Source organism: Triticum dicoccoides, chromosome 7A (genome assembly GCF_002162155.2).
Source record: "Triticum dicoccoides isolate Atlit2015 ecotype Zavitan chromosome 7A, WEW_v2.0, whole genome shotgun sequence".
Lineage (NCBI taxonomy): Eukaryota > Viridiplantae > Streptophyta > Magnoliopsida > Poales > Poaceae > Triticum > Triticum dicoccoides.
In genome coordinates, this window is record NC_041392.1 from 284,234,119 (window position 1) to 284,297,460 (window position 63,342).

The following is a 63,342-nucleotide window of genomic DNA, read 5'->3' on the forward strand; positions in this document are numbered from 1 at the left end:
GGGGATGCTTGATACATCTCCAACGTATCTATAAATTTTTATTGTTTCATGCTGTTATATTATCAATCTTGGATGTTTTTATACACTTACAAGCAATTATATATCATTTTTTGGGACTAACCTATTACCTTAGTTCCGATGCCAGTTGCTGTTTTTTTGCTTGTTTTTGGTTCCACTAAATATCAGTACCAAACGAAGTCCAAATGCCGCGAAACTTTTTGGGTATTTTTTTGGACAAAAGAGATAGTAGAAGCTTTGGGAGAAGACTAGATGATGCACCATGGGCCCACAAGGCACCAGGGCGCGCCCTGGTGGGTGGTGGGGCCCACTTAGTTCCGTTTGACCTAACTCTGCCTCTATAAATTCTCTAAAATCATGAAACCAACAGAAGAGTCCATGAAATAATTTTTTCGCCGCCGCAAGTTCCAGAACCATGAGATCCCATCCGGAGGTCTTTTCCAACACTCTGCTGGACACTGATGCGTGAGTAGTTTACCATGGACCTATGGGTCCATAGTTAGTAGCTAGATGCCTTCTTCTCTCTATTTGATCTTCAATACGATGTTCTCCTCGGTGTTCTTGGAGATCTATTTGATGTAATGACTTTTTGTGGTGTGTTTGTTGGGATCCGATTAATTGTGAGTTTATGATCAGATCTAGCCATGAATATCGTTTGAGATTTCTCTAAACTCTTTTATGCATGACTGTTATATCCTCGTATTTATTCTCCAATTTGTTGGTTTGGTTTGGCCAACTTGATTGATTTATCTTTCATTGGAAGATGTGCTTTGTAATGTGTTCGATCTTGTGGTGCTCAATCCCAGTGAAAGAAAGGGACATGACACATATGTATCATTGCTATTAAGGGTAAAAAGATGGGGTTTATTCATATGTGAGTTTATCTTGTTGTCATCATGTCATCTTGCTTAAGGCGTTACTCCGTTTTCCACGAACTTAATACACTATATGCATGCTGGATAGGGTCGATGTGTGGAGTAATAGTAGTAGATGTAGAATCATTTCGGTCTACTTGACTCGGACGTGATGCCTATATACATGACCATTGCCTTGGATATCGTCAAAATTATTTGCTTTTCTATCAATTGCCCAATGATACGTCCATTTTGCATCATGCTTTTACATTGATATTTATTACATTATGGGATATTATTACACATTATGGTACAATACTTATGCCTTTTCTCTCTTATTCTACAAGGTTTACATAAAGAGGGAGAATGCCCGCAGCAGGAATTCTTGGCCGGAAAGGAGCAAATCTGAGAGACCTATTATGCACAACTCCAAAAGTCCTGAAAATTTATGGAGAATTATTTTGGAATAAAAAATAGTGGGCGAAGAAAATACCAGAGGGGAACCACCAGGTGGCCATAAGCCTGGGGGCGCGCCCCTAGGGCTTCTGCCCCCCTGGCAGGTCCCCGGTGTCCATCTTCTACTATATGAAGGGTTTTTACCTAGAAAAAATCATAAACAAGTTTTCGGGATGAAGCGCCGCGTCTCGAGGCAGAACCTGGGCAGAAGCAATCTAGGGCTCTGGCAAAGCTATTCTACCGGAGAAACTTCCCTCCTGGAGGGGGAAATCGAAGACATCGTCATCACCAATGATCCTCTCATCAAGAGGGGGTCAATATCCATCAACATATTCATGAGTACCGTCTCCTTTCAAACCCTGGTTCATCTCTTGTATCCGATCTTTGTCTCAAAATCTCAAATTGGTACATGTGGCTTGCTAGTAGTGTTGATTACTCCTTGTAGTTGATGCTAGTTGGTTTATTCGGTGGAGGATCATATGTTCAGATCCTTAATGATATTCAATACCCCTCTGATCTTGAACATGAATATGCTTTGTGAGTACTTATGTTTGTTTTCCAGAGGACATGGGAGAAGGCTTGTTATAAGTAATCATGTGAATTTGGTATTCGTTCTATATTTTGATGAGATGTATGTTGTCTTTCCTCTAGTGGTGTTATGTGAATGTCAACTACATGACACTTCACCATGATTTGGGCCTAGGGTAAGGCATTGGGAAGTAATAAGTAGATGATGGGTTGCTAGAGTGAAAGAAGCTTAAACCCTAGTTTATGCGTTGCTTCATAAGGGGCTGATTTGGATCCACATGTCTCATGCTATGGTTAGATTTATGTTAATTCTTCTTTCGTAGTTGCGGATGCTTGCGAGAGGGGTTAATCACAAGTGGGAGGCTTTTCCATGTAAGGGCAGCACCCAAGCACCAGTCCACCCACATATCAAATTATCAAAGTAAAGAACGTGAATCATATGAGCATGATGAAAACTAACTTGACAATAATTTACATGTGTCCTCGTGAGCGCTTTGCTTTATATAAGAGTTCGTCTAGGCTAATCCTTTGCTACAACAAGGATTGGGCCACCTTGTTGCACCTTTGTCACACTTGATACTTGTTACCGTTACGAATTATCTTATAAAAAACAATCTGTTACTGATAATTTCAGTGCTTGCAGAGAATACCTTACTGAAAACTGCTTATCATTTCCTTTTTCTCCTCATTGGGTTCGACACTCTTACTTATTGGAAGGACTACGATAGATCTCCTATACTTTTGGGTCATCAAGACTCTTTTCTGGCACCGTTGCCGGGGAGTGAAGCGCCTTTGGTGAGAGGAATTTGGTAAGGGAAAATTTATATTACGTGCTGAAATTTACTGTCACTTGTTACTATGGAGAATCATCCTTTGAGGGGCTTGTTCGGGGTATCTTCACCTCGACCGGAAGAGCAAAGAGTTGCTCATCAACCTACTACCCCTACTGAAAATATTTATTATGAAATTCCTTCGGGTATGATAGAGAAACTGCTAGCTAATCCTTATGCAGGAGATGGAATACTATATCCTAATATGCATCTAATCTATGTGGATGAAGTTTGTGAATTATTTAAGCTTGCAGGTTTGCCCGAGGATAATGTCAAGAAGAAGGTATTCCCTTTATCTTCGAAGGGAAAGGCATTGACATGGTATAGGCTATGCGATGATATTGGGACTTGGAACTACAACCGATCGAAATTGGAATTTCATTAGAAGTTTTATCCTATGCATCTAGTTCACCGTGATCGGAATTATATATATAATTTTTGGCCTCGTAAAGGAGAAAGTATCTCTCAAGATTGGAGGAGGCTTCATTCAATGATATATTCATGCCCCAATCATGAGCTCTCGTGAGAAATTATTATTCAGAATATTTATGCTTGGCTTACTCATAATGATCAATCCATGCTTGATACTATTGAATTCAAATGGGATGTATTGGAAATAATTGAACGCAACTCTGAAGATTGGGAGCTCGACGAAGGTAAGGAGTCAGGTATAAACCTTAAGTTTGATTGTGTTAAATCTTTTATGGATACCAATGCTTTCCGTGAATTTAGCACTAAATATGGACTTGACTCTAAGATAGTAGCTTCTTTCTATGAATCATTTGCTACTCATGTTGATCTCCCTAAGGAGAAGTGGTTTAAATAGCATCCTCCCATTGAAATAAAAGTAGTAGAACCTATTAAAGTTGAAGAAGAAACTATTACTTATAATGATCCATTGTTCCTAATGCTTATATTGAGAAATCACCTTTCCCTGTTAGAATAAAAGAACAAGCTAAAGCTTCATATGTGGTTCGTAAGAGTTATACTAGAACACTTACACCCCCTTAAAAAATTTAAGTTGAACCTAGTTTTGCTATGGTTAAAGATCTCTTGATCAATAATATTGATGGGCATGTTATTTATTTTTGTGATGAAGCTGCTAGAATTGCCAAACCCGGTGATAAACATAAACATAGCCTTGTTGTTTCTGTTAAAATAGGAGATCATTGTTATCATGGCTTATGTGATTTGGGTGCTAGTGTGAGTGCAATTCCCTTTACCTTATGTCAAGAAATTATGAATGATATTGCACCTGCTGAAATAGAAGATATTGATGTTACTATTAAGCTTGGTAATAGAGATACTATCTACCCAATTGGGAGTTAGTGATGTTGAAGTCTTGTGTGGGAAAATAAAATACCCTACTGACTTTTTAGTTCTTGGTTCCCCACAAGATGATTTTTGTCCCATTATATTTGGAAGACCTTTCTTAAACACTGTTAACGATAAAATAGATTGTGAGAAAGAAACTGTTAGTGTGAATTTTGGGGATGTGTCTCATGAGTTTAATTTCTCCAAATGTCATAGACAAACCCATGATAAAGAATTTCCTAGTAAAGATGAAATTATTGGTCTTTCTTCTATTGTCGTGCCTCCTACTAAACCTTTAGAACAATATTTGCTAGACCATGAAAATGATATGTTTATGAATGAAAGAAATGAAATAGATGAAATACTCTAAACAAATGCCTGTCTTGAAACACAATTTGCATGTTGAGACTCTTGGAGACCCTCTACCACCCAAGAGTGATCATGTGTTTGATTTTAAACAATTACCTGATACTCTGAAATACGCTTATCTTGATGAAAAGAAGATATATCTTGTTATTATCAGTGCTAACCTTTCAGAGCATGAAGAAAAGAAATTATTGAAAACTCTGAAGAAGCATTGTTCCGCTATTGGGTATACTCTGGATGATCTTAAGGGCATTAGTCCCACTCTAAGTTAGCATAAAATTAATATGGAGCCTGATGCTAAACCAGTTGTTGATCACCAGCGACGATTAAATCCTAAGATGAAAGAAGTGATAAGAAATGAAATATTAAAGATTTTGGAAGTAGGTATGATTTATCCTATCGCGATAGTAGATGGGTATGTCCTGTTCATTGTGTCCCTAAGAAGGGAGGTATTACTGTTGTTCCCAATGATAAGAATGAATTGATCCCACAAAGAATTGTTACAGGTTATAGAATGTTAATTGATTTTAGAAAATCAAATAGAGCTACTAGGAAAGATCATTATCCTCTACCTTTTATTGATCAAATGCTAGAAATACTATCCAAACATACACATTTTTGCTTTCTAGATGGTTATTCTAGTTTTTCTCAAATACCTGTGTCACAAGAGGATCAAGAAAAAACTACTTTTACTTGCCCTTTCGATACTTTTTCTTATACACGTATGCCTTTTGGTTTATGCAATACACATGCTACCTTTCAAAGATGTATGACTGTTATATTCTCTAACTTTTGTGAAAAGATTTTTGAGGTTTTCATGGATGATTTCTTTTGATGATTGCTTAAGCAACCTTGATCCAGTTTTGCAGAGATGTGAAGAGACTAATCTTGTCTTAAATTGGGAGAAGTGCCACTTTATGGTTAAGGAAGGTATTGTCTTGGGGCATAAAATCTCCGAAAGAGGTATTGAAGTGGATAAAACTAAAGTTGATGCTATTGAAAAAATACAGTGTCCTAAAGATATCAAAGGTATAAGAAGTTTCATTGGTCATGCTGGTTTCCATAGGAGATTTATTAAAGACTTCTCCAAGATTTCTAGGCCTATTACTAATCTCCTTCAAAAAGATGTTCCATTTGTTTTTGATGATGATTGTGTAGAAGCCTTTGAAATACTTAAGAAAGCCTTGATTTCTGCACCTATTGTTCAACCACCTGATTGGAACCTACCCTTTGAAATTATGTGTGATGCTAGTGATTATGCTATTGCTGGTGTTCTAGGACAAAGAGTTGATAATAAATTAAATGTTATCCATTATGCTAGTGAAACTCTAGAAAGTGCTCAAAGAAATTATGCTACTACTGAAAATATTTTTTAGTGGTTGTGTTTGCTTGTGGTAAGTTCATATCTTATATTCTTGATTCCAAAGTAACTGTTCACACTAAGCATGTTGTTATTAAAAATCTTATGGAAAAGAAAGATGCTAAACCTAGACTTATTAGATGGGCTCTCCTGCTACAAGAATTTGATTTGTATATTATTGATAGAAAGGGAGCTGAGAACCCCGTAGCAAACAACTTGTCTAGGTTAGAAACTTTTCTTGATGACCCACTATCTATTGATGATAGCTTTCCTTATGAACAACTTGCTGTCATATATACTTCTCGTAGTACTCCATGGAATGCTGATTATGCTAATTACATTGTTGCTAAATTTATACCACCTAGTTTCACATACCAGCAAAAGAAAAGGTTTCTCTATTATTTAAGACATTACTTCTGGGATGACCCACACCTTTATAAAGAAGGATTAGATAGTGTTATTAGACATTGTGTACCTAAGCATGAATAGGAATAAATCCTATGCAAGTGTCACTCTGAATCTTATGGAGGACACCATGCTAGAGACAGAATTGCACACAAGGTATTACAATCTGGTTTTATTAGCCGACTCTCTTGAAAGATGCTCGTAAGTATGTCTAGTCTTGTGATGAATGTCAAAGAATTTGTAATATTAGTAGACATCAAGAAATGCCTATAAATTATTCACTTGTTATTGCACCATTTGATGTTTGGGTTTTTTGATTATATGGGACCTTTTCCATCCTCTAATGGGTATACACATATTTTAGTTGTTGTTGATTACATTACTAATTGGGTAGAAGCTATTCCAACTAGTAGCGCTGATCATAACACTTCTATTAAAATACTTAAAGAAGTTATTTTTTCCGAGGTTTGGAGTCCCTAGATATTTAATGACTGATGGTGGTTCACACTTTATTCATGGTGCTTTCCGTAAATTTCTTGCTAAGTATGATGTTAACCATAGAATTGCATCTCCGTACCATCCTCAGTCTATTGGTCAAGTAGAATTGAGTAACAGAGAAATAAAATTAATCCGTTAAAAGACTGTTAGTAGATCCATAAAGAATTGGTCTAAGAAACTTGATGATGCATTATGGGCTTATAGAATTGCATATAAAAATACAATGGGTATGTCTCCATATAAGATGGTTTATGGAAAAGCATGTCACTTACCTCTTGAACTAGAATATGAAGCTTATTGGGCAATTAAAGAGCTCAACTATGATTTCAAACTTGCCGGTGAGAAGAGGTTGTTTGACATTAGCTCACTTGATGAATGGAGAACCCAATCCTATGAAAATGCCAAGTTGTTTAAAGAAAAAAGTTAAAAGATGGCATGAAAAAAGGATACAAAAGCGTGAATTTAATGTAGGTGACTATGTCTTGCTATACAACTCTCATTTAAGATTTTTTGCAGGAAAGCTTCTCTCTAAGTGGGAAGGTCCTTACATCACCGAGGAGGTTTATCGTAATGGTGCCATCAAGATCAACAACACCGAAGGTACCAATTCGAAGGTGGTAAGTGGGCAAAGAATCAAACATTATATCTCATGTACTCCCATAAATTTTGAAACCAATATTATTAATACCATCATGCTACGGTAAATTTTTTGGCTGAATTAGGACAAGCTTTGGTGGAAGCTTCTTGCAAACCAGAGCTTCCCTCAAGAAAGCTTGTGGTTCCGAGAGGGAACGTGTCACCTCCGTGTGCGAAAGGACATATGTACACTGCCTGCTCCCGCCTTAATTTTTTTACACAGGCAGATTAGACCAAATAGAGTATCGTGGTAAATTTTGGAATTATTTCGGGTTCATTTGGCCTTTTTATACATTAATTGCGTTTCTGGGCATTTAGTGTGCATAATTCAAATTTGAACTAGAAGCACATGCTCTAGTGCACCAAAGTTGGTTGAAAAATCACATGTGTGTCCTTGGGCGAATTTGTAGGTCCCATGCAAGAAATGAGAATGAAATTCAAACATTTGGGCGTCGTGGCTCGGCCGGACTGATTGAGAAACTTGGTGTTTTAATTCCTGTAAATCCAAAACATGCCTGAAAATCATGAAACTTGGCATGCTGTCATGACATGGCACCAACATGCTGCGGTAATTTTTTTGGCCGAATTGGGACAAGCTTTGGTGTAAGTTTCTTGCAAACCGGAGCTTCCCTCAAGAAGGCTCGTGGTTCCAAGAGGGAATGTGTCACCTCCATGTGTGAAACGACATACATACACTGCCTTCTCCTGCCTTAATTTTTTTACACAGGAAGATTAGACCAAATAGAAGTATCGTGGTAAATTTTGGAATTATTCCGGGCTTGTTTGGCCTTTTTATACATTAATTGAGTTCCTGTGCATTTAATGTGCATAATTCAAATTTGAACTCCAAGCACATGCTCCAGTGCACCAAAGTTGGTTGAAAAAATTACATGTGTGTCATTGGGTGAATTTCTAGGTCCCATGCAAGAAATGGGAATGAAATTCAAACATCTGGGCGTCGTGGCTCGGCGGGAAAGATTGAGAAACTTGGTTTGTTTTAATTCCTGTAAATCCAAAACACTCCTGAAAATCATGAAACTTGGCATGGTGTCATGACATGGCACCAACATGTTGCGGTAATTCTTATGGCCGAATTGGGACAAGCTTTGGTGCAAGCTTCTTGCAAACCGGAGCTTCCCTCAAGAAGGCTCGTGGTTCCGAGAGGGAACGTGTCACCTCCGTGTGCGAAATGACATACATACACTGTCTTCTCCCGCCTTAATTTTTTTACACAGGCAGATTAGACCAAATAGAAGTATCGTGCTAAATTTTGGAATTATTCCAGGTTCATTTGGCCTTTTTCGTACATTAATTGAGTTTCTGGGCATTTAATGTGCATAATTCAAACTTGAACTACAAGCACATGCTCTAGTGCACCAAAGTTGGTTGAAAAATTACATGTGTGTCCTTGGGTGAATTTCTAGGTCCCATGCAAGAAATGGGAATAAAATTCAAACATCTGGGCGTCGTGGCTTGGCCGGGAAGATTGAGAAACTTGGTTTTTTAATTCCTGTAAATCCAAAACACGCCTGAAAATCATGAAACTTGGCATGGTGTCATGACATGGCACCAACATGTTGTGGTAATTTTTCTGTCCGATTTGCGAAGGCACACACATTAACAATCAACAAAGTCATTTTGGAACAAGTGCTGTCACGTTACAAATCGGAAACACAACTATTATTGAAATTGTGGGCGTTCTACTTACCAATTACGTGCAGCCACACGTCCCTTTTTTATTGGATAGGAGGTGCAGTGTGGGGTAGCTATCTGATTATGGGAGGCGTGCGATCAGACCCCTGCGCATGCTCATTGGGAGGAGAACCCTTTGACCTCTACCCGCCGTGCACCTCCCTCCCAATGTCTCCATTAATGGCGCCCGAGCCCCTGTTCTACGGCGTGGCTATATGTCTCGCTGGACTGAGATTTAAGAGAGAAAAATGAAAATCTGAAAAGAAAGTTTTGCACGGACTGGATAATAATTGTCTTACATATTTAGGAACAAAATTAAAATCCCCGCAAAAAAGGAAAATAATTTAAAAAAGCCACATGCGGCAACGCCCGAAATACACAAGGGCAAAAGAAGAATGAAGACAACGATCTGGCTCGCTGATCTCTCTACTTTCTTGATGCATTGCTGTAGGCCGCGGGAACTAGTCTCCGCGGTGAGCGGCGATGAGCTCTTTCTTGTCCTCAAGATGCTGCTTAAGAGCATCCACGGATTCCTCTACCGGCCTTCTGCGCTCGATGTGCAGCATGGAATTCTCGCCCATAAGTTTCTCCACGATGACGCCAGTCCTCTTCAACAAGGCAGTGGTCTCTTCCTGCTGCTCCGCACTTCCGACGATCTTCACCCTCAGCAGGTCGTGCTCGGCCCGGAGCTTCGCGTTGCTCTCATTTAGTTGTCGGATGACGCCGGTAGCATGTTCAAACGAGGCTTTCATGTCGTTCTACAACCTCGCCCAGCCGGAGATCTAATCCATCTGGCTATGGACGATCACATGCATGCTCCTGTAAGAGTCCTCACCTGTCCGCGAGACATTTTCCCAGGCCGCCGCAGCATGGGAGGACATCTCTGCTAGATTTGCGGTGCGGCGGGACATCTCTTCTACTTCCGCGGCGTGGCCGGACCAGTCTGCCACATCGACGGCGCAACGGGACCACCTTGCTGCTTCTGCGGCGCGGCGGGATCTCTGTGCTGCTACAGCCACACGGCGGGACATGCCGGCTGCATTCATGGCGAGGCGGGACATCTCTCGTGCTTCCGCTTCCATGCTCGCATCTCCCTGGTGGCAATCTCTCGACCCAGAACTCACGATGGCCATGGCTGACGCAAGGGAACGATGATGAATGACTTGTTTGTTTTTGTGGATGAGGAGTTGAGGAGGAATGTGCAGTCATCTTGGAGTAGTAGTATTTATAACCGAGTACTAATATGCTCCTAACTGGGAAACCGTTTATGTTTTGATCAGAGTGAACAGGTTTGCAATTTGGAATGAGACGGGACACAGGCTCAAAATTAACTGATGGTTATAAGTGCGGCACTATTCCCAGAAGGCGTAACGTGGGCACGTACGCCTTCTTGGCCGTGTACGTGGCGTTTGCACCATAGGGTGCACCGCAATAGGCAATGTCAGCACACGTCTTGTTCCAACAACCATGCGTGCTCGTTATTACCATCGCGCACGCTTCTTTTAATTAGAATGTGTGTGCACATCTAGCGCACACACGTTGATCTATCTAGCTGTTTTAGTTTGTTGTGGCTAATCGCAAACAGTTCATTCGTGTGAAGTGTATGCCATCAATCGCAGACACTTTGATTTGGCTGACCTGTTTCTGTTCTGTTTCCTAATCACAAACAGTTCATCCGTGTGAAGTGTATGCCATCAATCGCAGACACTTTGATTTGGCTGACCCGTTTCTGTTCTGTTTCCTAATCGCAAACAGTTAATCCTTCTGAAGCGTATGCCCTCAATTGCACATACCTTTATCTAGCTGCCTATTTCTATTGTTCCTCCTCATCACAAACAGTTCATCCGAGTGAACCATAAGCTGTATATCGCACACGCCTCCATCTGGTTGCCCGTTTCCTTTGTTCCGCCTCATCGCAAATAGTTCATTGAACTGAACTGTATGCCCTGCATTGCACACGCAACTAAAATCTGAACCGTGTTTGATGGCTCTGCCATCGCAAATGTTTTGCACCTTTTTGACGGTTCTTTTACACCACCGTTTGCGATTATTGCATCGCACATAGTTTTTTCGAAGGGTCTCTGTTCGTAGTGTTGTGTTAGCAGCATCCTGCAGTAGTGCCACGCCAAGATGAATGTTAAGGGCCATACCCTTACGACAATTGCCGCAATATGATACCGGCAAGCAACCAGAACATACATAAGGACCGATAGTACGAACACAAGCATATAAGCCCAGAGGGATAAACTCAAATTTAAGATTAAGCAAAGGAAATCAGTTCCACGCAAGCATAAAATAGTACAGTACCTAAACACAAAGCATACATCATGTTTTGTTACAAGATAACAAGAGAGCAACAACGGTTCATCACTTCGTCTGACAGCTGCGCGAAGTCGTTGGGACGCGTAGGACCTTGGCGGCCAGAGGGGTGGCTTTCTCTTTGGTAGCTGAGACGTCGGCGCCTGCCGGCGGCTTCCTGAAACCTTCATCAAGGTCGAGATCTGGATGGCATCAGGCATTGTTACTCAAGACCATGAGGAGGGCGCCATGGGCGAGCTTCCAGGACTCGGTCGCAAAGTGCTTGGCCCTCCCCTCTTCATGCACCTTCAGCTTGTCGATCAGCTCGTTGAAGAAATGATGTGACCATCGGCACCAAGGCTAATATCTCACATAAAAAAATGATCCAACCTACACCAGTTCAGGAGGAGTTGCTGTCAGAACCAATGGAGAAGGCCAAGGCAGAAGAATTTTTCTTTATTGGAAAAATACGGATGCCTATTCAACTATCAGATTCTAAGCCTGAAGAAATCAAGCCAACGTTTAGAACGCCAAGCATGTGGACCATCATTGGTTCGTTGCCAGTTCAGGTCAGGTAAGGAGCATATAAATTTCGTTATTTTTTTAATTCCTAGAATTATGAAGTTATCCATTGAGAAGAATTTGAATCTGAAGGCAACCAGATTGCACTAGTTGTTTCCTTTGTTTTCGGGTCAAATACTAGCTATTACGTGAGTTAGTTTTAGAAGGTTTGTTTTCCTCTCTCTCCCAATCATAGGAGGAGAAACGTTTTATCTTTTTCTAGTAGATGGGATTCGTGTCATCCAAGGAGTCTTGAGTACGTACGTGCCTGTGTGCACTATATGATGGTCGGGAGTCGGTCGTGTAAAGGGGAGAACAGAGGGTTAAGAAAAATACCAGAAAAGTACCATGTTTGGGTACGCCAAATACCTACGTTTATTTGCTAATCTCTGAGAGATTTAGTTGCTGCTATGCGCGTGGTTCAATCTCTTCGATTCCGTTCGTAAGTATTATTCTTTGGTTTTCTTGCATCGCTTGATCCGAAGAACCCATCTGCTACTTCGTCGTCTACGCCGACTATTATGAAAATTGTTCGTCTTGTTCTTCACTGTTTTTGCGTGTACCATGAAAGATTGTGCCTCCGAACGACTCGCCGTCTTGTCGGGTCACATCAAGAAAACTCCCAGCTTGACGCTGGGGACTTCATGCTTGTTGACTGAAAAAGCTGGCCCATCCATGCCCATCACAACGATCAGGGCAGCAAGATGCATGGCGATATCAATCAGGCTCCCGATCCAGAGGTTGAGCTGCTCAGATTGATTCGCCAGCTGGTCTTCTGCGTCCTTTCGGAGACGCTGGGCATTGTCCAGATCTCTGGACAACTGCTGCTGGCGGGTGCTGTTGGACTCTGCCGCACTTTCCAAGGTGTCGATCCTGGCCTTCAGATTGGTGATGGTGCCGTTGGTGGTTTCAATGCTTTGAGTCATGGAGGAAAGCTGCGACTGCACATCGGTCAGGAGAACCTCCATCTTTCACGCTTCCTCCTTGAGGACCTCCACCTCCTTGGTGCTCCCGACAAGCTCTTCAGTCAGCTTGGTCACCTGTTGGTCGAGATCAGTCCTGGCAGCAGATGCGGTAGCTAGATCATCAGTGAGTTTCTTCAACCGAGCAGCGAAATCAGTCGTAAGGGCATCCATGGCAGCTTTGTGCTTGTCCTCCAACTCCTTGGTGCATTGCTGCACGAGGGCTTCCAGATCGTCATCTTTGGCACGTAGAGTGGCTCCAAGATTCTCCTTCCAGAGGGAGATCTCTTGCTCCCTGACGTCTAGGTGTGCCTTGCGGTCCGCCAGGTGCACTTCACGAGCCATGACATCTCCCCTCATCATTAGGATCGCCTCTTGCTGCCTCATAAGCACCTTGAACTGCTTACCATGCCATTCGCGCAGCTCCAGGCACTTGTCCTTCAGCTTCTGGTCCACCTTGCTGGCAGACTCGCGCCACTCCTTGAGCACCTGCCACTTCTGGTCATGTCGGGCTTGCATTTCCTTGACACCGGCTGCCATGGACTCCAGGAAGTACAAGTCCACTGCGACGGCAACCGAATCATCCGCTTCTCCATCCCCTTGGTGAAGCGGTGCCAGGATGCGCTGAAGCTCTTCATTGAGCTCCGTGCCCGTCACCATTGACGGGCTGGGAGCTCCGGTCCCAGGCTGCATCAGCACCAGCGCCAGTTGACTCGAGGGGGATGGTGAGGTCCCTATCGTGGGCCCAGAGGAGGGAAGTGGATCCATGGTTTGGAGAGAAATTTTTCCCTCGACCACCACTTCCACCTCTGGGGCGTACTCCGAAGCATGCTCCACCACCGCCAAGGAACCCTGAGCACTCTCGGCAATAAGGCCCTGTCTCTCCACAATGGCGATCCTAGCGGCCTTGTCCACAGTGGCTCTCCCTATACTGGCTACCTCTTCCAGCAGCTCTGGCTCTTCGGCCTTGAGTACTGTAGAAGAGAGGACAAGAGAACGAAGAAAAAGCAGAAGCTTCCGATTGCCAGGATATAGGGAGAAGGGATATGTACAAGGAAGAAGAAAGAAGAGCGGAAGGTAAGTACCTGGAGAAGCCTGCCGGGTAGGGGCCTTAGTTTCCCCGGCAGCACTAGTTGCCGGGACATGATCTCTGCCCCCTACAGTGGCAGTCACGATAACACCATGTGCAATCTCGTCCACGGAAGGCCTCGCCAGGGGTTCGTCGGCTGGGTCAGTAGGAGGAACATGCCCTTCCAGGGGGACTCATCTTGTGTCGTCCCACTGCTTCCTCCTACCGGGGGAATGGGAAGCCCATCTCCATCTCCTCCGACAGAGGGGACCAACCCTCCACCTCCAGACCGGGGACTGGGCTGGGGGCTCGGTGCAGGATCCTCCATGTTTCTCCCCGCCAGGTCGAGGTTCTCCATAGTCTTCGGTGACCCAATGCGCCGGAGCCTCTTCGATCGGTGGATGAGGGTTTCCATATCCTCTTCCACCTCTCTGCGAACGATAGCAAAACAAGAGGTCAGTCAACAAAGATAATCAAGTATACTGAAGCTATTCACAAGAAAGGAAATGTTCCTTACTCCTCATCAATAGCATGGACCTCAAATTGAACTCCATGGGCAGCGAAGACCCCCTGCCTCTCTTCTGGGGTGGAGGGGCTTGAAGCTCTCCTATAGCCCCAACTCCAGCTAAGGCGTTGGGGGCTTCGAAGGGGACGAGCTCTGCGAAGAGCTTGAGCCAGAGTGAGAGCTGGAATCGATCTCCACGTTCGCCGATTGTTGCTTGGCGGGGGAAGCTTTGATCCCGGCAAGGCAAGGAGACTAATGGCACGCCATGTCTGCCTTGGTGATTTTGGTGGTGGTTTTCTTCACCCTTTTGGCGGCAGGCGCTGGATTCAGGAGTGCCGCTCCCTGGTTAGCAACACGTCTGCAGGGACGCTGGTCCAGAATCAGCTCGGGGCTTGAGGTCCAGCCGCGAGCCACTCCGCCACGGGTTTCACCACCTCCTCCACCTCCTCCTCTTGGAGCTCTGCTGCCGAAGCGGCTAGTGCATCAAGCCCGGCAGTCTCGTCCCCAGTAAGATCTCCCGTGGCTTGCGCTTCGCTACCACCACGAGAGGAGACCTCGTCCTCAGCCTTCCCTTTTCCTTTCGCAGCCTTTGCGGCCCTTGCCATCACAGCAATCCGGGAAGCCTTGTCCTCCTTAATCCTCCTCTTGATAAATGCTGCCTCCATGGAGGAGGCGCGTTTATACATACCAGTATCAACCCTGGTGACGCTCTCCACCAGGGCACTAGACCATTCGAGCTCCTCATCAAGAGAGGGCAGCCGCCAATCACGTGCCACTCCATGAGCATTGCAATCTGACATCCACTTCAATATCTGACCCCGAGCAGAATTGATGTTCAGAGGGATGACGGTTGTCGGGAGCTTGAACAACTCGAAGCGGCCAAACAACTGGTCACATAGCCAGGCATGGGCATAAACAAACAAGTTGTTGGCTAAACCTGGCAGCAATCTCATCCTATCCCCAGTGTTGCCATACAGCCAGGTGGGTCTGTCCCTCTTATGTAGTGACAAGATGCGGCGGAGGAGAAAATCGGCACCCACATGCTCGATGGTTAACCTGGTAGCTTCTAGGCGGGTGATCCTGTTGATTGACGGGCGAAGCCTATCACCAGTGAGGCCGAACGCGCTCCATTCCTTTCTGCGCTCAACACACACTGTCCGTACTTCACAGAAGTCTGGGGCTGCCTCATCCTGGATCCAGCACCAGTCTCCTATCCACTCATCCCACCTCTCACGCTGCTGACTAGAGATATAACCCCAAGATTTTCTTGCCACCGTGGCATCCAGATGATGTTCCCGGAGCGATGATTTTTTTTCTCCACTCGCGGGACGAAATAATGCCTAAACAGATCCACGTTGGGGGCAACTCCGACAAAATTCTCACACAAATGAGCAAAAATGGCCATGGTCGCCATTGCATTCAGAGTGAAGTCGAGAAGGTGGAATCCATAAATTGTCATCATCGCCTCAAAGAATTCAGAAAAAGGAGAGTAGAGGCCATAGATGAAGTAAGCATAGAAGAATCGGTATGAATTTGGCGGATCCTCTTTCTCCTCCACCAGAACATTGGGACCACCATGCCCCATTGGTAATTCCCTCCCTCATAGGTACCTGTACCTTGCTTGCAGAATCGGGCTGTCCAGATTCGACGGAAATAAGACAACATCTCCCCTCTGCTTCCTGTCTAACTCCGCCACCCTCTTCCTTCCCTTGGTGACCACCTCCTTCGCCGCGGCTGTCTGCTTCCCTTTCACTGCAGTTTTCTTCCCCATTCCCGCGAGCGCCGGTGCGAATGGGGGAAGGGATCAAGTGGAGGAATGGTAGCGGGCAAGGGAGAGAGGGAGAAGGAGGGGGCAGTTATTTGGCTTGCGGAGGAAGATGATGGGAAGGCAGAGCAGGCGACAAGTGAATCGTGCCACTCCATGTTTTGCTAAATTAAGGGGGAGAAGGCGTGGAGCGAGGGCGCGACGCTTCAAAAAGTTACCATTTTACATTAAATTGTAACAGTCCCACGACCCCATGACTCGCAGTAATTGCGTGAAGTGGACGTTGGAGTGATAGGTCGTCATGACGAACCGCCATGCGCCGCCCTCCCCTGCCACGTGTCAATGCATTGTTTGGGGCCTAACCCAATGTGTCGTGCGACCCGTATGGATCAGTACCGGGGGCTTATGTCGGGGAACACAAACAGGGGTGTGTATTTTCCCTTGACTCAAGAACGGACGGAGAAGCTTACAAGCACAAAATCAAGGCTACAGCGTCAAGACCAGATTGGAGCACAAGGGACTGGCCCTCTGAAGGATCCAGCACGTGGATCAAGAAGACCAAGAAGATCCAGAGAAACAAGACATTGCCAAGGGAAAAGCCTCCCCTACCGGGCAGGTGAGCCCAACAAGGATAGGGTTTCCCCTGGAAGCAAGCCTTCGAGGCGCCCCGGCAGGCCTACCTGGGCTTACAGAGGTAGAACCACCCCACCGCACCACCTCATCATGACCCAAGTCGCCAATCAGCACGGTGTCAAGCTCCAAGGTGACTAAGTGGCTGTTATTCACCACATGGCAGCCACTTTCTACAGAAAATGCCTCCAAGTGACACCCGTCCTGCGATATGTCTAGCAAGCAGGTGCGAAGCTGGCAAAACAACCCGGCAGGCCCTGCCGGGCAAATGTACGATGTGGCGTTGAGCGGCGCATTTAATGCGCTCTGTCAGCCTGCAGAGTTAGGTATGATAGCACTGTTTGCTATCTAATCAGTGCATAATGACTCATTTTCCATTGTGGTGACCCCTTCTATCTATAAAATGAGGCCCAAGGCAACCATAGAAGGGGTTGGATGATTCGGACCTCCACACACTCATATGCGCGTAGCCGCTCTCGCCCCAAGGCAACCCTGTCGGGCAAGTGCGTTGTGCTCACCACCATTTTTCCACCATCAATCCACCAATGCAGGAGTAGGGTTTTATGCCTCACAGCGGCCCGAACCTGGGTAAAATTTCCCGTGTGATCTCTGTCGTGCTGCTCCATGCTTTTCGCTCTTTGTGCAATGTGATATGCCCCCGTCGAACCAGAAAGGGACTCTTGGTCCCATAGGTGGCCGTGGTTTCCCGCAGCACCTTCCCTGATGGGAAATTACCAAATTAGACATCAGGATCAGCCAATGGCCAAACGACACGAGTCCAACAGTCGGATTTGACCACAACGGTAACATTGCTTGCGTAGGAAGGAATGCTAACTCCTCGGTCTGAGACAAATCTCTTGCAGCGAAGAAGATCACAGTCTCTTGCTGGCAAGTATTTGCTCCAAGCACAAAGAGATTTCTCTCACAACTTTCATAGGTTTTGGCTAAGCATCACATCGGATCTTAAGCTTCAAGAGCCTATACCCCTCTTAATAGTACGGAGGTCCTGTGACTCAAAAGAATGAAGGACAGTGAAATGAATACTACATCTTCACTTTGTCTCCGACTTCCATCGCTATAGTCAATTTCTTCGGATGACAGTACCGAATCAAAAGCTTTGCTTCAGCAGAACTTTCAAGGGGTCGACTTCTTCACATCAATCTTCTCGACTATATGACTTCAACAAATATAGCTTGTTCTTCTCTGCAACACAGATATACTTCAGTGAAGTTCCTTCGAACTCAAAACTGGAGACAACATTGTCTTCAGTTGTGTATGGACTTTTTCTCTCTATATGCACTATCGAAAAAATCAGTCCATACCTATTTCTGTCAACAATCTCCAAAACACAAGGTAGGCAGATATTGCACCAACAATCTCCCCCTTTCTGGATGACTGTTGACAAAACAGATCACATCAAAGGATAGATAATGAATGGAATGTAATGCGAAGAATAATGGAAGACGAGAGATAAGTACGAAGATAAATCATTCTCCCCCTTGAGATGTGCTTCAGATCATGAAGAACCGGATGGAGATGAGATTATTCTTCCTATAGGTGACATTGATTTAAGATGTACTACTTGACTTCTTTCAATGCACTCAACGTTATCTGAGATGATTCTTGTCACAAAATCTTCGAAGAAAATTAGAATTATGATAATCTTTGAAAGATTTGTGACAAAGGATATAGCATGAAGGTTTTCTCAGAGCACAATTTGAATCCACATGAGAAGTAATTTTCCTACATGTTAGATATTCAATATAATTAGAACAAGAAAAGGAAGAAATAAAAATCCTGCTCGAAGTGGATATGCTTCAGACGTGGTTTCCCTATGATTCAGAAGATAGTAATTGCGAGGGAAAACACATTGTCAGTGAAATCATATGGCCCATACATTGTAAGACATACAAGCTTAGACTGATATTCTCTTCTTGCATGGTTAGATAAAAAGGGATAACTATCAGCGCATATCCATCCACAACATTTATAATTCATTTAGTACTCGAAGTACTTCTCCCCCTTGTTATATCACTTGATGATTTCCTGTTCTTCTTCGAGGAGCGAATATTTTTCCCTGTAAGATACATAATTGTTGAGGGTAAACATTCAAGGGAAAACTCATACGAAGATACCTGAAAATAGATAGTACGAGTCAAATAACATTGCAGGCGGGGGTTATTAATGTTACATGATGACCGAGTATTTTAACACCACAAGCGGTGCGATAAGTTCATGAAGCAAAATGTTCGAGGGAAAACCAAATGCGAATGATAACACCCTGCAAGAACCCCGATAAACTATGACCCGATGTAATTCTCTCCCCTTTTTGTCTACAAGTGTCAAAAAGGAATGAGAAAACATACGAGGAGCTATTCTGTGGGAGAATCCTCATAATCAGAATTAAAAACACTCGACGAATTAGAATCCGAAGAGTGAGGAATGGTCATAGAAGAAGCAGGACTGGCAGCATGGGCACTTCAAGATTTGGCGCGATGATTGTCTGGCTTGAAGATAAGAGTGTCAGCTATGTCTGCAATATCATCATCATGTCTGACAAACAACATGTCCATTGAAGCATAACACTATGGGAGAACTGGAGTTTGTCTTCAGATGCGAGAAACAATGAGCAAGTCCATATAATTATAGTCCTTCATGATGCCCTTCTCGGCTAAATCCTTACAAGAGTAATGCTTCCTTAACAGAGACCATGAACACTTCATTGCTTCCTTCTCATGTAGAAGAATTTAACGAGTGTGATCATGAAGCAAATTCAGATTAGTCATTAGCTCCACCTTTTGTTTTCTATCCAGCCTAATGTGGCTTTCCAGTGTCTGCTGAGTGTGAATGCAGATCTCATAAAGAGATGGATTTTCCTCACGAGGGATTACTACCCTGGCTTTCTTGACCTTCGGTGCATTTTTACATGCAGATGCATTTGCAGCAGTATCAACAGGTTCCTTTCATTTTCCAGAGTCCTTCACAATGCGCAGTGTCACGAACGGGTGGCATCAAAACCTTCATAATGTAAGCCGAAAGAATTTCTCGTTGGTGAGCTACTCAATCGCGAACATGATACATGGAGCATAGGGCTTCTATGACTAAGGGCTATCAGTTGCACATGCGAGGTTTTGAATGAAAAGATCAGGAATATCAAACTTAATCCCTTGAGACATGTCCACAAGTGCATTTCCCACAATCCCTTTGATGGAATGTGGTCTAGTCGTTGGCGTAAGAGTATTGCACAAAATGTGAAATAACACTTTGTTGTCATAAGCCAACTTCTTAGGATCAACATCAATGCATTCATCACCAACCATGGTGGGATCCATCAGTACGTGGAGTGGTGCTTCGGACACATCCCAGAAATGCAGTTTGTGCTCTCTATCCTTCTCAAATTCACATCATGGAAGATTTATCAAAGCCAGAATTTGATCTGTCGAGCACTTGATCTTATTTCTACCAGTCATCCATACGAGAATCTAGGATGACGTGTTTCCAAGCTCTCCTGAGATATATAGCGTGGCATAAAAATAAAGGATAATCTCTTGGTTCCAGCCGTGATTGAAGCGCATGAATCCCTTTAGTAAAGCATGTTTAGTATGCTCAATTGCATGATGAAAGCAGGGCATTCCTTCTAGCTCCATGAAGTTCAATATCTTATGATTGAAAATTCTATCCTTGCCAAACAGGATCCGAGCATAATAGACAACTTGTTCTTCAGTCCAAAACCTCGGTGACAGTGAAGTATTTTCTCCTTCATAAGGGCTGACCCCAAAGAATGCAAGCTTTGAGGAATGAAGTTGATCATTGAATGCGGGGCCATTGGGGCCATACTCAGCTGGAAACATCGGAAATGATTCCTGGGGATTTCCCAATATTCTTCATCATTTATTTCCATCGGCTGAACATCATTAGAAGATGGAACATTTCCATCGATTGGCTTTAATGGAGCAAGAGGCATTCCTGCTTTTTTGGGGTCTGATGGAACAGGAGCACTGGTATGTCCTTCAATTTACTTCGCTGGAACTCCTTTAGCGGCAATTTGACTCTCAGGCACAAGGGCCTTTTCTTTCGGTGCACTCTCAATGGAGGGAGGCACAACTACTTCCTTGGACACTTGGGTCACTACATCTTCTTCTGGCTACTATGGCAAAACTGGTGGTACACTTTGCTGAGGCAAAACTGGTGGTACAACTGCTTGAGCTTCTTCATGGTGAGCCATGGGCTCTTCATCTTTATTTTCTTCCTGTTCTAGCTATGAAGCCAAAGAACCAGGAGCGAGATCAAGCTCCATCTAGGTAGGGGCACCAGATGAGGAGACCTGGGTGGTATTTCCTTGGGAAGCAACTTGCTCCCCCTCAACTTGATCACCCTCCTTGATGGATCCTAAGAGCTCAGCATGACTTTCCTTCAAAGGCGGTGAACCTGCCTTCTCCATCCCAATCTCTTCATCAACTTTTTCTTCAGGGGCTTGTTGCTCGGGCACGACATTCTCCTCAACAGGATTATCTACAAAGATATCCATCACATCAGATTCTTGGGCAACTGAGGTAGGGATGATAACTACTGCAGGCTCAGCTTGTTGCTTGGTTTCTTCCCCAAGACGAGGGGATGGATGTATTTGTTGTAGTGGAGCACTTGAATCAACATGAGCATCAGTTGCTATAGGTTGAATGCGGTGATCTGAGCTTGTCTTTGGCTTGTGAGCTCTGGCCTTAGCCTTCTGACGCTTTTCTTATTTTTCTCTTTGTCGAGCAAGATCTGCTTGACGCTTGAGCTCGTCATTTCTTTGATCACAAAGCTAAGAGACATCCATCTTGAGCTAAGAGAGCCACTCAATCTTGTTATTCCTCATAACTGTGAGGGCCTTGGTAATCTCAAGAATCCCCTTGTTCACGTCTTTTCTTTCAAGCTCAGTTTTGGCATCCCTCCTCATTTGATCGAGGAGTTTCTTGCCCTCGACAGCCTGGTTTAATTCCTTGGTGATTTCTCTCAGCTCAGAGAAGTGCTCTGCCACCATCTTGGTAACATCTTCAAGCAGACCCAAACTGCTCAACTCAGCTGGATTTGCATCATAGGAAGCTCCTTCAATGATATCAAAGATAAGATCAAAATCATACTTCAGTTCCTCTGTGGAAGTAGGAACAATTATCTTGGCCTTCTTGGAAGCAACAACAACTTTCTCATATGGTAGCAACTTTCTATTCGCCGCAAGTGCAGTAGAACCCGAAGGTTTATCTGATGCCACAGAAGCAAGCCTGGGTAACGCTCTCAATGGAGGCGAAACTTTTGCTAGAGAGGGTGTATGATATGGTTTGTCAAGCAAGTCTCGTTGATCATACATGTGAATTTCTTCACCAACATTATCATCAGAGGAATCATTAGATGAGGTAGATGCTTCCTTCCTTGACTTTCTGGCAATAGATTTCTTCTTAAAAGATCGAGGGGAAACATACTTCCCGTTCTTCTTTTCCTTTCGGGCAGATGCACTTTCCTTCTTCTCTTGCACATCTTGTTGAGTTAACTCAGCATTCCGTTGTTCCACCCGATTCTTCTTCGTGGCTCTGGCCTCATGCTTGGCCTTGGCCTTTTCCCTCTTTACAGCCTCCTCAGGGAAATCATCAATCGTCTTCAAAGAATCAGCATGAGTATTGGGAGGAGGAGCTGGCCTTACTTTCTCATCATCCTGACCGAGGCAGCCCTCTGCAATGCAGCCGGTTATTTCTTTCTTGGGCAGTTTCAACTCCAGGTGGAGTTCTGTACGTTTCTGGATCAGATATCTTAGCCGTGGTGTTCCTCTCTCTACCGCGACCACCCTTCTTGGGATTTCCATCGGAGAACAGGGTTTTGGAATCGGTGACTTGCTCATCCTCAGGCTGACTGTGAGCAGAGGGAATATCATCTTCTTCTTCAACAGATTCTGACTTAGATTTCTTCTTCGACACTTTCAGCGGCTTAGCTGCTTTTCTTTCAGCCACACGCGGCAGCTGAGAAATTTCTTCCTTGGACTCAGAATGCTATTCTGAACTGTTTGCCATGAGCACTTCTAAAGAGAAAAACAACAATATTAAGGACAACAGGAAAAGGTCACAAAAATGCACAGAAGCATATTGACAAAAACATATAATTTTGGAAGCAACAAAGGAATTCATGGCATATATATTCGAAAGATACCATCGATACAATTGTATAGCACCAACGGGCAGATAAACAACTTATCTAATCTTTCGGAAGAATACACATGAATCCTAGATTCAAACTGACTAGTACGAAGAGCAACTACAAACCGTACAAGTCATAACTTAGTGAAGCCTAAAGATCTACCGCGAGAAAATAAAGGAGAAGAAATGGCGTCAAGACGAACAGCCCTAGAACAGATTAGGGATAGGGCTAGTTACAGATCTGTATGCCCTAACTTGGCAGTACTGATCAACTACGACAATGCGGGAGAGATCAAGTACCACACTGGCGGACCAACGGTGATGGGGCTTCGCCGGAGTTGCACAGCGAGGCTCGACGTCGACACTGCTTCGAGCTCGGACTCAGGCGGAGAGCGAGAGGAGAGGTTTGAGGCCGAACAGTGAGAGAACAAAGGATAAAGAAGCCTGGACAGGGGGGTTTATATAGCCCGAGGGCAGAACCGCACCCTCCGAAATCCACGGCCAAAAAGTACGGGACGTTCCACATTCAATGGACGAGATCACGATTAGGAGGCCATGGGCATGTCAGCCATTTCCTGTGAAAATCTCGGTAACTGAACAGCATGCCAAAAGGTTTGAGGAAGCGCAAGCGCCAAAACAGGTAAAGTTTTGAAGTTGATTTCATTCGTGACCAAGGACGTTGGATTGAGATCTTCTTCATATCAAGTTGCATGTTTATGACGAGGGAAAACACAGTCCGAAACAAAACACAACCAAGCGAAGAAAAAAGCACAAGACACAACAAGTCAAACAAAGATTCAAAAGAACAGAGAAAGAACCAACACCAATAATAGATCTCGGGGTAAAAGATGAACACTGTAGATCCCTAAGATATCTCCTGCAAGAAAGGGTTAGTTCTTCTTCGCAACCCACACTTGTGTGGGCAATGAGGACCTCATTTTCTTCGTCTGAGCAGGAACATTCTTTCGGTGGTACGCGTAATATGCATATGCACTTTGGGAGTAATCTTAAGAATATGCATTGAAGTTATTTCCACATACATGAGTGTAATGATTCTCGTAGGTACACATGTACTCCTTTTGTTGAAGCATTGATCGATGTTCATTATGTGAATGATAACCATTGTCTCTAAGAGAATTATTCTGTATGTTCAAGTTAGCAGTGACAGATAGATTTTCAATGACGCATTTCTTCAACCATATTTGTTTCTTGGTTGAGTTAGACATGTAGTTAGTCCCAATATATCGAGCAAAAACCTTACCTGTCTGTTGTTTGAGTAGTTTGTAATTAGAGTCATCGGACTCATCAGAAATGGTGGGAGTGGAAAAATCATATCCTGATAGAGTTGCAGGTTCGAGTGTTTTGCTTTTAGCAAGAACCCAACTCGTTCGAGGATATTTCTCGGGAGTCGAGTATGTTCCATCAACATTGTGTTTTTTTCGAAACCCAATCCTTCCTTACAAAGATTTTACGCAGTATTGACTTCTTGAGCACATCACACAGAGTTTGATGCCCTTTTAGGCTTCCTAGCATTCCTGTCTCAAGCAAGTCCTTTAGCCCGCAATTTTCATTAGCAATAACAGCATATTCCTCGGAGGAGGCGTTAGGAATATCATTCGTAACTATAGTATTGTTGATACTAGCATTTGAGGTCCCAGCACGTGAATCAGCATTGCTACGTTCTAGGCACTTTAAGAAGGGAGGTACAAAATCACCAGGAAGAAAAATAGATTGCTCGGCAAAGAGAGAAGCTTTTTCTAACATCAGCTTGTTATAAGATTCTTTTAGTGACATGAGATCTTGATTCCTATTAAGGAGTTCATCTGATAAACTCTCATAGTCAACTAATAGGGAATCATATCGAGTGGTAAGATCATCAATAGTTTAAGAAAAATCATCTTGCTCTTCGATCAACTTTTGATTCTTCTCCATCTCTTCAACCAGTAATCCTTCAGTCTTCCTAAGATTTATCTCAAGCATTTCAAGCTCATCTTCATAAGGTTTTGCCATTTTAACAAGTTTAGCATAAGCAATGTATTCAGGAGAGTGTCCATTCATGGATTTTTGTTGTTTTGTTGATACCTGATCCTTTGAGGATTTTGCCATGAGACAGAAGGCGATTGGTTTATCATCGCTTGAATCGTCATCATCAGCATCTGATTCGAGGGAGTTGTCTGATGAGTCATATGCAATGAAGGCATTGCTCCTTCCTATCCTTCTTTGATTCTCTTCATCATTAGAATCTGAGTGAGAATTATCATCTTCAAAATGCATTCTCATGTCAGTGTATGCCCCGTTCGGCTGAGAGATTTTCTTCATGTTGGATTCGATTGTAGCTTTGGCCTAAACATCAGTGACTGGTCTCGTCGAGGAAGATGATGATGGAGATTTATTGTTCTTCGAGAGCTTAGTATGATGATCCATTCGAGCGAATCCATTGCAGTGAAGATATTTCCATCTATTGCTTGGTCTTTCCCAGCTGGGGCAGTCTGATATGAGATGTCTGTATAATTTGCACTTGAAGCACTTCATATCTTTTGGAGGCAATCTCATTCTTAACAATTCAGGCATCTCATCTTCATCATCATTCACGAGATACAAGTTCTGTCTTTTGAGATCACTTAGCCTTTGTGTGAGCATTTCAAGTTCTCTGGTGATGGTGTGTTGATTCTCAATATCTTCTTCTTCTTTAGAACTGCCATAGTGTGAGAGAATTTATCCTTCACTTTCCAAAGAAGATTCTTGATTGGCATTTTCCAGTTCCATCTTTTCTTCATGATTAGACATCAGTGTCATAACCTCAACAAAGTGAAGCTCTTCATATTCTGGTCTTTGTTTGATTTTAGCTACCATGTGATCGAAGGATTCATCAAGAGGAATGAGAAGCTTGTTGACCATATCTCTATCGGTGATATCAGTTACTCCTCGCTGATGTAGTCTTTCAACAATGTTTGTCAATTGATCAGTGAGTTCCACGGCACTTTCTTTACAAAGATTTCTGAATCCCGTGAACATGGCACGAAGCATTTGAGTGTGGGGATCTGATCTAGCAACAAAATCTTCATGAGAATCATTGATGACATCCCAAATTTGCTTTGCAGTATTGAGTCTTTGGAACTGAAGGAATATGCATTTTGATAGACTGCTACAATTGATATCTTTTGCTTGAGCATCCAGTTGTAGAATTGCTTTATCATTGGTGTTCAGATTGTTCGGTTGCTGAATGGTGTAGCCATCTTCCAAAAACTTCCATAGATCATAGTTGGTAGCTTGAATCCTGACTCTCATATGTTGCTTCTAGTATAGATAGTCATTTCCATCGAAGATAAGAAATCTTTCAAAGTGCGAGGATCTACCTGCATATGACATACTCAAAACTCTAAGGGCGTTAGACCTTCAATAAACAGAGACATGGAGTACCCACTCTGATACCAATTGTTAGGACCGAGAGTATATCGACCAGAGGGAGGGTGAATGGGAGATTCAATAATTCTTTCGAATGTTTTGAAACTGATCCCACTCACAACAACGGAGTAAGGTAAAGAAGGAAATAAGTAGAATCAATCTTCTTCGTCAGAAGCATATTCTTCAATGAAAGCATTGATAACAGTAAGAGCTCAGGAAATTGTGGGTTTAACTACGATGAGAGTAATACAACATGCAAACAGATGTAGTAGTACGAGACAAAACATGATGCGAGAGACGAGTGAAATGTAATGATAATAACTAAACAGAGTGAAGGGAATACAACTGATTGATACACGAAGATAAACTCGAGTGAGTGATAAACAAACACAATGATCAGATACTGTTGACGCAGAGCATGAATAATAACTCCTAAAAGAATTGCAGTGAAGTAGAAAGAACCACTAGTGCTTGATGGTGACATTTAGATTTGGTAGACCAATTGATGACCCACAAGTATAGGGGATCTATAGTAGTCCTTTCCATAAGTAATATTGTCGAACCCAACAAGGAGCAGAAGAAAATGACAAGCGATTTTTAGCAAGGTATTTTCTGCAAGTACTAAAATTATCGGTAACAGATAGTTTTGTGATAAGATAATTTGTAATGGGTAACAAGTAACAAGTGTAACTAAGGTGCAGAAAGGTGGCCCAATCCTTTTTGTAGCAAAGGATAAGCCTGAAGAACTCTTATATAAAGCAAAGCACTCCCGAGGGCACATGGGATTTGTTGTCAAGCTAGTTTTCATCATGCTCATATGATTTGCGTTCGTTACTTCGATAATTCGAGATGTGGTTGGACCGGTGCTTGGGTTCTGTCCTTACTTGGACAAGCCTCCCACTTATGATTAACCCCTCTCTCCAGCATCCGCAACCATGAAAGAAGAATTAAGATAAATCTAACCACAACACGAAACATGCGGATCCAAATCAGCTCCTTACGAAGCAACACATAAACTAGGGTTAAAGCTTCTATCACTCTAGCAACACATCATCTACTTATTACTTCCTAATGCCTTCCTCTAGGCCCAAATCATGGTGAAGTGTCATGTAGTCGACGTTCGCATAACACCACTAGAGGAAAGACAACATACATCTCATCAAAATATCGAACGAATACCAAATTCACATGACTACTTATAACAAGACTTCCTCCATGTCCTCAGGAACAAACATAACTACTCACAAAGCATGTTCATGTTCAAGATCAGAGGGGTATTGAATATCATTAAGGATCTGAACATATGATCTTCCACTGAATAAAACAACTAGCATCAACTATAAGGAGTAATCAACACTACTAACAACCCACAGATACCAATCTGAGATTTTGAGACCAAGATTGAATACAAGAGATGAACTAGAGTTTGAGAGGAGATGGTGTTGCTGAAGATATTGATGGAGATTGACCCCCTCTCAATGAGAGGATCATTGGTGATGATGATGACTTCGATCCCCCCCCCCCTCCCGGAGGGAAGTTTCCCCGGCAGAACAGCTCCGCCGGAGCCCTAGATTGCTTTTTCCCAGGTTCCGCCTCGAGATGGCGGCACTTAGTCCCAAAATCTTCCTTATGTTTTTTCTAGGTCAAACCGCTTCGTATAGCTGAATATGGGCACCGGAGCCCTACCAAGGAGCCCACAAGCCCTAGGGGCGTGCCCCCAAGCTTGTGGCCACCTGGTGGGTCCCCTCTGGTATTTTCTTCGCTCAATATTTTTTATATATTCCAAAATAATTCTCCGTAAATTTCTAGGACTTTTGGAGTTGTGCAGAATAGGTCTCTCGGATTTGCTCCTTTCCGGTCCAGAATTCCAGCTGCCGACATTCTCCCTCTTCATGTAAATCTCGTAAAATAAGATAGAAAAGGCATAAGTATTGTACCATAATGTGTAATAACAGCCCATAATGCAATAAATATCAATATAAGCATGATGCAAAATGGACGTATCACCAGTTCACCCTTCTGCCAAAGGGCTACGTCTGCTTGGAGGGGTTGTGACTTAACACGGAACATAAACTCTCTGCACCCTATTCTCCTTCAACGCAGAGCTAGTCAGACTCAGATTGATTTCACTCGTGGTAGATCCTTGTCGGCAATCTCCAAACCTTTGGTCAACCTTCGCGACCACAATGACTCTTGCTTGCTGAAGATCTAGCTCGGTGAACACAACAACTCTTCAACACTCGAGCCAAAACCTATCTGTCTAGAGAGTGCGCAACTCTCAAGAGTAATAGGTACATGAACTCTAACTCAGAACCACTATGATGCTAAACCATTGTCTAAGTTCGGGCTGTTGATTTTTCTCTCGGTGGATCTTAAAATCAAATCACTCAGAGAGGGGTTGCTCAGAACCATCTTCTCATAAACTCAAGCGGAGCAGCCAACGAACAATGTTGGAGCAGGGTGCCTATTTATAGCCGCAGCCTTCCCTAATGGGAAATGACCAAATTAGACACATCGGGATCAGCCAATGGCCAAACGACACGAGTCAAACGATCGGATTTGAGCACAACAGTAAAATTGCTTGCGAAGCAAGTAATGCTAACTCCTCGTTCTAAGACAAATCCCTTGCAGCAAAGAAGATCACAGTCTCTTGTCGACAAGTATTTGCTCGGAGCACAAAGAGATTTATCTCGCAACTTTCATAGGTTTTGGCTACGCATCAAATCAGACCTTAAGCTTCGATAGCCTATACCCCTCTTAATAGTACGGAGGTCCTGTGACTCAAAAGAATGAAAGAAGAACAATGGAATGAATACTACGTCTTCACTTTGTCTTCGACTTCCATCGCTACAGTCCATTTATTTGGACGACAGTACCGAATCAAAAGCTTTTCTTCAGGAGAACTTTCAAGGGGTCGCCTTCTTCACATCAATCTTCTCGACTATATGACTTCAACAAATATAGCTCGTTCTTCTCTGCAACACAGATATACTTCAGTGAAGTTCTTTCAAACTCAAAACTGGAGACAACATTCTCTCCAGTTGTGTATGGACTTTTTCTCTCTTTATGGACTATCAAACAAATCAGTCCATACCTGTTTCTGTCGATAATCTCCAAATCACAAGGTTGGTAGATATTGCACCAGCATATTCATCATGTAGGAGTCACAACCTAGAGAGATACACAATAGCTACAATCCATCAATCGAATGTAGGCATGTATTCCATATATAGTCATATGTGCTTATAATAAGAACTTGCATGAAATCTTTTGTCCTACCCTCCCGTGGCAGCGGGGTCCATAAGGAAACTAAGGGATATTAAGGCCTCCTTTTCATAGTGAACTGGAATAAAGCATTAACACATGGTGAATACATGAACTCCTCGAATGACAGTTATCGTCGGAGAGTGTCCCAACTATTAACACTTTGGGGTCTACGTATCAGAACAATAACAAGTGCATATAATTAGCAGATAGGATCAAGAACTCAAATATATTCATGAAAACATAGAGGGTTTAGATCTGAAATCATGTCACTTGGGCCCTAATGACAAGCATTAAGCATAGCAAAGTCATAGCAACATCAATCTCAGAACATAGTGGATACTAGGGATCAAGCCCTAACAAATTGAATGATTACATGACAAATCTCATCCAACTCCATCACCATCCAGCAAGCCTACAAAGGAATTACTCACTCCCTACAGTGAGCATCTTGGAATTGTTGATGGAGAATGGTTGATGATGACGACAATGACAAATTCCACCCTCCGGAGCCCCGTACGGACTCCAGATCAGCCCTCCCGATGAAGAACAGGAGGTGGCGGCATCTCTGTATTGTAAAACGCGATGATTCCTTCTCTCTGAATTTTTTCTCCCCGAGCCGTTACATATGGAGTTGGGCTTAGGGCTAACGGAGGCATGCGGGACCCACAAGCTCACAGGGCGAGCCCTGGGGGCTAGGCGCACCCCCTGAGCTCGTGATTCCTGGGTGGCCCCCCTCCGATAGTTCTCTTTGCCAAATTTTTTTATATATTCTGGAAATATTCCCCATAAATTTTCAGCTCAATCCGAGAACTTTTATTTCTGCACAAAAATAACACCATGGTAATTCTGCTGAAAACAACATTAGTCCGGGTTAGTTTCGTTCAAATCATACAAATTAGAGTCCAAAGCAATAGCATAAGTGTTTGGAAAAGTAGATACGCCTGAGACATATCAAGCGCCATGTATTGCAACACATATTTTGGCATAATCTTGAATACTGAGGAATATTGATTCCATATAAACAACACTCAAAGCAAGGACCACTCAGTCTATTGCATCAAACACCATGGGGTTGAGCTACTCCATGTCCTTTTCTTTTAGAATAGTTCTAACAAGTTTCAAACTTTTTATACAACCATCATCACTTTTTTGTTGTAAAAGTAGAGATTGTGGCAGTGTCTTTGAGAGGATCACAAGATTGTTCCCAAGCTAAACCAAAAGTTGAAGAAGGTGCATAAAAATACTAACTTGGCAATATGGGGCCTAACTTGAGTAAGTGATTCCCTTATACAAATACAGAGAATAATACTTAAGCAAGCTTATAAAATAGTGGGACACATATGATTGCACGGTATTCATCAGATGAAGATCATTGAACAAGACTCTACACATGCAAAAATAACTTCCCCAAGCTTAGAACTTTGCAAGATCTAGTCTCAAGAAAATTATGAAACAAAAGGAAAAAGTGTAGGTTATTGAAGGAGATTATGGAAAGTAGTTATCTCCCCAAGCTTAGATATCAAAACGGTTAGTAAAAACTTTTTACCGTTGAGGTGCAAGTAACCTCTCCTTTAAAATGGACATGGACCTACGCTTCATCAAACGTTTTTGATATTGTACAATAGAACATGGCACTTGTAGTTGAAGATTTTGTCAAATCGAAGCGACCGTGCGTGGCTTGTGGGGTTTTTCATACGGTTGGCACCATACCATACGTGTCACCACACTAGGTCCAAACCTTTGCAAAAATAAACACACAAGATAAAAAGAACACATGCTTCGGTATACGAGCATAGTTCATATACCCAACCAGGCAAAAGAAATAAAAGAAAGCATGATGAACTACAAAGTTTATTTGTTGGGAGGCTTCAATGGTGAATAATAAACATTAAAGTGCATGCGGATGGTTAAAATACAGTCCACTAACCTTGTCTTAAACAAATAAATTGGGCATTTTCTTGCCTTGGTACGAGCACATGTAGGACCGCTCTTGGTCGTACGGTCCGCCATCTTTTACTCTGTTGTGGCACACACCATCGGCACCCAACCATACGAGCATGAGCTCTCCCACAAAACGATGTCTTGTGCTCTGGATCTCCGATTACCTTTTGCCAGAGCTTCATAAAAGCACTCATACAAGCATACACGCTCGTACGGGACGCTGTCTTTGGCTCTGCAATATGCTTGTCTTCGTTGAGGAGACATATGATCGAGTATACGAGCACTTGCGCTCACATGACACGCCATCGTTGGATTTGTCACCTCTGGATGTTTTTGGTTGGCACCTCCCTCTCTTGATACGATGGTGCATACGATCATGGCTGGTCTTATAAAATGACGTATTTTCTTTTGTTTCATCTAGAACTTTGTTTTCTTCCAAAATTCCTGCGGGATTAGTTCCAACACTTGTACTAGGAAAATAGTAAGAAGATCCAACCGTGCAATTGTACCACATATCAATTTTTGAGTAGACAAAAATTTCACCTAATGAAGACTAACCAAACCAACTTTAACAACAGTTCATGCAAAGTGCCAATGCAAACTAAACTATAATGACTCAAAACTAATAAAGACTCCTACTTACTTTTGGGCTGCCTCCCGATAGCGCTTTCTTTAGATCCATATAGCTAGGCTTTGATGCTCCACAAATCCACTGGAGGATATCCACACCATGTGTAGCTGGACTTGCCTCTGACCACTGTTTGGAGCATCTCATAACAAAGTGTGGTCGGAGCCGTATCCTCTTGTGGTGCATCGGCATCATGTATGTGAAGAGGTCCTCGCTCTCAAGCGATAATTGGTGCACCAGACTAGGTAGACACGTCTCCATGTACTTCTGCAGTACAAGGGTTAGAGACTTATGAATAAATTTTAATACATCACCTTGGCTACCATTGTAGGGGAACACTTCATAAAATTATTCCTTTGGAGTGGATAATTCAACACTACTTAATGGTTTCTCCTGCATAAGTAAATCGTTCAAAGAAGCATAGTTGGACATTAGAGTAGATAAATCAAGAGTATTTCCTTCATGTAGTTTATCACTATAGCTAATACTAAGCTCTTCAAATAAGATGCTTAGCAACTCCTGATCATTATCCTCCACACTTGGGGGATGCATCAAGTTCATTCACACTAGAATTATCATACTCTGATTCTGGCGTCTCAAAGAGTTTGAATAAATGTGGGGTACAAAACAATTCTTTTATCGTGATCCCCTTTTCTTTGTGTTCTTCTTCCTCTTCAAGATTCCTAGCAGTTCTAACGTATTTTTAGACATAATACACTTCTTGAGTCAAAGAACTTATCAAGTATGCGCAAGAGGTTACTCTTGGAAGTGAGACGTAGGCATGGGTGAATTTCTTCCTCCTCTTATTCTTCCTCGATGCTTTCCTTTTCTTCTAAGCACACTTGTTCATCCAAGTTCAGTTGTTCTTTGTGATTCCTTTTATCTTGCTACAAGTTAGTTTCATACTTATTTAATTCATGATCTCTTACCACTTCTCCTAACCATTCATCATAGGGGGTTGTTTGCTCTTCATTGTTTGCATACTTTCCTTCATCTTTCTGGGATTCCTGCAATAATTTTTCTGCTTCTAGGACGGACAGAATCCACTCTTGTTCATTGACAACCAATGCATTATCACATAAATTATCTAGGAAAAAGATATGGATAGGCTGAAACTCAATGTAAAATGTATCAAGGATAGCATCTCTAATATTCATACCCAATATGTAATGTAGAACCTCATCAGCACCCGCAACAAGCACAAATTGTAAAACCTCCGTACTAGCATTGGATTTACTAAGAATTTTATATCTTGCTAATACAGGATCAATATTGTACTTACATTGATATTGAAGGTGCTCTTTGGATCCACAATATGTGCATGACACCCGATATGAATGAAGTATAAGTGACGAGCATTCTTTGGCCAGTTTAATCCAGTCTTTCAAGTTTGCTTAATCGGTAGCCAAAAATGGTAGACTCTTGTACCTCTTTTCTTCCATCGCAAGTTCCATATGATGCTGGATAGACATCTCACAAGACATGTTTAGTAGTATATTTTTCTTTTCTGATATAAATAACAACTAACAAAATAAACTATGTGTGAGCGGGAAGGTAATAACCGAACGCTTTTGCTCCCCGGCAACGGCGCCAGAAAAGCTTGATGACCTACAAGGGCACATCGCTATTGCAATTCGTGGTAAGCAGAGTATGCCGATCCCACAAGGAGCGGTGTTGTAGAGGTAACTACCAACCCTGTAGCTACGTCGTCACTTACGTGGCTATTTTTACACCCAGAGCATTATCTGGAAATAACCTATTCGTCAGTTGCTAGCGGAAACGATAATAAGGGCGTTTTTATCTAAACAAGTATGAGGAGGTAAAAACATAAATAAAATAGCGAATAAAATGAACGGACGGCGATTGAGTAAATAAGGGCATTCTCAAGGTGTTCAGAGTCATCAGTACCTGTATGTTCTATGAATAATAAGCCACTTTACATGTTTATCTTTGTGGGCGGAGCCGGTACAGATTATGCATACATGTGGCAGCTCCTATCACATACACCATGACCGTTCTTCCACACTTCGGTTATGAAATAGTGATTAAGGGGAAAAGGTCCCCGTGGACGCAGTCAAAGTGGTCTCCGTTTAGCCCCTGCTGCAAAGATCCGGGATGAAGGGAGATAGGGCCTGTCACGCACCCACCTCTGCAACCAGCCGGTCTGCCAACAGTATAATAACCTTCCATCCAAAATTTACATATGTTGAATGGTCGACTTCACCCAACATCAAGAAGACTACTAACATAAACATGTGAAGAGGATAACATATTGATAAGAAAATCGGTACTAGTACATACTAGAGTTCATCTTATTCCCCCAAGTACTAATTATATTAATCAAATATGGTGATGGAGTACAGAGTTTAGGGACATGTTACAAGCCAACACGAAGTGGGAGACGGAGAGAGGCATGGAGGCGGTGATGAGGAGGGCGCTGGCCGGAGGGCCGGCGTGCTGGCGTCTCCTTCCTTCCTTCTTCCTTGTCTAGGCCCTTGTCTCTATGGTGGAGTTGCTGCAACATAGGTGTGGTGGCTATAGATGAGACTTGTGGAGGATGGAGATGGCTTGATGTGGTGACTAGGGCTGGAGGTCTTCTTATAAGGGGTGTGCTCCATTGATCTAGCCTCTTCCCTTTCATACAAGGGCTCTAGGGGATCCAAATCCACGTCTGATACAACACTTGTTCATCAAGGATACCATAGGGGAAAATGGGTACAAAATCGGAGCAAAAACGGGAAAGTTCTGGCCAATTTTCGGAGCTGCCTGAAGGTCATACGAGCTCCCATACAAACGGCTATGCTCATATGGAAGGCCGTCATTCTCTATGGACTTCGGGAGCTGCTCTTTATATGAACTCCTATTTTGACGTTTTTGGGCTCATTGGATTGCTAGAGAAAAGCCCGATGTGTTAGAGGCCTTGAATCATCAAACTCTCCAAAGGGTATTGATTTGGTGCCTGAAACTTCTATGTTTGACTCCCAACTTGGTTCTTTTGATGTCCTAAGATCATGAACATGTCAACACACCTATGAAGAGCACAACATAAAGGAAAATAAATAAATAAATAATTATGCAACAAACTTGGTAAAACAAGTAAATACAGAAAACTATGCATTAAAGACATGAATAAGTGCTAGATGGATATGATACGAGGATTTTGGCACTAGAATATACTCTACAAAGTATGCATAAAATCCACCCATCATGTGGCCATCAAATATCCAGGTCACCCGGGAGCGAGCCGTCCGAACAGGTTGGACGGCTCAGAGAGTCACCGAGAGGCCCTCGTGGCATGCCACTCGAAAATAGATGGCACGGGCACCACGCGCGAGCCTGAAAGTGCATTATATCGACTAGAGGGGGGGTGAATAGGCGACTTTTATGAAATTCTTCACTGAGGAATTTGCCGGTGAGGAAATTCCTTAGCGAAGAACTACTAGCAACAGAATAAGTACTCAATAGTAAACATAACAGAATACAAACATAGTCATCATGATGAAATGAACACAGGCACAGAGTACAGGAAGCGTAAGCACAGGATAACACAGGATGAAGACAAACAGACTGAAGAAATTGAACTGAGCAAATTGAGAAAGTCTTCAGTCAAAGTCTTCAAACACAGATATGAACAAGTACACAACTCAATTATGAGGAAATGAAAGAGTTGAGGAAATGGAACCAGTAAGCTTGGTGAAGACAATGATTTGGTAGACCAGTTCCAACTGTTGTCTCAGTTGTATGTCTGGTTGGAGCGGCTGAGTATTTAAACTCGAGGACACACAGTCCCGGACACCCAGTCCTGAACACGCAGCTTAGGACACCCAGTCCTCACCGTATTATCCTTGAACTAAGGTCACACAGACCTCGTCCAATCACTCGTGGTAAGTCTTCAGGTGACTTCCAAACCTTCACAAACTTGGTCACTCGGCGATCCACAATTCCTCTTGGATGCTCTAGACTATGACGCCTAACCGTCTGGAAGAAGCACAGTCTTCAAAGGTAATAAGCATCGGATCCACGCAGGAGCAATCTCTTGATTTATGCTCAATCACTTGGGGTTTGTAGGTGTTTGGGTTTTGGGTTTTGGGTTTTTCCTCACTTGATGATTTTCGCTCAAAGTCCTCAGAGGATGGGTTGCTCTCAAATGACAAGTGTCAGTTTCTCTCGGAGCAGCCAACCAACTAGTGGTTGTAGGGGGCGGATATTTATAGCCTAGGGAACAGCCCGACATGATAAGACATAAATGCCCTTCAATGATATGACCGTTAGGTGTATAGATATTTTGGGACAGTTGGCGCATAGCAGAGCAACGGTCGGAGTTTTGAGTAGCAAAATCCTCAGGGCTATCATGTTCCTCACTGTGTAGGCAATCCACACTGGCGAATTCCTAACTCCTCAGTCAGGACAAATTTCTCAGAGACCAGAAGAACTTCGTCTTTGTCACTGAAGAAATTGACTGAACTATATGAGATTTCCAATGGCTTCACTCGAAGGGATTGGTAGGTGTAGGATTTTGAGTTGAACATCACATGGAAATTTTTCCTTAGTATTTCCTCGACCCCCTTTAACAGTATGGTGTTTCCTATGACTCAAGAAAGAGAAAATGAAATTACGAAAACAAAAGTATTCACGCTTCATGTTCCTCGAATGAATACCAAGTCTTCACGGTCACACCAATTTCTTCACTTTCAAAGTCTTCAGAAGGTCTTCAGAGATCCAAAGTCTTCAGTCGAAGAACTTCATTTTTAGGGGTCGACTTTCTCTGTAAATATCAAACTCCTCATAGACTTATAGACCTGTGTACACTCACAAACGCATTAGTCCTTTAACCTATAAGTCTTCAATACACCAAAATCACTAAGGGGCACTAGATGCACTTACAATTTCCCCCTTTTTGGTGATTGATGACAATATAGGTTAAGTTTGCAAAGGGGATAAACATATGAAGTGTTAGTACTGATATTGAGGAATTTGATTGCAAGATATAGAAGAACTCCCCCTGAAGATGTGCATAGTGAGGAATTTGCATTTGAAGCAATGCACACTTGAAGAGTTGAATCATGGAGATCTTCCCCTATATCTTGTAATTCGTACACGCATTTGACATATAACAGTGAAGAATTTGAAATGCATGATGAAATATGGTGACTGATGTAATTCAGCATGCGTGCAATAATATTAACGAGGAATAAGCATGCAGAAAAACGTATCAAGAGTATCAGAGCACCATCGGGTTTAAGTTTACAACTCGATCCAATAAAGTCTCAGAAGAACGAGAGTTGTAACTTAACAAAAAAACGCCCATATAGAAAGACCCGCTTGAAGACTAACTCAAAATTCTCCCCCTTTGTCATCAAATGACCAAAAGGATCAAATATGAGGACTAACGCCCCTGAAGAAATTCAAGTTGATGCAGGAGCGCCAGCGTTGTTGGGGTCGTTTATTGTAGTAGGGCCTGTCGTAGTGTCGTCTAAGTCTTCATTTTCATCAGTGTCGCGCGATGAAGAATAAGAGCTGGCCACCAGAGAAGGAACCTTGACCTTCTTGAATTTCTTCGGTGGAGGTGCAGACCAGTCAAAATCTTCATTGAGACCCATTTTCTTCAGATCTTCTTCACCATACAGATGTGACAGGATTGCCCAGGTGCGACCGAAGACTTGATGGAGGTAGTAATGGTTTTTCTTCACTGCATTGTGTGTGGCAGTCATGTTGTGAAGAAGTGAACCAAACTGACGCTTAACCCATTTGTGATTTCGATCCACCTTCTGGTGAAGACTAAGCAGAAGTTCACGGTCAGTCATCACGCGCGGAGCAGTGGCTTGAGGAGTGGACTTGGGTGCATTGGCAGAGTCATCATTGGTGGAATAAGATGTAGCTTTGCGAGACTGACCATCCAATGGACGAATGCCTTCATCTGTTACAGCTGGTGCCTTGCCCTTTCCATCAACTGAGGAATATGTCTACTTGAGGACTTCAATTGGGGGCAAGTAGCTGAGGTGATTCTGGAAATCAGCTTTGTAGTTGAGTGAAGACCTTGTCCTGAGGAATCTCGTAATCCAAGGTGCATAAGGCTTCAGCTCAAATGGAGACAGTGCAACATTTGCCATAGTCCTCATGAAGAAATCGTGATAATTGACAGAAATGCCATGAACGATGTTGAATACCAGATTCTTCATGATGCCAACAATTTCCTCATCAGATGAGTCGTGGCCTTTGATAAGACTGATTGTCCTCGTAAGAATACGATAGACAGTTCTAGGCACGTACAACAATTCCTTCACGAGGAATTTGGTTCTTGGTGCTTGACCTGACTTCAAAGGTTTCATCAACACCTGCATGTAATGATGTGTGAGCTCAGATTCACTGTAGATGCAGCGAGCTTCTTCAAGGGGAGGACTGAGTGGTAGAGAACGAAGCAATTCAGAGGCTGGTGCAGTGTAGTGAGTGTTTTCAGACATCCAGTCCAGCACCCATGAATTCACATCTTCAGCATCTCCGGTGATGTGCAGCGTTGCATAGAATTGAAAAATCAGTTCTTCGTTCCAATCGCAGATGTCAGAGCAAAAGTTTAGCAGTCCAACATCATGAAGAACACTGATGACTGGTGCGAAGCACGACAGAGATTCCATATCCACGTGAGGAATATGCTCATGGTAGAAGATTTTCTCCTTGTTGAACAGCACTGAGGAATAGAAATTGGCTTGACTAGCAGTCCAGAAACGCCTCTTCCTAATGCGAGCAGAGTTATATGGGTTGTAATCTTCAAAGAATATGTGATCGCCGAATAAATCATCAGCCTTGAACTTTTGCTTGCGTGAGAATGGATCCTTTGGCTTCGGCAGAGGAATGCCAGTGAGTTGCATCATGACCTCAAGAATCTCAATCGCAGGTTCTTCAGGCTGAGGAATTTCTGGTTCCTCCTCACTGGCAGTCTGCATCATTGGTTGTTCAGCAGCAGCAGTTTCTTCAGCGCTAGTGGCTGGAATTTCCTCATGGACAGATGCAGTGGGATGAGTTTCTTCAGAGCCCATTTGAACAGTTGGTGCAGGCGACTGAGGTATTTGCTGCAGCGGTGTGAACATTGGAGAGTTTGGATGTTGACTGTCCCAGAATTCATCACTGATTACGGGTGTGGAGCAGCCAACGTCCACATCTTCATCTTCCATTTCTTCAATGCCAGCCTCTTCAGCTGTGAACTGAGGCATGGGCGAGGGGATGACAGGTGTTGAAGGGATCGCATCCACTTCTATTTATTCATCAATCTGCTCTGACGAAGCAGCAGAAGGAGTTTCTTCATCTGATCCGCTGGGGATCACATATTCTTCATCAAAAAGAACAAGGTCCTTTGATGGCCTGGTTGAGATAGGAACAACATCAATGGGATTTGCAAATGAACTTGCCATAGGCTTCATTTTTTTCGGAGCTGAAGAATCTGAAGCAGCTGATGCTTTCCTTTTCTTCACTGCAGCCCGCTCTGCTGCCTTGGTCTTCTTCACATCTGATGCAGATGGAAGGATTGGAGTTGAAGTTGGTGCAGGAGCAGCTGAGGAATCTGGTTGATTTTCTTCAGGCACAACTGATGCAGTTGCCCTGAGTTCTTCATTTTCTTCAGGCGCACCACTAGTGGGTGTCCTGGCAATTTCTTCAGCGGCTGGAATGCAGTCATCAGCCCTAGAACTCACATTTTCTTCAGTAGCCTAATTGTCATCAGAGGTGCTGGCATTTTCTTCAGTAGGCTGAGCAGATGCTTCAGCCTGAGGAATTTCCTGTTGCATTGGGGCTGCAACATTGGAAGTGAAGTTATCCGCAAGTTTCACAAAATGAACCTTGGCTCCAAGCCAATCAACGCGATATGCGTCAAAGTCATCACTGAGTTTCTTGATCTCAGTCTGAATAGTGACAAGTTCTTCAGTTGTCATAGACACAATGTTTTTCTTCAGATAGCGCTCTTTCTTGTACTACACTTTCTTGATTTGCCTGGCCTTCTCAAATTTCCACTTTTCTTCTTGGATGAAGTGGGTCAGCATGACTTTGGCCTGGAGTCAGCTTTAAGTCAGGCATGGGAGTGTTGGGGTCTTTGTGCCAAACATCAATGTAGTCGAGGATCAACTTGGGATCCAAAAGCAGTGGCACATTTGTTCCTTTGGCTCTAGCGGCCCTGACTTGCCTGTCTCTGATGATTTCTGCAAGTTCATCATCATCAGCTTCGTCTTCTTCAGACGACACTTGGAAAGCGACTTGTTTCTTCTGAGGACTTGGGCGAGGACCTCGTCCAGCAGTGGCCTTTGTCTTCAGCAGTGAGGGGCCAGCTGAGGAACTAGATGAGACACCTGAGGCAATGGAGATGCCTGCAGTCCTTTGGCACGAGGCGAGATGCACAGGTGCTGAGGATTTAGTCTGAACAGCTGAGGGCTTTGGCGGAGGAGCTGAGGACTTTGGAGGAACAGGAGCAGCATGAGGAATTGGCCGTGAGGGCTTTGAGGATTCTAGCCATGAGGGCATTGCTGAGGAACTTGGCCTTGAGGGCATTGTTGGTGAAGCACTTGGCTTGCGCGCAGGCTTCTTTGACATATCCTTCTTTGGCTTGACAGCAAAGGCCTCAGGAGAGGCAGCAGCAGCAGAGTCTTCATTGAATTTCCTCACTGCTTCTTTGGCTTGCTTAGCCAACTTGGCTTGGCGCTTGGCCCATTCATCAGGATAGTCCTCACCACACTTGAGGCTGGTGGGATCAGCGATTTGGCCAGGTGCCAATGGAGCTCTTGGGCATGGAGGATTGAGTGCAAATTTCTTCATATACTTGGGAGTGACATATACGTACTCCCTCCACTCTCTAGCCCATCTCCTCTCTATCTTCTGAATGCGCACTTTGCGCTCATTCTTGGTTTCCTCAGTAGGTGTGCAGTACCCAGCATATATTTCATCAAGGATCTCAAACGCTGTATTGACCTCAGGCCTCTTTCCTCCTTTCTGTGGCTTCTTACCGTCAGCCATTTTCTTCAGTTGAGGAATTTGGACAATTGAATTCTCTAAAGAAGTATGCAAATTTTCTTCGAGGAACGCTGCAAATGAGTTAAGTTGATGAGAACCTAGTGATTCAGCAGCTGACATGTGTACCTGTGAACAGAGTATAGTTGCGAGGAATTTGGAGAGGTTATATGCGTTCTCAGAGGGTTTTTCAAAAAGAACAAGTTTCAGGAATTTGACCAGATGGGTCTTGAAGAATTTCACTAAGCGTTCTTTGTCTTTGGTTCCAGAGTTGTATAGATCGAAGATCCACACAATTGTGGAATCTTGAAGAAAAATGATGCTTAGAGAAACGAATCAAGAACAGATGACTTGTGAGGTGTTTAGTGTGTGAAGCTATGAAGAAAAACACCTTTGAAAATTTTGAAGATAATCATTGAATCAACGAGGGCAGTAAAAGTAACTTTTAATTACCCTGGACGAAGAACACGACGAACAGTGAGGTGTAGAGATGAAGTTCGTCTGTGTAGATCTTCCACGCCCTAACTCGGCGGAGGAAGACGGCTACGGCGGTGGCGGAGTGAAGATTTCCGCGGTCAGCGCGAGTACGTCGGCGACGAGGTCAAGCCAGTGAAGCTCTTCCTCATCGGCGATGATGAAGTAGCGGCAGCACTAGGGTTTGAGAAGCTCGAGCTGGAGAGAAAGGTCGAGCGGAGTAAAAGAAGTGAGGAAGGGACGGAGGGGTATTTATAGCCACGGTGAAAAACTGCTCGCCCGAAGAAATTGGACGAACGTGCCCCTGACCCTTCTCATTTGCATGACATGTGTCACCGACGTACTGAGAGGTGGAGATCGTGTGTGATCGTGGGTGAATGGATAAGTGTATCGTGGGATGCGGAACGGTTTGAGCGGCAAAGCCAAAAATTTAGATAAGATAGGTTTTAAAGTTCTGTTCGCAATTTCTTCAGCTGACAAGGACACAGTGAAGTTTTTGAATGAGTTTCAAATAGAACACACATGAAGAATTTGTGAAAAGATTGGGTTGAGTATAGCATAGAGGGGAAAGGGTCCGATCACATTCACTTAGCAGAAAAAACCAACTTGAAGAATTAGCAATAAGTGAATGCTTTAGAGGACATAAACTTATATATATATATGTAGTCAATGAAGAAAAATGACGGAAGTAGTGAAGACAATGCAAAGTTGAAGAATATGAATAATCGAGGAATTTCAACTTTTGGTGGTGGTGTGACCCACCGTATAAGAATGATGATTTCATACACCGCGTACAATTATCGTAGGGTTCTGAGAATCAAATTCTTTGTTAATTTCTTCACACTAAGAGTGTTGTTCTTCATGGAATTGAAGAAAAACATTTCTTCATGTGTTGCACATCTAAGTCATCAATTTTGCATAAGTGTTAGGATGAGTGTCCTTCTCAAAGAACATTCGAAGATTATAGGATATTTAGCTCACACCGCAACTTGCTAAATCTCTTCTCATCCAAGGGCTTTGTGAAGATATCGGCTAGCTGTTCTTCAGTCTTCACATGCTCAATAGAAATGTCGCCCTTCAACGCATGATCACGAAGAAAATGATGACGAATCTGAATGTGCTTTGTCTTCGAGTGCCGAACTGGGTTGTGAGCAATCTTGAAGGCACTCTCATTGGCACATTCTTCATGTTGACGCCGTAGTCCTTGAGAGTTTGCTTCATCCATAGCAATTGGGCACAGCAAGAACCAGCGGCAATGTACTCAGCTTCAGCAGTATATAGTGATACGCAGTTCTATTTCTTCGAGGACCAACAGACCAGATCGTCCGAGGAAATGACATGTACCAGATGTTGACTTGTGGTCCACACGATCACCAGCATAGTCAGAGTCAGAATATCCAACGAGATCAAAAGCCGAGCCCTTGGGGTACCATAATCCAAGTGTTGGTGTGTGAGCTAGATATCGAAGAATATGCTTCACAGCCTTATGGTGTGATTCCTTCGGTGTAGCTTGAAATCGGGCACACATGCAAACACTAAGCATTATATCTGGCCTAGGTGCACATAAGTACAATAAAGAGCCAATCATGGAGCGGTATACCTTATGATCGAATTCATTACCATTTTCATCAGTGCACATATGGCCATTTGTGGGCATAGGAATTTTGACGCCTTTGCAATCTTGCATGTCGAATTTCCTCAGTACATCCTTGAGGTATTTCTCCTGAGATATGAATATGCCATTGCGTTGTTGATGAATTTGAAGTCCTAAGAAGAATTTCAGCTCTCCCATCATAGACATTTGATATTCTTCACTCATCATATAGGCAAATTCATCACTATGACGTTGCTCAGTACAGCCAAAGATAATATCATCAACATATATTTGGCACACAAACAATTCACCATCATAAGATTTAGTGAAAAGAGTAGGGTCGAGTGAACCGGGTTTGAAGCCTTTCGTTATGAGGAATTCCTTCAAAGTATCATTCCACGCCCGTGGGGCCTGCTTGAGGCCATAGAGGGCCTTGTTGAGTCTGAAGACTTTGTCAGGATTCTTTGGATCTTTAAAACCTGGGGGTTGAGCAACATATACTTCTTCCTCAAGCTTACCATTGAGGAATGCACTTTTCACATCCATTTGATATAAAGTGATATCATGATGGTTAGCATAAGAAAGTAATATGCGAATAGCCTCAAGTCTATCAACAGGTGCAAAAGTTTCATCGAAATCAATTCCTTCAACCTGTGTGTAGCCTTGAGCTACAAGCCGTGCCTTATTCCTCACCACAAGGCCATTTTCATCTTGCTTGTTGCGGTAGATCCACTTTGTGCCGATGATATTGTGCTTGCGAGGATCTGGACGTTTGACCAGTTCCCAGACATTGTTGAGCTCGAACTGATGTAATTCTTCTTGCATGGCCTGAATCCACTCAGGCTCCAGAAATGCTTCATCTACCTTAGTGGGCTCTGTAATAGAGACAAAAGCATAGTGCCCACAAAAGTTAGACAAATGTGAAGCTTTTGAGCGTGTGAGAGGACCTGGCACTTTGATGTCATTGATGATCTTTTCAACTTGCACTTCTTTTGCAATGCGAGGATGAGCTGGTTGTCGTTGAAGAATTTGATCAGCATTTTCTTCAGCACCATTTTCTTTAGTATTTTCTTGAGGTGCATTAGCTCGACGTTCTTCATGTTCTAGAATGAATTCTTCAGCAGATTCTTCAGTAGGAATGACATCCTTAGTAGCCTTGAACTTGATAGTTTCCTTAGGTGCTGGTTCATCTATCACAGTAGGTAGGTGCTCTCTTTGCGAGCCATTAGTTTCATCGAACCGCACATCTACAGTTTCAACAACCTTGTGAAGAACATTGTTGAAGACTTTGTAGGTGTGCGAGTCCTTTCCGTAACCAAGCATAAACCCTTCATGTGCTTTCGGTGAAAATTTTGAGTTGTGATGAGGATCTCTAATCCAACATTTAGCACCGAAGACTTTGAAATAACTTACATTGGGTTTCTTATCAGCGAGGAGTTCACAGGCAGTCTTCTTGAAGAATTTGTGAAGATATACTCTGTTGATGATGTGGCACGCAGTATCAATTGCCTCAGTCCAGAAACGACGAGGCGTTTTGTATTCATCAAGCATAGTGCGAGCCATCTCAGCAAGAGTCATGTTCTTGCGCTACACGACATCATTCTGCTAAGGAGTATAAGGAGCAGATAACTCATGAGTAATACCAAGTTCATCAAGATAGTCATCGAGACCAGAATTCTTGAACTCAGTGCCATTGTCACTTCTGATGTGCTTGATCTTCACACCAAAGTTGGTTGAAGCCCTCGAGGAAAATCGTTTGAAGACTTCCTGCACTTCATGTTTGTAAGTAACAAGGTGTACCCATGTGTAACGAGAGTAATCATCAACAATAACAAAGGCATATTGAGATGCTTCATTTGAAATAGCAGAATAATGATTAGGACCGAAGAGATCCATGTGAAGCAATTCAAATGGGCGAGTAGTGGTCATGATAGTCTTTGCTGGATGCTTGGCCTTGGTCATCTTTCCAGCTTCACAGGCTCCGCATAAGTGATCCTTGAGAAATTTGACATTCTCAATGCCAATGACATGCTTCTTCTTCGCAAGCGTGTGCAAATTCCTCATGCCTGCATGACCAAGTCGTTGATGCCAGAGCCAGCCTTCTGAAGTTTTTGCAAGTAAGCACACGGCTGGTTGTGACCCTGTAGAGAAATCAACAATATACAGGTCTCCTCTCCTAAAGCCTTCGAAGACTTTGGAATTGTCAGCTTCCATAACCACAACACAACGGTACTTGCCAAAGACAACAACCATATCAAGATCACAAAGCATTGAGTCAGACATAAGGTTGTATCCTAAGGACTCAACAAGCATGACTTTGTCCATGTGTCGATCCTTTGTGATCGCAACCTTACCTAGACCCAATACCTGACTTTTGCCTTTGTCAGCAAGATGATATGCTTCAGATGCGATGGAGATAATGGAGCATCCATCAATAGATTCTTGTCACCAGTCATGTGGTTTGTACATCCACTATCGAGGACCCACTTAGTGGCTTTGGGTTGATCATCCTGCAGATGAATTAGTGCAACTTACAAACTCATATACTTCATCAGTGAAGAATATGACATCAATTCATCAGATCAATTTCATCAAGCAACAGAACAGATAAAGCAGTGTGAGGACGTGAGAAATGAAAGTTCATTTCTTCATGATTAGCCTGCATCATATCAGGCATACTCGGGTCTCCAGCAAATTCTTCAGACGATTACGTACGTCTGGAGACCTGACCTTGTAGAAGAGATTAGTTCTTTTTCTTCACCACCCACATCTGAAGGGGTGGCAAAGAGTTCATCATTCTGCGAGCTCCATACGAGAAGGATGGTATAGAAGCCAGTCCATTTCGTTTCACATAAGAGGGGTTAGAGTAAGCATAAGAGTATGCAGAGAAATTCTTCGAGGACTTATGGACATAATGATTTGAAGAATAATGCACATATCCACAATCCTTAGATCTTCCCTGCGAAATAGACGGGTTAGCACGATGATGTTCATATGAGGACTTTGATCCTTTTGAGGAATATGATCCATATGAAGAATTTGGTCCATATGAAGAATTTGATCTGGGTTCCTATTCTTTACAGGTGGCGTCATAATGACATTCACCTGAAGATTTTCAAGGCATCTTTTGGGAACCCAGATTTTCTTCATAGGGGAGCCGTTCCTACAGTTAGTGCCAACATATCTAGCAAATACTTCACCATTCTGATTTTTGAACAGTTTATAGCTGGAGTCAAATGACTCATCATCAAAACGAGGAGATTCACATGCAAATCCAGATAAGTTAGATGGATCAACTGGAGGTCCCTTTGTAGCAACCCATGTAGTTTTCGGGTACTGCTCAGGCTTCCAATATGTACCATCAGCATTGAGTTTTCTCTCAAAGGCAATACCCTCTTTCCTAGGGTTCCTGTTGAGGATCTGCTTTTTAAGCACATCACAAAGAGCCTGATGCCCTTTCAGGCTTTTGTACATGCCTGTCATGTACAATTCCTTCAACCCTGCATCATCAGTGATACTAGCAATGTCCTCAGATGAGAAATTAGTGATAGCAGAGGCATGTGAAGAATTTGAAACATTAGCAGCATTTGAACATTCAGGTGAAGAATTAGCAGATTCACGTTCAATGCATTTCAAACATGGAGGAACAAATTCTTCCTGAGAAGCGCTGATTTGTTGAGCAAGTAATGAATCACGCTCCTTCTGAAGATCTTCATAACTCACTCTTAGCTTCTCAAGATCTTGCTTTCTTTGAAGAAATTCATAAGAAAGCTTCTCATGATCAGATAAAAGAGTGTTATGTTGATCTTGAAGGGTGTCATACTTAGTATGAAGTCTCTGAAGACTTTCATCCAAAGCTTTTGACTGATCCATTTCTTCACCCAACATATCATCACTCTTATTTAGCATGTAGTAAACTTTTTCCAAAGCTCTTTGTTGTTTAGTGGCAAGGGAAGCAAGTTTGACATAGTTGGGTCCAAATTCATCACCAGATTCATCATCACTAGACTTGGATAGGTAGCATTCAGTTACCTCAGCATCTTTTGCCATAAGGCATGATGTAGATGATGATGATTCTGATTCGAATGTCATCGCTTTGAGAGATTCCTTGAAGTCCTCAAACCAAGGATCGTGACAGGTTCGATGACCTTCATAGACCTTAGAGAGACGGTCCCAGACGAGCTTCGCATGATCGAGATGCATGATATTCCTGAACTGATTTTGTGATAGACTGGAGCAGATGACATCCTTCGCCGTGAGGTTGAGAAGAGTGTACTTGCGAATGTCATCAGCTTCCGCCATCTTGCACAGATCGGTCAGACCAATCTCAGTGACGGTCCACAGCTCGCTGTTCATCGCCATGAGGCATTTCTTCATCATGGCCTTCCACTTGGGATACTCGCGACCGTCAAAGATGGGGCATGTCACTTTCGTCATACCTGCGGTCGACATAACTAAAACTCCAGGTGGTTAAACCAAAATCACACAGAACAAGGGAGTACCTTGCTCTGATACCAATTGAAAGTGCGTTATATCGACTAGAGGGGGGTGAATAGGCAATTTTTATGAAATTCTTCACTGAGGAATTTGCCGGTGAGGAAATTCCTTAGCGAAGAACTACTAGCAGCGCAATAAGTACTCAACAGTAAAAAAACAGAATACAAGCATAGTCATCATGATGAAATGAACACAGGCACAGAGTACAGGAAGCGTAAGCACAGGATAACACAGGATGAAGACAAACAGACTGAAGAAATTGAACTGAGAAAATTGAGAAAGTCTTCAGTGAAAGTCTTCAAACACAGATATAAACAAGTACACAACTCAATTATAAGGAAATGAAAGAGTTGAGGAAATGGAACCAGTAAGCTTGGTGAAGACAATGATTTGGTAGACCAGTTCCAACTGCTGTCTCAGTCGTACATCTGGTTGGAGCGGCTGAGTATTTAAACTCAAGGACACACAGTCCCGGACACCCAGTCCTGAATACGCAGCTCAGGACACCCAGTCCTCACCGTATTCTCCTTGAACTAAGGTCACACAGACCTCGTCCAATCACTCGTGGTAAGTCTTCAGGTGACTTCCAAACCTTCACAAACTTGGTCACTCGACGATCCACAATTCCTCTTGGATGCTCTAGACTATGACGCCTAACCGTCTGGAAGAAGCATAGTCTTCAAAGGTAACAAGCGTCGGATCCATGCAGGATCAATCTCTTCAGTGATGCTCAATCACTTAGGGTTTGTAGGTGTTTGGGTTTGGGGTTTTTCCTCACTTGATGATTTTCGCTCAAAGTCCTCAGAGGATAGGTTGCTCTCAAATGACAAGTGTCAGTTTCTCTCGAAGCAGCCAACCAACTAGTGGTTGTAGGGGGCGGCTATTTATAGTCTAGGGAGCAGCCCGACATGATAAGACATAAATGCCCTTCAATGATATGACCGTTAGGTGGGTAGATATTTTGGGACAGCTGGCGCATAGCACAGCAACGGTCGGAATTTTGAGTAGCAAAATGCTCAGGGCTATCATGTTCCTCACTGTGTAGGCAATCCGCACTGGCGAATTCCTAACTCCTCAGTCAGGACAAATTTCTCAGAGACCAGAAGAACTTCGTCTCTGTCACTGAAGAAATTGACTGAACTGTATGAGATTTCCAATGGCTTCACTCGAAGGGATTGGTAGGTGTAGGATTTTGAGTTGAGCATCACATGGAAATTTTTCCTTAGTATTTCCTCGACCCCCTTTAACAGTACGGTGTTTCCTATGACTAAAGAAAGAGAAAATGAAACTACAAAAACAAAAGTCTTCATGCTTCATGTTCCTCGAATGAATACCAAGTCTTCACGGTCACACCAATTTCTTCACTTTCAAAGTCTTCAGAAGGTCTTCAGAGATCCAAAGTCTTCAGTCGAAGAATTTTATTTTTAGGGGTCGATTTTCTCTGTAAATATCAAACTCCTCGTAGACTTACAGACCTGTGTACACTCACAAACGCATTAGTCATTTAACCTATAAGTCTTCAATACACCAAAATCACTAAGGGGCACTAGATGCACTTACAGAGCCGTTGGTGCGACTGCAACGCATTGGATGACTGGGGCGACCGAACGGACCCGACGCGGATGCATGCCGCTGCCAGGCGGACCCGTCTTGCCTGCCACGTGCGTAAAAAATGCACCCCAAGGCGCTCACAGGTGTGCCCGCCGCCGTTCAATGAAGATAGACCCAGATGTGCTGGGTGGTCCACCCGTCATGGACCGTCTAGCTGGGTCGCCCGGACAGATCTGACGTCTCGCGACACCCTTGAAAAGCTCCCGCCTGCGAAGAGCCCAAGGAGACGGGTACTCACATAACTCTGCCCTTCTAAGGGAGACGCTAGGCATCAGACTACTGATCCTAGCGCTCCCATCAGATCAGTGGAGCACCGTTAGATTAGGTTGCTTCTGTACGTTGGATTAGTACTTGGACGTTAGTCTGTTTCCGGGTGTTTGCTTCCTACAGCCAATTACAGCCTAAAATCACGCTAGATAGGTATGGGTCCACTCAATTTTCAAGTAATCTTCTCCTCACACTAACTGCACCATAAAATCACGGGAGGATGAAAATGTAATGCTATTTATTTCATATATATACTTCCTTTTCTTTCATATTCTGGTACTTCAGAATATGTTCACTTCTACCGATACTAAATTTTGTTTCTACCGATACTAAAATGTGCTTCCATTAAAGGCTAAATTTGCTTTGATCTAACAACATTTTGTCCAGTGTAATGATTTTGTTGGCTTCTTATGAAGTGAAAATCTGTTTCAACAACTTGATTTCCTTGTTTGTTACTAAAATTTGCTTGGATCTATCAAAACATTCAAAAGAAAAGGTTCATATCATTTGCTTCCAGTGCAAATGAAATTTGTCTCTATGTAAGAATATTTGTCGCATATGCCGAGGTAATATTTGCTTCCATCTAGAGAATATATGCTTCAAATTGTCTTGAAATGTTCTTCAATATGGCATATATTTGCGTCCAATGAATTAGTATTTCCGTTATTTGCTTCCAAAATGAATTTCCTCTTCCGTGTGGTTTTCTTAATCCAAAAAGGTTTTCCCAGATGTGTTGCCAATGTTTGCAACAAAAAAAATGTTGCCACTGCAATTCTAAATTGGAATTGTATTTTCACATCAAAATAATCAAATACTTGTTTGGGCAGACTAGAGAATTGCTTCTAAGCAAATAAGACCTTCTTTCCATTAAAACAAGAACCATTATCTTGTGTGCACATGCTTCAAGAACAATAGGGACGTGTTTCCAAGTAATACAAATCTGCTCAATTTGCTTCTATCATAAGCAAGTCATGTTTCCAACGCTACAAACCATGCTTTGATGCATCCTTTTCTTCCACAAATCTACGGATGTCACTGCCGGTGAACTACAGAGAGATCAGGCAAGGAGCAGAGAGGGTAGCACCATTGAGTGGCCGACGTTATTGACCTGTGGCCACCAAGTGTGGTCCTTGCTAGTTTGCTTCCATGTTGATGACAAGAACACAAGACATAAGATGCTCAATCTCATGATGCACACCATGCCCAACATCAACCAGGGCCATGTCCATCTCACTGTCACAGAGCATGTTTTTCAGTTCCCATTGGGGTTGCAACAATGTATGATGGACGAGTTGACTGATTTGAATAAAACACGACACCTACAGAACAATATGAAGCACGAAAATGGAGCAAACTGTACACACCGTAGATGCAGAAGTACAAAATACGAAGCAAACTACCATAGCATAGAAGCTCAAGTATGAAAAATAAGCAAATTGTACACAGTGAGGAAGCACAACTATGATGCCAATGAACTATGAAGCAAACTTGACACGACAATGAAGCACAATTATGATATATATGAAGCGTGTAAATTCTGAAAGCACCATATCAATGCAATATCAATATACTTTCTGTAATCCACCACACGTACTGCCGTCAACTCCGAAAAACGAGACTATGAACGCTTAATCCATGTTTTTTGGCATTTGGAAGTAAAATATATAGGATCCAGAAGCATCTATATAGAAATTTATTTTTTTGCGGGTGATCTATATAGCAATTTAGATGATACAGAACTAGGAAGCACGGAGATAGTAGTTGGGGACAGATCTGAACATGTATAGAAGCATGAAAATTATATCGAAATTCATAGATGAAATAGTGAACCATTACACACCGGTCATAATATAGATACACTCAGCAAAATCCATTGATGCAAGCATTGCGTCCAATGTAACCCAAATCAAATCCAATGATTAAAAGGGAATCAAGCAGGAGATGAACCAAACCCTAGTTCATATGAGTACATACCAGGGGACCACATAAGGGATGTGCGTGTAGCTTCTTTGCCGTCCCAAAAAGCCACACCGGTGCGGCAGGAGGGATGGAGGCGGAGCAGGATCTGGCTGGGGCTCGCGGCGGAGATGGGGTTACGCAGTCGGGTGGAGTAGACGGGGGCGGGACGTCGCACCAGCGACGTGGAGCAACTGTAGGCATGGCGGAGATGTGGTGCGGAGCAGGTTCATGACGGAGGTAGCCGTGGTGAGCTTCCTCGTCGGGGATGGAGTCGCCCGTGGGTTGCGAGACGGGCAGGGGTGGGGTCGGTCGAGGAGAGAGATTTACTCAGAAAGAATAATTTCTAGTGCTTAATTGTCGGGTCAGATAGAAATATAGGTTGTCAGATTAAATAAGAATCATTGGAGGAGGACCCGTCTGATGAAAATCTTCTATCAAACTACTGATACAAAGTGTTTCCCTTTAACATATTCCAATATCATTTATTGCACAACTAAAAAACTATCATTTATTATAAGCGATTTTTTTTACTAATTTAGGGCACCTTGTATGTGCAGACAAGAAAATTGATAATTACAAAACCCATTTTGTTGTTGGCTATTTCAGAATCCGTAGCACCTTACATTTTCTCAATACCCATCATAGAGATACTGTACTAACTCCTAGGAGGGGAACATAATAGAATTCTTGATGAAACGCAAAATGAGGCAGGACACAAACCTGGATTGCGCGATCATAACTTCGATCGGTGTGACGGGAAACGAACGCGTCGCTACTAGGACAGATACCTTTTCTTGATTAGCAACTTTTTGCTCTCCTTTCTTTCAGCTCCAGCTTTCGAGTAAACACAGCTCCAGATATTTGTCACTTGGTTTTTCATTGGACTGATCCATGATAGCAATGCGGACCGAACATGCGGCGCCGATCACGGCAGATAGACGTGACACCCCCTCAAAAACAAAAACAAAAAGATAGACGTGACAGGGCGCAGGTGGATAGATTAACCCTTGTAATTAAAGGCCGTTTAGAACGTGAAATTTGTTATTGATCACCCCGCAAAAAGGAGAATTTGTTATTGATCAGTCTTGTCTTAGTCGTATTTAAGTGGAAAAAACTCTTGCCTTCTTCATAAGAGACGTAAGGCAGAGGCAACTTTCGGACATTGGCAATAGGTTTTGCCTATTTCTCCGTTACAGTGCACGTTGCGTTTTCATTAAGTCCAATTGATCGGCATGTGAAGCTGCCCAAGAGAAAGATTGCCAGCCTGGTATTTTACTCAAGCAGGAAAATATCACCATTTTTTGCGAAAATGATCAAATCTACTATAAAGATTTACCGAAAGTACAAAACACCTCAAACGTAATAAAAATTAAATCGAGGTCCATGAATCACCGAACGACCATTGTCATCTTCCAGAACAATCCACCGACGCGCCGATGTCGCGACTCCCATACCGGAGCCGGCCTGACCTTGTCGATGACAACTGGGAAGTCTTTGTGTATGTGCCCTAAGAACCAGCGCCAGAGCCGCAGTAGTCGCCATTGACTCCTTGAATAGATCTGAAGAACCTGACGCCAAATATCGTCGTTGCGTACGGACGACGAGAAACCAGGAAAATATCTAATTATATGAGTCTCAAATTATCTAATTCTTAGATGGAACTAAACAACGGATGACAGTGCATGCATCAATCAAGTTATGAGCGAGCCGTGCATGCATGGAAGCACACATGGACTGGACCGCTTTCCCTCAGAAAAAAAACATGGACTGGACCGGTGGGCGCATACCAGGACATTGCTTTCTTATCCTCTCTCGTTTCAGTGACCACTCTTGCTGGAAAACATTGCTCCGATGCTGGGCTGTACATTGGTACAAAATGATTGAATCAGACAGGCACGTGTATGCTAGCTGGCTGGCTACTCCCAGCAAATGGGAGAATAATGCCACAGTAGCTAGTCTACGATCAGGCTTTAGGCTTTGCAATATGTACAGGGAAATTTGGGATTACGTGCCCCAAAATTGTTGAAATTTGATAACACCCGAACGTCATATACATGGCAAATCGAATATTTTCGATGACAAATTTAGTGACGCGAGCAAGGCAACTATTGTTGGCAAGCATGACAACTTCGTACTTCAGTCTATTTTTGACGTAAAATTACCGTGTGTCAACTAACTTGTCATCCTTGTGTCATAAAAAAACGTTCGATTTGCCATGTGCTTGTACCGGACATTAGGTACTTATCATTTCAGAATTGTTTGCTTTCTCTTAAAAGTCAACCAACCTTGTGGGACGTTCGACTTAGAGAATCATCCATCTTCTCCATCCTTTATTGATGGAGTGTCGTTGCTGCCAAAGGAGTTACTCGTCGTCGCCAAAACAATAAAGGTGTACTATGCACGCAATCGGGAAGTCACCAATCTCTGCTAGAAAGTGTCGGCGACGTCGATCCCGAAGGGTCGATGGCCCAAAGAAGAGGACGAGGCTGAGCTGATCACACTTAGACATCGACTGGAGTCGACGGAATATGAAAATAGGCATTGTTGTTGACAAAGCACCATCGGCCTGACAAAGACACACATGGCTTCCCCTATGTTGAACATGTAGGGAAAGACAAACCAGTCCACCCGATCCCGCCACTAGATCTGATGGCACATGCAGCGCCGGAGAAGAAACCAAAGTAGAACTTATTGTGCACTGCACCACCAAGGGCCTTAGCGGTCCATCTGATCTTGTCGAGGGTCGACAAGATCAAAGGAGATCCCAAGGACACGGAAAAGTTCGTCCCATCCGCCACCCACGAAGTCGCTACAGCCGAAGATTTAACCGACATACCGGGCTATGCCACTAAAAAACACACCAATTCGGAAGAAATCGCCAGCAACCCGTTGTAGGACGTGCTCCCGATCACTACCGAGGAGACTGAAAGTTAAGCGGTTCCCTCCACCCAAGACCTATGTATGTTGGACAGTATGAAGGAAATATGCCCTAGAGGCAATAATAGAGTTGTTATTTTATATTTCCTTATAGCATGATAAATGTTTATTATTCATGCTAGAATTGTATTAATCGGAAACTTGATACATGTGTGGATACATAGACAAAACAGAGTGTCCCTAGTATGCCTCTACTTGACTAGCTCGTTAATCAAAGATGGTTAAGTTTCCTGACCATAGACATGTGTTGTCATTTGATGAACGGGATCACATCATTATAGAATGATGTGATGGGCAAGACCCATCCGTTAGCTTAGCATAATGATCGTTAAGTTTTATTGCTATTGCTTTCTTCATGACTTATACATATTCCTCTGACTATGAGATTATGCAACTCCCGAATACCGGAGAAACACCTTGTGTGATATCAAATGTCACAACGTAATTGCGTGATTATAAAGATGCTCTACAGGTGTCTCCGAAGGTGTTTGTTGGGTTGGCATAGATCAAGATTAGGATTTGTCACTCTGAGTATCGCAGAGGTATTTCTAGGCCCTCTCGGTAATGCACATCACTATAAGCCTTGCAAGCAATGTGACTAATGAGTTAGTTACGGGATGATGCATTGCGGAACGAGTAAAGAGACTTGCTGGTAACGAGATTGAACTAGGTATGATGATACCGACGATCGAATCTCAGGCAAGTAACATACCGATGACAAAGGGAATAATGTATGTTGTTATTGCGGTTCGACCGATAAAGATCTTCGTAGAATATGTAGGAATCAATATGAGCATCCAGGTTCCGCTATTGGTTATTGACTGGAAATGTGTCTCGTTCATGTCTACATAGTTCTCAAACCCGTAGGGTCCACATGCTTAACATTCAATGACGATTTGTATTATGAGTTATGTGTTTTGGTGACCGAAGTTTGTTCGAAGTCCTGGATGAGATCACGAACATGACAAGGAGTCTCGAGATGGTCGAGAAGTAAATATTCATTTATTGGAAGGTAGTATTCGTACATCGGAATGGTTTCGAGTGGTTCAGGTATTTTACCGGAGTACCGAGGGGTTACCGGAACCCCCGAGGGAAGTATTAGTCCTACATGGGCCTTAGTGGAGAGAGAAGAGGGCCGCAGGGGGTGCCCCCCCATGGCACTCCGAATTGGACTAGGGGAGGGGGCGGCGCCCCCCTTTCCCTCTCGCTCTCCCTCTCCTTCCTTTCCCCTCAGGTAAGAAAGGAAAAAGGGTGGGGGCGAATCCTACTAGGAGTGGAGTCCTAGTAGGACTCCCCCCCATGGCGCGCACCTCCTGGCCGGCCGCCTCCTCCTCCCCTCCATTATATATGGGGGCAGGGGAGCACCCCATAGCACATCAATTGTTCTCTTAGCCGTCTGTGGTGCCCCCCTCCATAGTTTACTCCTCCGGTCATAGCGTCGTCGTGCTTAGGTGAAGCCCTGCGTGGATCAGATCACCATCACCATCACCATGCCGCCGTGCTGACGGAACTCTCCCTCGACCCTTTGCTGGATCAAGAGTTTGAGGGATGTCATCAAGCTGAATGTGTGCTAAACTCGGAGGTGCCGTACGTTCGGTACTAGATCGGTTGGATTGTGAAGACGTTCGACTACATCAACCGTGTTAAACTAACACTTCTGCTTTCGGTCTACGAGGGTACGTGGACACACTCTCCCCCTCTCATTGTTATGCATCTCCTAGATAGATCTTGCATGATCGTATGATTTTTTTTTGAAATTACATGCTACGTTCCCCAATAGTGGCATCTGAGCCAGGTTTATGCGTAGATGATATGCACGAGTAGAACACAAAGAGTTGTGGGCGTTCATAGTCATACTGGTTACCACTAACGTCTTATTTTGATTCGGTGGTATTGTTGGATCAAGCGGCCCGGACCAACCTTACATGACCACGTTAATGAGACCGGTTCCACCGACATACATGCAACTTGTTTTGCATAAAGGTGGCTGGCGGGTGTCTTTTTCTCCAACTTTAGTTGAATTGAATTTGACTATGGCCGGTCCTTGTAGAAGGTTAAAACAGCAACTTGACGAAACATTGTTGTGGTTTTGATGCGTAGGTAAGAACAGTTCTTACTAGAAGCCGGTAGCAGCCACATAAAACTTGCAACAACAAAGTAGAGGACGTCTAACTTGTTTTGCAGGGAATGTTGTGATGTGATATACGTTATTGTACGAGATGATCATGTTTTGTAAAAGTTATCGGCAACTGGCAGGAGCCTTATGGTTGTCGCTTTATTGTATGAAATGCAACCGCCATGTAATTGCTTTACTTTATCACTATGCGTTAGCGATAGTTGTAGAAGCAATAGTTGGAGAGACGACAACGATGCTACGATGGAGATCAAGGTGTCAAGCCGGTGACGATGTAAATCATGACGGTGCTTTGGAGATGGAGATCAAAGGCACAAGATGATGATGGCCATATCATGTCACATATTTTGATTGCACATGATGTTTATCTTTTTATGCATCTTATCTTGCTTAGTACGGTGGTAGCATTATAAGATGATCCCTCACTAAAAGTTCAAGGTATAAGTGTTCTCCCTAAGTATGCACCATTGCGACAGTTCGTCGTGCCGAGACACCACGTGATGATCGGGTGTGATAAGCTCTACGTTCACATACAACGGGTGCAAGACAGTTTTGCATGTGCTGAATACTCGGGTTAAACTTGACGAGCCAAGCATGTACAAACATAGCCTCGGAACACTGGAGACCGAAAGGTCGAACGTGAATCATATAGTAGATATGATCAACATAGAGATGTTCACCATTGAAAACTACTCCATCTCACGTGATGATCGGACATGGTTAAGTTGATATGGATCACGTGATCATTTAGATGACTCAAGGGACGTTTATCTAAGTGGGAGTTCTTAAGTAATATGATTAATTGAACTTAATTTATCATGAACTTAGTCTTGATAGTATTTGCATATCTATGTTGTAGATCAATAGCTCGCGTATAGCTCTCCTGTTTTATTTTTGATATGTTCCTAGAGAAAACTAAGTTGAAAGATTATAGTAGCAATGATGCGGACTGGGTCCGTGATCTAAGGATTATCTTCATTGCTGCACAGAAGAATTATGTCCTTGATGCACCGCTAGGTGATAGACCTATAACAGGAGTAGATGCAGACGTTATGAATGTTTGACAAGCTCGGTATGATGACTACTTGATAGTTTAGTGCACCATGCTTTATGGCTTAGAACGGGGGCTTCAAAAATGTTTTGAACGCCATGGAGCATATGAGATGTTCCAAGAGCTGAAAATGATATTTCAGACTCATGCCCATGTTAAGAGGTATGATACCTCTGACGAGTACTTTGCCTACAAGATGGAGGAGAATAGCTCAGCTAGTGAGCATGTGCTCAGAATGTCTGGGTACTATAACCGATTGAATAAAGTGGGATATAATCTTCCAGATAAGATAGTGATTAGCAGAGTTCTCTAGTCACTATCACCAAGTTACTAGAACTTCGTGATGAACTATAATATGCAAGGGATAACAGAAACGATTCCCAAGCTCTTCGCAATGCTGAAATCAGCGAAGGTAGAAATCAAGAAATAGCATAAAGTGTTGATGGTTAAACAAGACACTAGTTTCAAGAAAAAGGGCAAGGGAAAGAAAGGGAACTTCAAGAAGAATGGCAAGCAAGTTTCCACTCCCATGAAGAAGCCCAAAGCTAGAGCCAAACCTGAAATTGAGTGCTTCTACTACAAAGGAAATGGTCAGTGGAAATGCAAATGCCCTGAAAACTTGGCGGATAAGAAGGATGGCAAAGTGAACAAAGGTATATTTGATATACATGTTATTGATGTGTAATTTACTAGTGTTCATAGTAGCCCCTGGGTATTTGATAACGGTTCAGTTGCAAATATTTGTAACTCGAAAGAGGAGTTGCAAAATGAATAGATACTAGTTGAGGGCGAGGTGATGATGTGTGTTGGAAGTGATTCCAAGGTTGATAAGATCACCATCGCACACTCCCTTTACCTTCGGGATTAGTGTTCAACCTAAAATAAATGTTATTTGGTGTTTGCGTTGAGCATGAATATGATTGGATCATTTTTATTGCAATACAGTTATTCATTTAAGTCAAAGAATAGTTGTTATTTTGTTCACATGAATAAAACCTTCAGTGGTCATACACGCAAGGTGAACGGATTATTGAATCCCGATCGTAGTGATACACATATTCATAATATTGATGCCAAAAGATGAAAAGTTGATAATGATAGTGCAACATACTAGTGGCACTGTCGTTTAGGTCATATTGGTGTAAAGCACATGAAGAAACTCCATGCGGATGGACTTTTGGAATCACTTGATTATTAATCATTTGATGCTTGCGAACCATGCCTCACGGGCAAGATGACTAAGACTCCGTTCTCCGAAACAACGGAGCGATCCACTGACTTATTGGAAATAATACATACCAATGTATGCAGTCCGATGAGTGTTAAGGCTCGTGACGGGTATCGTTATTTTCTGACCTTCGTAGTTGATTTGAGAAGATATGGGTATATCTACTTGATGAAACACAAGTCTAAAACATTTGAAAAGTTCAAAGAATTTTAGAGTGAAGTGGAGAATCATCGTAACAAGAAAATAAAGTTTCTACGATCTGATAGCGGAGGTGAATATTTGAGTTACGAGTTTGGCCTTCATTTAAAACAATGTGGAATAGTTTCACAAGTCACGCCACCTGGAACACCACACCGTAATGGTGTGTCCAAACGTCGTAACCGTACTTTATTGGATATAGTGCGATCTATGATGTCTCTTATCGATTTACCACTATCATTTTGGGGTTATGCATTAGAAATAGATGCATTCACATTAAATAGGGCACCATCTAAATCCATTGAGAAAAAGCGTATGAACTGTGGTTTGACAAGAAACCTAAGCTGTCGTTTCTTAAAGTTTGGGGTTGCGATGCTTATGTGAACAAGCTTCAGCCTGATAAGCTCGAACCCAAATGGAAAAGTGCATCTTCATAGGATACCCAAAAGAAACTGTTGGGTACACCTTCTATCACAGATCTGAAGGCAAGATATTTGTTGCTAAGATTGGATCCTTTCTAGAGAAGGAGTTTCTCTCAAAATAAGTGAGTGGGAGAAAAGTAGAACTTGATGAGGTAATTATACCTTTTCTCGAATTGGAAAGTAGCTCATCACAGAAAACCGTTCTCGTGATGCCTACACCAACTAGTGAGGAAGCTAATGATAATTGTAGCGACCAGACCTCAAACAGTCTGATCTCTGTGCTTTAGTGTCATCCCTGGATCAGTAATGCTGACACGCACAGTACTTGAAGGATTTATAACAGAGTAGCAATCACACACTTATTACATCGAATTTCTCAAAAGAGAACTTATTACAATAAATATGGCTTAAGGCCATCTAATAATGATAACAGCGGAAGGCTTGGAAAATAAGTGAGTCCATCAACTCCAACGACATCACTGAGTGTGGAACCACGACCTAAAGGCACCTTACTCGTCGTCTGAAAAGTCTGCAACATGAATGTTGCAGCCCGAAAATGGGTCAGCACATGGAATATGCTGGCAATGTAACACATAGAGAGTAATGAAAGAATAAAGCTATACTACATGCATATATGGCTGGTGGAAAGCTCTATGGTTACAGTTTTTGCATAAAGCCATTTTTTCCCTACTGCAAAGGAATAAATTTTTTTAATTTAACTATCATGATGGTTGTTGAACATTGAGAAGATATACATCCTCTCAATCCTAATTAAGCATTATCATTAAAACCCAACAATATTAATTAAAGTAACATGATGAGATTCACATGATAATCCAAGTACTAGATACTCAAGACGTCCATAACCGGGGACACGGCTAACCATGATTAGTTTATACACTATGCAGAGGTTTGCGCACTTTTCCCCACAAGACTCGATCTCCTCCGTTGGGATTCTCGCACTACATGATGTTTGAGAAGCGGATGACCGAGACATAGTCTTTCAAAAGCGCTAGCACCTTATGATCGGGTAGACAGTACCAGCCTACATCCCCTACATCTGCTAGTCTACCACTGTAAGAGTTCGCATGACTTAGTCAACTATGCTAGAGCCCATAGTAGCTTGTGGCTACACACGGAAGTTTCTAGTATGAATAATCTCATGATCCCTTTGAGCCTGGGTGGCGGTCCATAAAGAAAAATAGGCAACCGCTGGAATACCCAGGTGCCTCAATCCACCCAGATGTGTATTAAAGTTGCCACCTTAAACAAACTGTTAATTAACAATCTCACATCTGTCATGGATACACTCATCCAATCCACGTCTACTGGCATAGCATGGCGATATAAGCAAACGTAGAAGTAACTTCCAAGGGTTTGATAATAAAACAGGTAATAGGTACTACCTCTTCTACATCCCAAAACCCACAATTTAATTAGATCCTAATCATACAATGTTTGAGGATTGATCTAATGCAATAAAACTGGGTAGTAAGAGGTATGATCAAAGTGTTACTTGCCTTGCTGATGATCCGTGAAACCTAGAGATTCGAAGTAGCAAGCGGTGCACTCCGGGTACTCTAATGCAAACAAACAAACAAGCATACAATAAGAACTCATCTAACGCACAGGTAAAACTCAAATAAGAGATCTAACCAAAAAGTTCAACTTAAGAACTCCGGTTTGCAAAAAGAAACAAAACAAACGAAGCGACGGAAGGCAAACGGCAAAAGAAACGAGCTTCATTTACTAATCTGGATCTAAGTCAAATTTTACAGAAGCAAAAACTTGTATGAGTTGCTTAAACAGAAAGAGGGTTTCGAGACGAAACTCCAGGCGCTTGAATCGCCTGATTCCAATAAATGAGCGAAAAGTTAAACTAAAACGAAAATTGGATCAGAAATCGCGATCAGAAATAATCGCGGAAAATCCGAGAAAAAGAAAAAAACGACGAACAGGCTAACGAACGAGCGTTCGTTGTCTATGGCTAAACGATGAATACTGTTCGTAAAAATGAACGAAAAAGCGGCCGTTCGCTAAATAACTAAATCAACGAAAAAAATAAACCAAACCGGACCCAAAAAAACGGATCTAGGTTCTCGAAAAAATGATCGGTTTTCTTTGCGAAAACCAAGGCAACGACGACTAACTCGGGAGGCTCCGGCGAGACGACGGCGGCGGCGGCGCGGCTCCGGTGCGGCGGCGCGGGGTGGCGGCGGCTCCGGCGGCGGGTGGCACGGCGGCGGGCGACGAGGCGAGGGGCGGCGGCAGCGGACTCGCGCGGCGGCGGCGGCTGGCGGCGCACGGATCGAGGGCGGCGGCGGCTAGGGTTTTGGGGCTGGGGCGGCTGCGGCTCGGGCCCTCGCGGCTTTAAAGGCCGACCGGGCCCCGACTTTTAAAATCAAGCCGGACAAAGTGAACATTTATTTGGGGCCTAAATGCAATTTTGAAAAACGCGCATTTTTTCCGAACTCCAAATAAAACAACACAAAAACTCCAAAATAAAATCTTATTTGATTTTAATATTAAACCTCTCAATATTCCTTTAATATGGGGAAGTCATTTTATTCCCTCTCACTTATTTTTATGATTGGAATTATTGAAGATAAAATGATTAAATCAAATGCTCCTATTTTAAAAATTTGAGAAAACCTCAAATATGAAAATAACGAAATCCCCAACTCTCTCGGTGGATCTTTGAGTTGCGTAGGATTTCTAGGATCAACCAAAAAGCAAATAAAATATGATATGCAATGATGATCTAATGTATAACATTCCAAATTGAAAATTTGGGATGTTACAAACCTACCCCCTTAAGATGAATCTCACCCTCGAGATTCGGGTTGGCTAGAAAATAGGTGAGGGCGGTCCTTCAGCAGCTCTTCCTCTCGCTCCCAGGTGGCTTCATCCTCGGTGTGGTGGCTCCACTGAACTTTACAAAACCTGATAACCTTGTTGCGGGTGACTCGGCTGGCATATTTGAGAATCTTGACTGGTTTCTCCTCGTAGGTCAAATCCCTATCCAACTGAATTGCTTCCAGCGGCACTGTATCTGTAACATCCCAAATTTTCAATTTGGAGTATTATACAATAGATCATCATTGCATATCATATTTTATTGCATTTGGTTGATCCTAGAAATTTCACGCAACTCAAGGACCCTCGGAGAGAGTTGGGGATTTCGTTATTTTCATATTTGAGTTTTCTCAAATTTTGAAAATAGGATCATTTGATTTTATTTATTTTATCTTCAATTATTTCTCCTATAAAAATTATGAGAGTGGGAATAAAATGACTTTCCCAAAATAGAGAAATATTGGGGATTTAATAGTAAAATCAAATAAGATTTTATTTTGGTTTATTTGCTATTTTATTTGAATTTAGGAAAAATTGCATGTTTTTAAAAATTGCATTTAGGGCAAAGAAAATGTTCATCCTGTTCTAAATATTTTATTTAGACGGTGAAAATTTGTTTTGGCATTTTTAGAATTTTATTTATTTTTCTCAAATTTTTTTTAGTCGCAGCGAAATTGTTTTTTTAAGAGAGAGAGACCCCGCGCCTGACTGGGCCAAGGGCCCAGCCGAGTAGGCCGGCCCAGCCAGCCGCCGCCGCCTCTTGTCGGGTCAGGACAGGAGTCCCGACCAGCGCCGCCGTCGCCCGAGTCCGGGGAGGACTCGCCTCCCGAGGCCGACCCCTTCCCCAAGTCGCCGCCTTGCCCCCACCCCCTTTATAACCCACCGAACCCCCCTGGAGCCCCACACCGCCGCCGCCTCCCCACGCCGCCCGCGCCGCCGCAGCTGCCGCCCCGCACCGCCTGCCGCCGCCCCAC

General features: G+C 43.0%; 1 long non-coding RNA gene and 1 pseudogene across 1 annotated transcript; both read right to left on the reverse strand.

Annotated features, from left to right (window-relative positions):
- Positions 1-25,626: 25,626 nt before the first annotated feature.
- On the reverse strand, positions 25,627-47,645 carry LOC119333459 (annotated as a pseudogene).
- Positions 47,646-50,450: 2,805 nt separating this feature from the next.
- Positions 50,451-51,860, reverse strand: LOC119330952. Its single transcript, XR_005160331.1, has 2 exons — positions 51,558-51,860; positions 50,451-50,816 (listed from the first exon to the last, which is right to left on the reverse strand). It is a non-coding gene; the product is annotated as an uncharacterized LOC119330952 (long non-coding RNA).
- Positions 51,861-63,342: the final 11,482 nt, after the last annotated feature.